The sequence below is a fragment of the Arvicanthis niloticus genome, chromosome 1, assembly GCF_011762505.2.
Source record: "Arvicanthis niloticus isolate mArvNil1 chromosome 1, mArvNil1.pat.X, whole genome shotgun sequence".
NCBI lineage: Eukaryota > Metazoa > Chordata > Mammalia > Rodentia > Muridae > Arvicanthis > Arvicanthis niloticus.
Genome location: NC_047658.1, coordinates 74,661,683 through 74,733,771, shown reverse-complemented (window position 1 = coordinate 74,733,771; position 72,089 = coordinate 74,661,683). Strand labels below are relative to the sequence as shown.

The following is a 72,089-nucleotide window of genomic DNA, read 5'->3' as shown; positions in this document are numbered from 1 at the left end:
CTTGGCTCTTCTGTTTCTAGGAATCCTCAAACAGTCTGAGAATAATCCAAATTCTTTAAGGATAATAATATACAGAGTATTTGATAAAAAAAATTTTCTGATAGGTTTCTCTTCACTTTTCTTCAGATTCCACTTTATTTCCAAGAACTTTAACAAAACAAGAAAGTAATCTTCCAACAAACCCAAAAGAAGATAGCTACACAAACATAATTCCACCTCTAATAACAAAAATAACAGGAAGCAACAATAATTTTCCTTAATAACTCTTAACATCATGGACACAATTCCACAATAAAAAGATGTAGACTAACAGACTGGATACATAAACAGTACCCAGAATTTTGCTGCATATAGCAAACACACCTCAGTAACAAAAATGGACACTACCTCAGAGTAAAAGATGGAAAACAATTTTCCAAGCAAATGGTCCCAAGAAATGATCTGGAGTAGCCATTCTAATATCAAATAAAATCGACTTTCAACCAAAAGTTATCAAAAAAGATAAGGAAAGACACTACATACTCATTAAAGAAAATCTACCAAGATGAACTCCCAATTCTAAACATCTATTCTTCAAATGCAAAGGCACCCACACACATAAAAGAAACTTTATTTAAGCTCAAAGTACACATTGCACCACATACAATAAAAGCGGGGGATTTCAACACCCAATTCTCAGCAATGGACAAATCATGGAAATAGAAACTAAACACAGACACAGTGAAATTAACAGAAGTTATGAACCAAATGGATTTAACAGACATCTATAGAACATTTCATCGTAAGACAAAAGAATATACCTTCTTCTCAGCACCTCATGGTACCTTCTCCAAAATAAACTACATAATTGGTCATAAAACAGGCCTCAACAGATACGAAAAGATTGAAATAATCCCTTGCATCCTATCAGATCACCACGGACTAAGGCTGGTCTTCAATAATAACAAAAACAATGGAAAGCCCACATACATGTGGAAACTGAGCAACACTCTACTCAATGGTAACTTGGTCAAGGAAGAAATAAAGAAAGAAATTAAAGACTTTTTAGAATATAATGAAAGTGAAGGCTCATCATACCAAAACTTATGAGACACAATGAAAGCAGTGCTAAGAGGAAAACTCATAACTTTTTTAAATCTGATACATCAGTTAAGTAGTCTTTCTTTCCCTTTGTGTCCCTGGAAAATCTAATCATTACATTTTCTGTTACAAGTACATTTTGATTTGTTGTAATTATTACTTCCCTTGCACAACAGTGCAGTTTGGCTAACCATATACTCATATGGTTATATATAAAACATATATAAACATAATCATATTTAAAACTCTTGCTTTTAAGACTTTCAGTGCTGAGTTCTGCATTATGTTTTATCTCTTGGTCAAACAATTGCCTAACAGAAAATGAGCTACATTTTGTAAGTTATTAATATAGTCATTTGTGCATAAATTATAATCTTACATAAGCCTTTTTATCATAGAGTGGTAACAAACATTATCACTATTTCTGTTTGTTTCAAAAATTAATTATTTCAATGAAACCAAATGGATCTACTACTCATCCTGCAAAACCTCAAACAGTCAATGATACAGAGAAAAAAATAAAACTCAGTGCTTTTATAACTTGATCCAGTAGCTTAATCTAGAATGTTATTATGCCAAGAAGATGACCAAAGTCAATTTTCAAATAGGATCCAGTAAGATCTCCTTCCTTGGCATTCAACTTACTGCTGAAAGGAAGCTACCATATTGTTTTCTGGAGAAGCTATTGACATTGGGTTATAATTTAAGATTCCTTATTTACAAAAAGACAATTTCTAATCTGTTCCAGGCAGTGACTATAGACTCAGAAAGAAATTTGTCAAGATTTAAGGACGTTTTCATGATTAAGGAAGGACATTCAGCTCCAGTGCCAACTTGCATTCACCCTATGGACATCCAAATACCAATTTTTCCACTGTGCCAATGATTTCACAAGACAATTTATTTTAACCAAACTTTCCATTTGTCAATTTGCTCTCCCATTTTTGGTACCCAATCCCTACAATTCCCTGTTGTAGTAATTATGTTAAAAAGCAGCCGCAGGCAAAGCCAACTATCTGAGCTGCAACAGCTCTGCTGAGCTCAACCACCATGTTGTGTGGCCAGAGGCCATGTGTGTGCCACAGCTAGAAAGGGCCAGCCAGAAACACCAGCCCTGCCACCCACAAGACGCCAGCGTGGGAGATGGCTCTGCCAATCTTCCACGCTGTCTCCACAAGGCTGGGCAGTGCCCGCACCATCCTGCCAACCACATGGGCTGGGTGCAGATGAGACTCTAATGCTTAGCTTACCCAAAGGCTTATATATTTAGTAATGATCAATAACAAGATACCCTTACAATCAGAGGTGTAACCCAATACCCAAACTAGATATACCAACTACCTTTGACTGCTACAGACAATCGAACATCAGCCTCCATGTCTCCCTCTTAGCTCCTCCTCTTCCTTCTCCTCCTCCTCTCTTTACTACTCTTCTTCCTCTTCTTACTCCTCCCACCTTAGCTCTTCCTACAATTCCAGAATTGAAGTTCCTCTTTGGTCTCTTAGACAAATCAGAAAAAGCTGGAAGGAGATAGAAAAAATAGGTTGGGAGACAAAAATTAAAAATTATGATAACCAACCATTTAGCTCACAGCCTACACACATTGTATTTTTCATAAGAAATTTGTCATAAGACAAAATTGGAAATTTTGTCTCTACTTCTAAGTCACAGATTCTGAATTTACACCTGAGTAAGGGCAAACAACTAATACCTCCCTGGGGTTGCCTGTTCATTCTTCAGAACACAGAAGAAACCGTAGATAAAAATCAAAGTTTGGCCAGGGGACAGCAGCTACAAGAGAAATTGGATGGAATGGCATTTTCTGCAGCTTGATATGAACAGTGCTCAGATGTATAGTTTCAGTGATGTCATTAAGTTTGACATCAGAACCCACATCCATTATTTTGCTCATCTGTGGGAACCTTATCCCCCAATGGCCCCTCCCAATCCCTGCTATAGCCATAATGTCTAGGAATTAAAAGGCAGGATTCTTAAGTTTGCCAAGGAAGAATCCAGGGGAAGTATTTTGAAGATATCAGAATTTAAAGTCCAAATACAGGATTTATGGAAGGCCTTGGTGAATGAGAACTTCATTGTCAGATTCACTAACACCCAGGAAGTTGTGGGTATCACTAAACTGGAGACCACATATAATGGATGGACCTGGGAACTGAGAAACTATGTGCTGGACTTGCAGAATCAACTAATCAAACAGATTTGGAATGAGTTAGCTCAGAGATCCTAAGAAGTTCAGTTGAATGCTAAATTGTAGGAAAATACGAAGCCATTAAGTGAGAATTTGAAAAATATTTTCTTTTTCTTTTCATTTTTTATTGGATATTTTATTTACACTTCAGATGCCATGACTTTTCCCCATTCCCCCCACTTAGAAAGCCCCTATCCCATGACCCCTTTTCCTTTTTGCATTTATACACTTTTTAAAAATGTTAATCAAAGGCTTTATAAGTTTGGTAATGCTGATTCAGAGGTGTAACCCACTACCCAACCTAGATATATCAACTATCTTTGACTGGTGGAGATATGTGAACATCTGCCTCCCTGTCACCCCCATCTTTCTCTCTCTCATGGATAATTGTTTTGATATGTTGTTGGATTTGGTTTGCGAGAATTTTATTGAGTATTTTTGCATCAATATTCATAAGAGAGATTGGTCTGCAGTTCTCTTTCTTTGTTGGGTCTTTCTGTGGTTTGGGTATGAGTGTAATGGTAGCTTCATAGAACGAATTGGGTAGTGTTCCTTCTGTTTCTATTTGATGGAATAGCTTGAAGAGGATTGGTATTAGGTCTTACTTGAAGGTCTGATAGAATTCTGTACTGAAACCATCTGCCCCCAGACATTTTTTGCTGGGGAGATTTTTAATGACTGCTTCTATTTCGTTAGGAGTTATGCAACTGTTTAGATGGTTTATCTGCTCCTTGTTTAACTTTGATACCTGGTATCTGTCTAGAAAATTGTCCATTTCATCCAGATTTTCCAATTTTGTTGAGTATAGGCCTCTGTAGTAGGATCTGATGATTTTTTAATTTCCTCTGTTTCTGTTGTTATGTCTCCCTTTTCGGTTCTGATTTTATTAATTTGAGTACTGTCTCTGTGCCCTTTGATTAGTCTGGCTAAGGGTTTGTCTATCTTGTTGATTTTCTCAAAGAACCAGCTCCTGGGTTTGTTGATATTTTGTATAGTTCTTTTTGTTTCAACTTGGTTGATTTCAGCCCTGAGTTTGATTATTTCCTGCCATCTACTCCTCTTGGGTATATTAGCTTCTTTTTGTTCTAACGCTTTCAGGTTTGCTGTCAAGTTATTAATGTATGCTCTTTCCATTTTCTTTTTGTGGGCACTTAGAGCTATGTTTTTCCTCTTAGTACTGCTTTCAGGGAGCCCCACAAGTTTTGATATGAGGTGTCCTCATTTTCATTTAAATCTAAAAAGTCTTTAATTTTTTTCTTTATTTCTTCCTTGACCAAGTTATCATTGAGTAGAGCATTGTTCAGTTTCCAAGTGTATGTGGGCTTTCCGTTGTTTTTGTCCATGTCAAAGACGAGTCTTAGTCCATGGTGGTCTGATAAGGTACTAGGGATTATTTCAATCTTTTTGTATCTGTTGAGGCCTGTTTTGTGACCAATTATATGGTCTATTTTGGAGAAGGTACCATGAGGTGCTGATAAAAAGGTATATTCTTTTGCTTTAGGATGAAATGTTCTATAGATGTCAGTTAAGTCCAATTGGTACATAACTTCTGTTAGTTTCATTGTGTCTCGGTTTAGTTTCTGTTTCCATGATCTGTCCATAGATGAGAGTGGGGTGTTGAAATCTCCCACTATTATTGTGTAGGGTGCAATGTATGCTTTAAGCTTTAGTAGAGTTTCTTTTATGTATATGAGGTGCCCTTGCATTTGGGGCATAGATGTTCAGATTTGCAAGTTCCTCTTGGTACATTTTTCCTTTGATGAATATGAAGTGTCCTTCTTTATCATTTTTGATTACTTTTGGTTGAAAAGCGATATTATTTGATATTAGAATCGCTACTCCCGTCCTTCCAGTCTGGGCCAGAGCACTGAGCAGATCTTGGGTGGCAGCTCTGTCCCCAACCTCCAAGAACCCAGAGGAATCAGGGATCCCAGGCGCTCGAACTCAGGCAGTATCTTAGGTAAGCAGACAGCAGGGCCCGCCCTAAACAGGGAGAAACTGGGAACCAAAAGAACCCAGGAAGTCACTCCCAGCCCGGAACACTGGTTCCTTCCAGTCTGGGCCAGAGCACTGAGAAGATCTTGGGTGGCAGCTCTGTCCCCAACCTCGAAGAACCCAGAGGAAGCAGGGATCCCAGGCGCTCTAACTTGGACACTGTCTTAGAAACTAGTTCCCAGATCTGAGGCCTGGATCAGACCTCTGCCAGGTCTGCCGTTGTGTCGACCCCGGATTCCACCTGAGACATACTGGAAGGTCCACAAAATTCAGAGCCACAGAGGAACAAATGAACTCAGAGCTTCAGACAACATATCCTGAGATATTCTAGAGGAGACACTGCACCTAGAACAGCAGACACCTAGCTGGACTACTACCTTGGAGGCACCATATCCTGAGGCATCTTAGAGGTACCACTATAATCAGTACAGCTGGAAAAGATGACAGAGACATCTGGACCCTAGGAGATCAGACACAAGCTAGATAACTAGAAAGAGAGGCTTCAGTCAGAGACAGCAAGTACAGGCAGCACTAGAGTTAACCAGATGGCAAAAGGCAAGAGCAAGAACATAAGCAACAGAAACCAAAGTTACATGGCATCATCAGAACCCAGCTCCCCCATCAGAGCAAGCCCTGAACACCCCATCACACCAGAAAAGCAGGAATCAGAATTAAAATCACTTCTCATGATGATGATAGAAGGCTTTAAGAAAGACATAAATAACGCTCTCAAAGAACTTAAGGAGAGCACTGGTAGACAGATAGAAACCCTTAAAGAGGAAACACAAAAATCCCTTAAGGAATTGCAAGAAAATGCAAACAAATGGGAAAAGGAATTAAACAGAACCATGCAGGATCTAAAAATGGAAGTAGAAACAATAAAGAAATCACAAAGGGAGACTACCCTGGAGATAGAAAACCTAAAAAAAAAGATCAGGAGTCATAGACACAAGTATCATCAACAGAATACAAGAGATGGAAGAGAGAATCTCATGTGCAGAAGATACCATGGAAAACATTGACACAACTGTCAAAGAAAATGCAAAATACAAAAAGCTACTAACCCAAAATATACAAGAAATCCAAGACACAATGAGAAGGCCAAACCTAAGGATAATAGGTATAGATGAGGGGGAAGACTCCCAACTTAAAGGACCAGTAAATATCCTCAACAAAATTATAGAGGAAAACTTCCCTAACCTAAAGAAAGAGATGTCCATAAATATACAAGAAGCTTACAGAACTCCAAATAGTTTAGACCAGAAAAGAAATACTTCCCGCCATATAATAGTCAAAACATCAAATGTACAAAACAAAGAAAAAATACTAAAAGCAGTAAGGGAAAAAGGCAAAGTAACGTATAAAGGCAGACCTATAAGAATTACACCAGACTTCTCACCAGAGACCATAAAAGCCAGAAGATCCTGGACCGATATCATACAGACCCTAAGAGAACACAAATGCCAGCCCAGACTACTATACCCAGCAAAACTGTCAATCATTATTGATGGAGAAACCAAAATATTCCATGACAAATCCAAATTTACACAGTATCTCAACACAAATCCAGCACTTCAAAGAATAATTGGTGGAAAACTCCAACACAAGGAGGGAAACTATAACCTAGAAAAAGCAAGAAAGTAATCTTCCAAAAACCCCAAAAGAAGATAGTTACACAAACATATCTCCACGGATGTTAGCCCAAAAGCTTGGATTAGTGAAGACTCAACCCACAGACCACATGAAGCTCATGAAGAAGGAAGACCAAGAGGGGATGCCTCAGTTCTACTTAGAACGAGAAACAAAAAGGCTCAAGGGAGCAAATAGGGAAACAAAACATGGACACATAGGGAGGGACCCAAGACTCCAGAGGTATATGTAGGGGAGGATGGCCTTGTCGGACATAGGTGGGAGAGGAGTTTCTTGGTCCCATAAAAAAAAAAATGAACACACAGTGGGGGGGGGGGAATGATGTGAGGGTGGGGAGAGGATAGTGAGGGGGGTAGGTGCAGTCACTGCCTCGTAGAAGCATGAGGAGGGGGATGGGATAGGAGGTTTCTGGGTGGTGGGAGGAAGTAGGCTAAGAGGATAAAATCTGAAATGTAAATACTACAACCAATTTTAACAAGCGGGGGGAAAAAAGTCTTCAGAACCAACATCTTTAAAAAAAATGTCAGCCCCCTGGGGGTGGGAAATTTTTTTTTTTCTTGATACTAAAACTTGTTCTGAGAATTGTATATTGCAGAATACACAGCCTTGGTGTGTCTACTCATCAAGCATACTGAGCAGACCTGCCCAAACCTCTGATGTCCTGGAATTCCATCTGGATTCAGTGAAGACACAGCATTAGAGGCTTATCAACTTACTCTTCCCCCCAACCCCTCTTCTAAAACCTCAACGCCCTTAATCAGCATGAAGAAGTTAAAGAAGAGTCAGCGCCCCTATTCCCTGAGCTTGGGGACTAATGTGGTTAATAATGGTCTGTCTTTCTAGGGACAAGTAGTGGTTTTGTTGGAACAGGGGGGATTAGCTAGGACTTATTGCATAGCCATAACCTATTGGTAGAAATCTGTATAATTATTATCAAGATGAAGTTATAATTTCTTAAATGGTACAAAATTTACTTTGATCTCAAATTTAAGGTTTTCATTGGTACAAGCCTCTTATTAATATAAAAATGAGATGAATATTGATACGCTCATGGGCATTGTGCCTGTATAACACATTTAGGAATACAATGCCTAGACCCAACCCTTTTTTAACCTTTTTAACTGATTTGGGATGATTAACCTATGAGTTAAGGGACTATAGCAAATTCATATTTTTGAGTTTATTGTTAGGGTGTTTCCCATATTTTATTTAGAAATAGCTGAGAGGAGTGAACAGACAACAGTCCAGGTTACCTTACATGGATAGTTGGTTTTCAAAACATCAGAAGTCCATAGAACTGACCCTACAAATATTTATATATTAATGTTCATATTGATTAGAGACCTGTCTGCTCCTGACAGCTTCCTGTCGTGGATTCTAAGAAGAAATTGAGCATCCTTGGAGTTACTCCAGTTGTGTGGTAACAGCCACTAGGCAAGAATTGCCTCTCTCCATCTACAGACAAATTACTGTCCAGAAAAGGACACACATGCAGAATAGTCGACTGATTATATCTGCCTAGACAGAGTAATCAGTCCTTAATAATCCTGCATCACCAAGGTCTGTCAGATGATTCTGGGCCAGAAGGCTGAAGATTTGATGCTCCAACGTTCGGTAGTATAGGGGCTTTTCAGGTGTTCAGAGGTCTCTATAAATTGGCTAAGTTTTAGAAGCTATGCTTTGTGCTTCCCACAATTATAGTTAACTCAGTCATTCTGGATTTCTGATGGGGTTGAAAACTTACAGCTATTTACCATAGGAGAAAAGATTTCAGTGGATGGTCATCAGCTGACATTCATCCTAAAGCCAGGTTCAGAACTAAATGTTTTAGTTAGGATAAATGACAGAGGTGCTGGTTAGTCAACAAAAGGATGGATGGGGTATTAGGACTATCTTGTACCTCACTGGTACAAATTGGCATACTTATGCTCTAATTGTATTTTGAGAGAAAAGTTTCATTTTAACAGGAAGGGTGATATGTAGGAGGAGTTAAGGTAGGAGGAGTACTGAGAGGAAGAAAAGGAATAAGAAGAGGAGAAGGAGGAGAGGAGAAGCTAGGTGATGAAAGAGAGAAAGAGGGGGGAGACAGGGAGGCAGATATTCATGTATCTCCACCAGTCAAAGATAGTTGTTATATCTAGGTTGGTCAGTGGGTTACACCTCTGATTGAACAATTCCAAACTTATAACGCTTATGATTAACATTATTTTTAAAAAAATGTATAAATGCAAAAAGGAAAAGGGAGCATGGGATAGGGGTTTTCTAAGGGGGGGGGAATGAGGAAAGTGGATGGCATCTGAAGTGTAAATAAAATATCTAATTAAAAAAATAAAAAAATAAAAAAATTTAAAAAAAAAAAAAAAAAAAAAGAATCGCTACTCCCACTTGTTTCTTGGGACCATTTGCTTGGAAGATTGTTTTCCAACCTTTTACTCTGAGATAGTGTCTGTCTTTTTCACAAAGGTGCATTTCCTGTATACAGCAAAATGTTGGGTCCTGATTACATATCCAGTCTGATAGTCTATGTCTTTTTATTGGAGAATTGAGTTCATTGATATTAAGAGATATTAAGGAAAAATGAATGTTGTTTCCTGTTATTTTTGTTATTGGCAGTAGAGATATGTTTGTATAGCTACCTTCTTTTAGGGTTGTTGGAAGATTACTTTCTTGCTTTTTCTAGGTTGTAGTTTCTCTTCTTGTGCTGGAGTTTTCCATCAATTTTCCTTTGAAGTGCTGGATTTGTGGGAAGATATTGTGTAAAATTGGTTTTGTCATGGAATATTTTGGTTTCTCCATCAATAATGATTGACAGTTTTGCTGGGTATAGTAGTCTGGGCTGGCATTTGTGTTCTCTTAGGGTCTGTATGATATCAGTCCAGGATCTTCTGGCTTTTATAGTGAGACTTTTCTGGTGAGAAGTCTGGTGTAATTCTTATAGGTCTGCTTTTATATCTTACTTTACCTTTTTCCCTTACTGCTTTTAGTATTTTTTCTTTGTTTTGTACATTTGATGTTTTGATTATTATGTGGCGGGAAGTATTTCTTTTCTGGTCTAAACTATTTGGAGTTCTGTAGGCTTCTTGTATATTTATGGACATCCCTTTCTTTAGGCTAGGGAAGTTTTCCTCTATAATTTTGTTGAGGATATTTACTGGTCCTTTAAGTTGGGAGTCTTCCCCCTCATCTATACCTATTATCCTTAAGTTTGGCCTTCTGATTGTATTTTGGATTTCCTGTATATTTTGGGTTAGTAGCTTTTTGTATTTTGCATTTTCTTTCACAGTTGTGTCAATGTTTTCCATGGTATCTTCTGCACATGAGATTCTCTCTTCTATCTCCTGTATTCTGTTGGTGATACTTTTGTCTATGACTCCTGATCTTTTTTTTAGGTTTTCTATCTCCAGGGTAGTCTCCCTTTGTGATTTCTTTATTGTTTCTACTTCCATTTTAGATCCTGCATGGTTTTGTTTAATTCCTTCTCCTGTTTGGTTTTGCTTTCTTTCAATTCCTTAAGGGATTTTTGTGTTTCCTCTTTAAGGGTTTCTATCTGTCTACCAGTGTTCTCCTTAAGTTCTTTGAGAGTGTTATTTATGTCTTTCTTAAAGTCCTCTATCATCATCATGAGAAGTGATTTTAATTCTGATTCCTGCTTTTCTGGTGTGATGGGGTGTTCAGGGCTTGCTCTGATGGGGGAGCTGGGTTCTGATGATGCCATGTAACTTTGGTTTCTGTTGCTTATGTTCTTGCTCTTGCCTTTTGCCATCTGGTTAACTCTAGTGCTGCCTGTACTTGCTGTCTCTGACTGAAGCCTGCCTTTCCAGTTATCTCGCTTGTGTCTGCTCTCCTAGGGGTCCAGATGTCTCTGTGATCTTCTCCAGCTGCACTGAGTACAGTGGTACCTCTAGGATGCCTCAGGATATGGTGCCTCCAAGGTAGCAGTCCAGCTAGGTGTCTGCTGTTCTGGGTACAGTGTCTCCTCTAGGATATCTCAGGATAAGGTGCCCACTGATCTGAGTGCAGTGGCTGCTCTAGAATATCTCAGGATATGTTATCTGACACTCTGAGTTCAGTTGTTCTTCTGTGGCTCTGGGTTGAGTGGACCTTCCAGAATGTCTCAGGTGGAATCTGGGGTCCACACAGGAGCAGACTGGGCAGAGGTCTGGTTCAGGCCTCAGTTCTGGGAGAGGGGCGGAAGGGGAGTGCTATTCCGCAGGGGCAGGGGTTTGGGTATCTGCTGGAATCTGAGGGCTCCCAGCACCCAGCTATGGGCTTAGGGCAGTGTGTGGATCTTCCTACCTTCAGCTGTGGGGTCCCTGGAGCCTCCAGGATGTCTCCAGCGGAATCCGGGGTCCACACAAGAGCAGACAGAGCAGAGGTTGAAAAATATTTTCAAGAAGACCAAGATAGGGATAGCTATGTTGGCTCCATGGAGAGGAAAATTTGAAGATGATTTGAAGACTCTTTAAAAGGAACTTATGGTAGAAACCACCAAAAAATGTGAGGATATAAAAAATGGAAAGAAAATTCAAGACCTTGTAAAGGTGCAAAAAGTAAAAATTGAAGATAAGTTACAAGAAAAAAAATCAGAGAACTCTCCATGTCTGGCATGAGCACAGAGTTATATGAGAAGAAACTGAGAGATAAGTTCCACAAAATCTGGTCAGAGAATATCTCCCTGTGCTGCCTCCCTCACTCCCTTTTGCTGATGATCCTAACACTGATGTTGACCTAGAGAACACTCTGTTGCAACATTGTAAACAGCAGCCTCATATTGTCAGTAAAATCAGATACTGTGGTATAAAGAAACCATTTTCTATCAACAATTCTAAACATGTTATTACTTCTCAAACATCACAAGTAAATGCACCTTCTGTGAAAGATTTTGAAAACAACATCATAATGAACACAACTGCTCAAATTATCAAAGTGGTTTAAGGAAGCCCTAAATGTAAGAGAACAGAGCAGCCAAAGAAATAGCTCTAGTTACTTTCATGTAATTCTCCAAGTGATTGACATTCAGACAGCAGCTACAACTCAAGGACTGGGGTTTGTGCTAAGCAACAGATACAAATTAGAGCTTTCCCTAGAGCTATTCCAAGAGGCAGCAAACAGTTTTAAAAGGATGTGTGCTGCATTCAAAAGGGCAAATAACCCTGTCCTGTATCTAGAAACCCAAAAAGAGGAAATTTTTAATGATTTTAAATTATCCTGCCAAAACTGCTCATTTATTTCCCCAATGCAGAGTTTCTCTTGCATTAGTATAGTTATATTATATTGTTATAGTTATAGTATAGTTATAGTTATATTGAATTAGTATAAATATTCAAAATCCTTGACAGTTCCTTGTCAATTTTCTTGACATCTATTACATTCTTTTCTGTGATAAGCATTTTTGTAACTGAAACAATTAAATCCAACCAATTAAACACAGAGATTGGATTTATTCTAGGAGGTTAGAATCATCCTATAAGTATTCTTCAAACTACTATTTTACCAAAAGTTCAGGGCAAATGTTTGTTTAAAATGTACAAAATATGCTACTCACTTTTTAAATTAACCATTATAACAAGCAATGCAAAAGTATAGGGTAAATATAAATAATAATAAAAACAAAGAGGCAGGAGAGATGGCTCAGAGGTTAAGAAGACCCAAGTTCAGTTCCTACCACTCATATCAGATAGCATAAACCACCTGTAATTTCTACTCCAGGAGATCCAATGCACTCTTCTGGCCTCCACAGGGACACACACACACACACACACACACACACACTCAAATAGCAAATCTAAAACAATTAAAATTCTTTTTTTGTTTGTTTGTTTGTTTGTTTGTTTGTTTTTTCAAGACAGGGTTTCTCTGTGTAGCCCTGGCTGTCCTGGAACTCACTCTGTAGACCAGGCTGGCCTCGAACTCAGAAATCTGCCTGCCTCTGCCTCCCAAGTGCTGGGATTAAAGGCTCACGCCACCACTGCCTGGCCAACAATTAAAATTCTAAACCTGGTGTGGTGGTCCACCACTTTAATATCAGCACTTAGGAGGCAGAGGCAGGCAGCTCTCTGAGTTCAACACCAAACTGTTCTACATAGTAAATTCCAGGACAGCCAGAGCAACATAAAGAAACTCAATCAATCAATCAATAAATCAATATAAATTTAGTTTAATTTTAAAATAATTTTTTTTCAACAGGAGAGGATGGGACTAGCCCTGTAGAGACTTGATGTACCAGGATAGGTACATACTCAGTGGGGCCTTCACTCTCTCAGAGGAGAACAGAGAGGTGAATAGAGAGAGGGAGGGGCTGTGTAAGGGAGACCAAGAGGAGAAGGGATCAGAGATTGGAATATAAAGTGAATAAATAAATAAATTAATGGGAAAAATAAAATTTAAAAAAAATTAAGTTTTTTTTTTTAAAAGCTAAAACTTTAAGCTGGGCAGTGGTGGTGCACGCCTTAATCCCAGCACTTGGGAGGCAGAAGCAGGTGGATTTCTGAGTTCGAGGCCAGCCTGGTCTACTGGTCTACGGAGTGAGTTCCAGGACAGCCAGGGCTATAAAGAGAAACCCTGTCTCGAAACACCCCCACTGCCCCCCCCCCAAAAAAAAAGAAAAACTAAAACTGTATAACTATGCATGTATAGAACTACATAACTTACTTTTTTCTCTTTTTTACTTAAGCCTCAGTTAAATCCCTACTATGAGGCAGGGATTTGGGTAAGGCTAGAGTTAAAGAGCAATAAAGGACATAGTTTCTGGGTGTTATCCTGAGCAAAGGAGTTTCATTAATAAAACTCTTGTGTGATACTTTACTGCCATCTTGTGGTCATTTCTTTTCCTCCTGTTTCTCTATCCTAAGATCCACATGTTTTAAGCGTTGCTTGAAAGGAAAAGATAAAAATTGCTTTAGTAACTAATAACAACATTTAAGATCTGATTATTGAGATGGTTAACAGAGAGATAAAGAATAGAAGGAGAAAGGCTTAGCTTGGTCTTCATTAGGAGACCCATCAAAGAATGACTTTCAGTAAAAGGTGAGGACTGAATCAACTCTAGGAGAATGAGAATTTACAAGCAGAAAATAATTTTCAGGTAGATGTTGGAATATAAGATAAAAGAGAATGCCAGGCAGTGGTGGTGCACGCCTTTAATCCTAGCACTTGGGAGGCAGAGGCAGGCAGATTTCTAAGTTCAAAGCTAGCCTGGTCTACAGAGTGAGTTCCAGGACAGCCAGTGCTAGACAGAGAAACCCAAGAGATAAAAAAAGAACTATTGCACTTGGGAGGATTTTGTTATAAGTAAAAGATGAAGAAATTAAATGTCTTAATAAGTTACTTAATTGGAAAGGTGATAAAGTATTCAGGAGATGTTGATCAAGTCTATAGAGATGTTAATATAAGATCTTAATTAGGAAAACTGGAGAGTAGGGGTTTCTCATTGAATTAACACACACTCGGGAGAAATGCAATTTTGAGTTACTTCACTTACTTCTGGAGTCTGAAGAAAGAAACAAAGTGGGGAGAAAAGGGGAGAGAGGAAGAGAGAAAAAAAGTAGAGAGGAGAGAGAAGAAAACAGGAGACCAGGGAAGGGAAGGAAAATAGAGAGAAAGAAAGGGAAAAGGAACACGGGAAAGAGGAGCATAGGAGAGGAAAGGGATGAGCATCGGGGCTTTAAGATTGAGAAAATGACATTACTACTAACAATAAACCAGGTGCAGTGACACATGCCCTTAGTCCCAGCACGCAAGTGGCAGAAGCAGGTTTATCTCTGTGAGTGTGAAGCCAGCTTAGTCTACCTAGTTAGCTCCAGGACAGTCAAATCTATATAGTAGTATTCAATTTTTAAAAAACAAACAAACAAAAAAGAATAGGGCTGGAATCTGACATTGGCCAAAGACAAGGAAATGGACTGCAGGCAGTAATTACAGGCAGGAATCTAAATCTTATGATAAAACAAAGAGGTAGGCTTCAGACATGAAAATGACTTCGAGCTAGGACAGGGAAGTAGGCTCAGATATTTTGCACATCCTGATAAGCCCTTAGAAACAGTGATCAAAGGAGTGTTTAATGACTTGCTTGTTCTTTGAATATTTATGTTTATTGTCTTGCTTGTTCCTTGACTATTTGCATCTATTATATTGCTAATTCCTCAACCTAGAACTGACCTTAATACTTGCATGTAATTAAAATGGGATAAAAGCAAAAAGGAGGAGGAGGGATGGGATAGGGGGTTTATGGGAGGGGAGAAAATAGGAAAAAGCGATGACATCTGAAATGTAAATAAATAAAATATCAAATAAAAAAGAATAGGGCTGGAGAGATTTTAAAAAGCAATCATGAATAAATGATGAAAAATTAACCGAGTCAAAAGGCAGAATAAGTTAATTCTTGTCACATAGGATTTAACATTTATGTTTATGCAGTTAGAGGAACAATGCCTATGGAATCTAGATATATAATTTTCCTATCTTTGATGGGATTAATTAACATGGTCACAGTTTTTTCAATAAAATGCAACTTCATTTTGAAAATATTAATAAATGTATTGACCCTTGTATGATTTATAGAAATAAAAAAATTGATGGGAATAAAATACAATTGAAGATACTAGGACAGAGAGACACATGTAGGCAAATAGCTAGGAACATGAAAATGTGGATATTGTTAACCATGGCACATCATCGTGTAAAGTACCTCCATTTTGGTTACACAACTTCTCTCTGACATAATAAATGGCTTCACACAGCTTTCCTTTCTAGTGAAAGTCCCTACTCTTATCAAGCCTAACTTCTCCAGGTGACACACAAGTCCTTTTTCATTGGAGGAAGCCTGATTTCCCACTCCTACACCCCTGGTCCTGGGGTGAGGGGCACTCCCTTCTGACCATTCTTCACCTCCACATGGCCAGGCACCTGGAGGTCTGCAAGCCTTCACCAGTCTCTGCCTCTCCCATGGAAAAACCCACTGTGCCTCCACATGCATTTCTTCCAGGCCAAACTTCCAGATCAGAACAATGCCAAATTCTCAGCCTACCAAAATGGTTACATCTATGTTCATCCACTGGCTTCATTACTGACTTGTAACTAACTATTCCTTAGAGCACACCCTACATGCTAACCCCTTGAGTTACTTTTTTTCTTTTTCAAAGCTAAACTATACTCAATCCCAGGACTTCAAGATAGCTTCATGAGTCAGCAAGAATCCCTTCAGCTACACCATTTTCCATTCTTCTCCTCACCTCCAAGAGAGAAGCGTCCCACTCTGCCCACATCCCTGCCTTGCCCTTCAGCTCTCAGCCACAAGTGGAGAACAGCAAAGTGTGCCATGGGGAGCAAGCCAGTTAGCAGCACTCCTCATGGTCTCTGCATCAGCTTCTACCTCCAAGTCCCTGCCTTGTTTTGAGTTCCTGCCTTGATGCTGATTAGTGATGTGGAAGAATAAGCAACATAAACCCTTCCCTACCCAAGCTGCTTTTATTCACAGTATTTCATTTCAGCAATAGAAACCCTGACTACGAAAACCTTTAAGAAGGAACATCCACCCACTCTTCCACAGGAACCTGATCCTGCTCAGAGCTCCTATGATGCTACTATCTTGCTATGACATTAATCTCTTCTAATAAATCTCTTCAAAAACAAAGGAAGGAAGGGAAGAAGAAAGGAAGGAGGGAGGGAAGTAGGAAAGGCAGAAAGAAAGAAAGAGAGAGAGAGAGAGAGAGAGAGAGAGAGAGAGAGAGAGACCTTGAAGCACACAGACAGGCAGGTCTTTGTGACTTCGAGGCAGCCAGTACTATGTAGAGAAACTTTGCCTCAACATAAATTTTAAAATTTTGAATAATACAGTCCATCACAGTGTCCCCTTGAAGTCCAAACCTGAAACCTTTGAGACATAAGTTGACATCATTTCCATGGCTAATTTTTAAAAATTAAGAAAAATTTTTGCACAGAGGCTTCATTTAGATATTAATGTTCAATTTCTGAATTGATGCTGTATGTCAACTAAATTATTTCTATGAATTATCAACTTATCTGAAAAGACAGAAGTGTTCTTCTGATTTTCTAAAATTTATATATGTAAATAATGTCTATATTCCACTCTATGTTGTTCATTTACTTTCAGCAAAACTATCTTAAAAGAAAGCACTGAAAATGGCCCACATCGGTAAATTCCTAGTAAACAAAGTGTTAAAACACTGAATTTAGGATCAGTCACATAAAAGTCAAAACTGGACGTGAGAAGCTCACACTCATAAGGAAGGCATCCCTTGACTTTTGAGCACAGCACTGAACAGCTAGTCATTCACATGAAGAGAGAAGCACTTTTTTTCCTACTCTGGTGAAAACAACTGCCTCTTAGAATTCTTATCTCATTCAAACTTCAAGCCAGTGAAGTAAATTAAATTGCTCTATGTGCCTTCTGGTGGGTAATGTTTACCTAGAGACCTATAATCACATTGTCCTCTCATATCATACACAACAATATTCAGACAATGCCTGGTGTGTTTTTAGATAGACAGAAAAATAAACTTCATTTCTGATTTAAAATTTTCTCACTAATTTTAAAAATATTTTCAAATCCTTCCTTTATCAAAGCACCAGTCTTCTATCACTTAAGAAGGGTCAAAGAATGCTATAATAAAAAGATTTAATGCAGGCATGGTATCTGTAGATAAGCAAAGCTGCACCACCTTCTTAGTGTAATTTCATGTTTTATTTGTTTTGCTGTTAAATTTTAATGATCTTTGAGCCACCATAATTATTGCACAGCACTACAGACTTTTTAAGGATCTAAAATGCTACCAGAGCAATGAGGCACATTCCTTAGCTGATGCACAAAGTCATCAAAAAAAAAAAAAATAAAAGAAATGAAGATTGCTCTTTCAAAAGTTCCTTAGAAAGGAAAATGGGGGGAATTTCTTTAACAAACATGTAAAACATTTAGCAATCTAGAAAGAATATCTTGCTCTGTTTATCAGAAAAGATAGTTGACATCCAATCACCCTTTAATAAATTAGTTTTGTACCCAGAACATTTAAATGTAAGCTCTAAGCTCTGTTTATGTATGTCTGTACATGACATGCAAGTGGTATATTCTTACCCACTCAGAATTAAATTGTAAAAGCTCTAATTTGCTGACCTAAACAAAAACAAATACATATATGAATGAAATGTTGCTTCAGAAAATTAAGAATTCAATATAGCCTGCCTCCCCCATTCATGTGTTTAGAAATGATGTCCATAGTGACAATATCGTAAGGGCGTGGAGCTTTAAGGGTAGGGCCTACTGTAAGGTCCTAATGTCATTGGAATTCAGAGGTGTTTTTTTTGTTTTTTTTTTTCATGTCACCCTTAGTAACTCTAGTAAGAAGATCCTACGAACTTGGTCCTGTTAGATCAGATATGACCACCATGGTTGACATGACAGGATACAGCCCTCACCAGAACTAAGCTGATACAGACCCACAAGTATGACATGAATAAACCTCTCCCCTTGATAAAGTTACCTGTGCCAGATACAGTAAATACTGAAAAAAAATTCAAAACCCAAGTTCACAGGACTTACTTACTTAATCTTTAGAAAAATAAGAATATGGGTGATTCTATTAAAGCAGAAATGTCTCAAGAGATTTCACCATTAAATGTGACACAAATGCATGACTTGCCATGCTGTGATTACCACTAAAATATAAAATTTATCAGCAAGAAAAATAATTTAAAATGGTGACATATTGTTTATTGTCTCATCTTCATAAGCAATCTAAGTGTGTGAAGATAGGGATGTAGCTCACTGGTAGAATATGTTCAAGCATACACAGGATCATAAATAAACAAATGAATAAATAAAGAGATAGATAGACAAATAAATATATAATACATATTATATTTTATTATTTGAAAAAAACAGAAGAATGGAAGGGGAAGCTTAGGGAACATTTTAACTCCTAAGTCTACAAAAACCTAAAATTTTGCTCTTTAGTTTAATAAAAAGATATCATATTATTTGAGACTTCTAGGAACATGTCTGTGTCCAATGACAAGCTGACTTTGAGAATATCATGCTTCTAGAAGTTATGATTCAAAGACTGTGCGACTGCTGAGTGCTGGCATGGCACTTCACAGTTACTTGGTTCCTATTATTCATGATAAGTTTAGATTACTAAGGATGGGCTGAAGAGTTGACTCAGAGAATAAGAGCACTTGTAGTTCTCTTAGAAGACCTGGGTTCAATTCCCTGCACCTACATGGTGGCTCAAAACCATCTGTAACTCCAATCTCAGGAGATGTGATGTTCTCTTTTGACATCCACAGGTACACATGTAGTATACACATATTAATGCAAACAAAACACATAAAATAATAAAATAAGTAAATATTATAAAAATTAGATTATTATTAATCTAATTAATACAGGTAACTAAAATTATTTAGGGTAGTAAGAAAAGTATATATGCAAACTTCCAAGAAAATTATGATTTTTTGTAAAGAGAAACTATAAACTATAAGGATGCTTTGTTTTGTTTTGCTAAAAGTGAAAAGGGCAATTTGTTGTAAAGTAAATGATTGTCTGAAAATGAATAAGATAAAAAGTAAAGGACACAAAAAAATAAGTGACAGTAAAATTGAAGAAAATTTTTAGAAGACAAATCCTATCAAAGGTATTTTATGCATGACAACCAAATTTTATGTGTTATAGTAAAAATAACTTTTGAGTAAGTTTTCAGAACATAAAATCAATAACATTTTTATTTGTTAATGGTGAATCAGATTCATAACATTTTTATGAACAATTTAGTGGGAGCAGGGCAATAATTTTATTTACAATAGCCTTCACAAAATTAAATGTCTACAAATAAATTTATGCAAATGGGTAAAAATCTTTACAAAAAAAGTATAAAACACCAATTAGTGACATTAAAAAATATAAACACATGGAAAGGTAGCTTGTGTTCATGGATTGGAAGAAATAATGTTATTAAGATGTCTAGCCTAACCATAGTAATTTATAGAATAAATGCAAACCCTGCCAAAATACCAACATCTCTCTTTACAGAATTACAAAGAACAATCTTGAAAATTATATGGAGTCACAAAAACTACTCATCAAGAAAGCATAAAATCCTCTCATTTGTGACAATGTAGACAGACCTAGAGGGAACTTCCTTGAGTGAAATAAGTCAAAGCACAGAAGAAATGGTCCTGCATGATCTCTCTCTTTAGTGGAATCTTGAAAGATTGACCTCATCCAAGTTACTACTAGTAGGAATCTCAAAGAAAGAAAGGTTTGAGCAATGGGCCCAATTTAATAAGCAGAGTCAGTTCTGATGTTTTATCATTTGAGGGAGGAATATGTTCTGGACCAATTCTAATGCAGAATAATTATTAAATTATGCATCTCAAGATAGTCAGAAAAAAAGAAATTTAATTGACTCAACCATTAAAAAGTGAAAACAAAGCCAGGCAGTGGTGGCACATGCCTTTAATCCCAGCACTTGGGAGGCAGAGGCAGGTGGATTTCTGAGTTCGAGGCCAGCCTGGTCTACAGAGTGAGTTCCAGGACAGCCAGAGCTATACAGAGAAACCCTGTCTCGAAAAAACAAAACAAAACAAAAAAAAGTGAAAACAATTTAAAGTATCAGTTCCACTAATAACTATGAATTGATCACTACTAAATGTATATGTGAATCACATTGTACCTTATATAGATGCAATATACCAATCAAAAATAAATAATGAATTTTTGTAACAAACACTCCTTTATAAAAAAAAAAAATTCCAGTCCCACTTTTTACAAATGCCAGTGCTATGATGATGATGATTTTTCATTAATAGTGTCTGTAGTGGTTTCAATAAAAATAGCTACCATAGACTCAAAGGGAGTGGCACTATTAGGAGATGTGGCCTTGTTGAAGTAGGTGTGGTCTTGTCAGAGAAGGTATATCACTGGAAGTGGGCTTTGAAGTTTCAGAAGCTGAAACCAGGCCCAGCGTATCATTGTCCCTTCTTGCTGCCTGATGATCAAGCTGTAGAACTCTCAAGTACCTCTCCAAGATCATGTGTGCCCGTATGTCACGACGATGATAATGGACTAAACATCTGAACTGTAAGTCAGGCCCAATTAAATGCTTTCCTTTCTAAGAGTGGCTGTAATCAAGGTGCCTTCTCACAATAGAAACCCTAACTATGACAGTGACATTTTATTCTTTTAACAGAACAAAAACAAAAGAGAAGAGATTTCAAAGACATAAAATTGATGTCAACTAATTATTTCAGAAACAAAAGATTTCAAAGCTTGGTTTTAATGTCAATTAATTTCAAATAAATTATTTTTTATTTTTAACATTTCCTGAAGGAGTCATATTGGTGAATAGAAGATGTTTGACTGAACACTATTTTGGAGCTTAGGTTCAGTAATTTCTGTGAGAATAAATATTCCCATTCCTCAAACAGGAAAATAATGAAAGAGTTCCTTTATCTCTGAATAATTAGCCACTTAAACAGATATAGTTCTTTACCAAGATAATTCCTATACTCCCTGTTATCTTTGTTAGTTTTTTTATTACATTAAAAACAAAGTTCACTCTATTAAAACTATATTGGGTTTTCTGAAACTATGCAACTTTTTACATTTGTGTTTGAAATCTCTGAATAATGATTTCAGTTAATAAGTACTATGTCATAGAAATATGTATCTTATTGGTTGTTGTGTTATTCCTTTTATGTTGTTTTATTTTGTTTATTAGATGACATCTTATGTAGCTCGGGCTGACCTGGAATGCACTAAGAATCTCTGGCCTAAAACTGATCATCTTCATACTTCAACCTTGTAAGTGCTGTAAGTTCAGGTATGTGCCATCACCTCCTGATCAGTTTGGGTGTTTTGTTTGGTCTTCTTTTCTTTTCTGCTATATTATTTTAGTTAAGTGGTTTATGGAGTTTGTTTGTTTGTTTGTTTGTTTGTTTGAGACAGGTCTCTCTACATAGCCTTGGCTGTCCGGACACGCACTATGAAGACCTGGCTGGCCTCAAACTCACATAGATCTGCCAGTCTCAGCCTCTCGGGTGCTGGAATTAAAGGCATGTGCAACTATGCCACATTGGATCAAGTTTTGTTTTGGTTTTGTTTTCTTTAGATTCCAACTCTTCCCTTGTTTTGTTTTTTCATAATTTTTTTTATTCACATTATATCCCAATCACAGCCCCTTCTCTTCCTTCTCCTCCCAGTCCTACCCTTAAAGAGGAAGTTTCACCTTGGGTACCACCCTACCCTGGGGCATATGGTCCCAGTAGAACTAGGCAAGTCTTCTCTCACTAAGACTCCACCAAGGAGTCCAGATCAGGGAAGGGGACCGAATGGCAAGCAACAGAGTCAGAGATAGCCCCTGCTCCAATTGTTAGGGGACCCACAGGAAAATCAAGCTGTACATCTGCTACAAATGGAGGGTGGGGGCGGGAGGCAGCCATTGCATGCTCTTTAGTTGGTGGTTCAGTCTCTGTGAGCCCCCATGGGCCCAGGTTAGTTGACTCTGTAGGTCTTGTAGTGTCCTCCACCCCTCCAGCTCTCTCAATTCTTTGTTCCTTACTCTTCCACAAGACTCCCCAAGCTCTGCCTGAAGCTCAACTATGGGTCTCTACATCTGTTTCCATCCCATGCTGGATGAAGCCTCTCAGGAGACAGTTCCTGTCTGCAAGCACAGGAGAGTATCATTAATAGTGTCATGGGTTGGCTCTCTCCCATGGGATGGGACTCAAGTTGGGCCAGTCATTTGTTAACCATTCCCTCAGTCTCTACTCCATCTTTATCCCTGCATATCTTGTAGGCAGAACAAATTTTAGGTTGAAGGTTTTGTGGGTATGTTGATGTCCACCTCCTTCCACTAGAAGTCCTGCCAAACTATGAGAGATGGCCACAACAGTCTCTATATTCTCTGCTGGTCAGAATCTCAGGTAGAGTCAATCCATAGATTCCTATAGTTTCCCCCATCCCAGATTTCCAGCTGGTCCCAGAGATGTCTTCCACCATCCTCACCCCCAGACCTCTCGAACCCCCTCCTTACACCTCCTCACACCCAACACCCACTAACCATCCCCATACCCCTACATAGCAACTCTCTACCCAGTTCCCTCTCTCCATCCACCCCTGATGACTATTTTGTTTCCCCTTCTAAGTGAGATACACACATTATCCCCTGGACCCTCCTTATTACCCAGTTTCTTTGGGTCTGTGGATTGTAGAATGGCTATCATGCACTTTATGGTTAATGTCCAATTTAAGTGAGTACATACCATACACATGCTACATCCCTACTGCTGTTTCCCATACCTCCACTCCTCCCACTCACCATTCCCTGTCTCCCCCAGATCCACTACTCCTCTACTTCCCTTCAAAAGAAAAGTAGACCTCCCCAGGGTATCAACTGTGCATGGCATAAGAAATTACAATAAGGCTAGACACAAACCCTCATATCAAGGCTGAATGCGGTGACCCAGTAGGAGGAAAATGACTCTGAGCACAGGCAAAATTGTCAGAGAACCACCCCCCACTCCCACTGTTAGGAGCCCCATAAGAACAAGCCATATAACCATAATATTTATACAGAGGACTTCAAACCCAGGCAGGCTCCATGATTGTCTCTTCAGTCTCTCTGAGCCCCTATTAGCCCTGCTTAGTTGATTCTATGGGTTATGTTCTCACAGTGTCCTCAACACCTCTGGTTCCTAGAATCCTCCCTCCTCTTTTTATGTGTGGTTGAGTTGGTTTCACATAGTGTTTGGCTGTGGGTCTCTTCTTCTGCTCCCATCAGTTGCTGCATGATGGTTCTGTGATGATGATTGACTAGGCACAGATATATGACTGTAGCAGAATATTATTAGGAATCATTATATTGCCATTTTTTGACAGTTGTATCTGGTTCTGTCCTGGGTCTCTGGGATGCCCAGCATTGGGTTTCTGGCTCTCCAGGCAGTGTCAGGTCTGGTCTCCCTCTCATGGTGTAGGTCTCAAGATGGGCCACTCATTGGTTGGCCACTCCCACAAAGTTCTGTGTCACCATTGGCCCAGCACATCTTCTAGGCAGGACATATTGTAGGTCAAAAGTTTTATGGCTGGGTTGATGTTCCCATCTTACTGCTGGAAGCTTTGCCTGGTTGTAGAAGATAGCTGTGTCTAACTTTATACCCACCATTACTAGGGTCACTCTCGTAGATTCCAATGAGATTCCATTGCACCCTGTTTCTACATTGACCCCCAAAATGTCCTACAATGCCAGTTGTCTTTCCAAGTACTCTTTTCCTCGATCCTCTGCCCTCAACCTGCAACCTCCTGTTCCCATCCCCACTTGCCCCCAGTCCACTACCAAAACCTGTTCTATTTCCCTTTTCCCTAGGAGACCCATGTGTCTTTACTTGAGCCTCACTTGTTACTTAGCTTCTCTAGGTCTGTGGATTGTAGCATGGTTATCCTTTACTTAAAAACTAATCTTCACTTATGAGTATATACCCTGTTTGTCTTTCTGAGCCCAGGTTACCTCACGTGGGATGATTTATTTTCTAGTTCCATCCATTTGCCTGTAAATTTCAAATTGTCATTGTTTTTATCAGCTGAGTGTAAATGTACCATATCTTCTTTATCCATTCTTTAGTTGAGGGACATCTAGATTGTTTTCAGTTTCTAGCAATTATGAATAAAAACTGCTGTGAACATAGATAGTTAGGCAAGTATTTTTGTATTCTAAGGGGAGACGTTTCTATTCAAAGCTATCAGACTACTCAAACAATGGACTCTAGAGAATTGGAATGTCCCCTGGAATCTTCTGCTGAGGCCCTGGTGCCAGCCAAAAGAATAACTTATGAGACCAGCATTCAGGACACACTGAAGCAGAGGCAATGATGGGTTAGTGATAGGTGGGATTATTCCTTGACCATGCTGCTTAGTTATGAAATTCCCTGCCCTCTATCTAAACCTAAAGTTATTAAAGGTACCCAAAGATGAACTTAAGGAAATTATTGGATCTCTTTGTCCTTTTCCCCAATGTGGCCCATTGAATAAGTCTTCCTTTTTTACTTTTCACTATTAATTTGGCTCTTTCAAGTTACAGGCATAGGCAAGGATACGCTGGAAGACATGGCAACAATTTAGGAAATAATTGTAAGAACTATTTCCATTAAATTAAAACAATTCTGCATAGCAGAGGAAACATTAAAACAGAATAAAGAAAGTCTAGGTCTGGAAAACCACTCAGCTTGTAAAAGCACTTGCTTGGAAGCTTGACAACTTGAGCTTTTCTCCCCAAAAGCCATGTGAAAGCAGGACACAGTGATTCTGTTTGTGTGTCTTTATACACCTAGTATCCCTATGGCAAAATGGGAGGAGGAAATAGGAGAATACCCCAAAAGGTCACTGGTCAACTAAATCTCTATGCATCACAGTATAAGAGAGAGTAAAAGAGAGGGGAGAAAGAGGAAGAGAGAGGGAGAGGGGCGGGAGAGAGAATCTCAAACAAGGTAGGAGGCAAGGAATAGCCCTCAAGACTGACCTCTGACCTCCAGACATGTATATTAAAAATATGCATTTTTACATATGAACATGTATATATGCACAAATATTTAAAAGTAAATTAAAACATTTAAGAAACTGTCTACATAATAAAAGAAATCTTTTGCCAACTATACCTCTAGCAGAGGATTAATGTCTACAATGTATAAACTCAAATAATTAAGTACACACAAAGACAAATCATCCAATCAATAAATGTGTAAATAAATTTAACAAATAGATGTCAGTAGAAATACAATTAGCCAATAAATATGAAAAACTGTTCAAAATCCTTAACCATCCAGGAAATGAAAATTGAAGTCAGGGAGATTTCATCTCACCTCAATTAAAATGAGGATCATTTAAAAAAAAATACAGGATGGTAACATATGTTGGCGAAGTTGTGGAGAAAAGAAACCCTTCTACACTGCTGATAGGATGTAAACCAGTTAGCAAGTATGGAAACTGATATAGAGGTTTCTTTAAAAAGAAGAAAGAAAGAAAGAAAGAAAGAAAGAAAGAAAGAAGGGAGGGAGGGAGGGAGGGAGGGAGGGAGGGAGGGAGGGAGGGAGGGAGGGAGGGAGGGAGGGAGGGAAAGCCTCCAAAGGATTCAGCTGTACCACTTCTGAGTATACATTCAAAGGACTCTAAAGACACCACAGAGACAAGTACACATCCATATTTCCTGCTGAACTTAATTCACAGTAGCCAAGATATGGAACCAAACTAGATCCTCATCAATAGATGAGCAGATAGAGAAAATGGGGCATGTATACTCAATGGAATTTTTATGAGTGCTTGGTTTACATGAATTATTGCATCATATGCATGTCTGGTGCCCACAGAGGCCAACAGAGAATGTCATATACTCTCTAACTGGAGTTACAGAGAGTTATATGCCACTAAATGGGTGTTTGGAGTTGAACTATATCTTCTGGAAGAGCATCAAGGGTTTTTAACCACTTAAACATCTCCCCAGCCTCAATTTTATTTTTCTTCATGCCTGGATTAAAGTTCCAATGGGAAAAGGCTAAAGAGAACTCAGTGGTTAAGAACACTGGCTGCTCATCTAGAGGACCTGAGTTCAGTTTTCAACACCCACATTAGGTGACTCATACTATCCTACGCACTTTCCTCCAGGCCTCAATGGGCACCTGCAAATAGTTTACACACACACATAGACATTCTCATAAACATGCATAAAAATAAAAATATTTTTAAAAGAATGAAATTTTATCATTCCTAAGGAAATGTAGCATAGCAGCATATTAATTGAAATAAATCTGATTCAGAAAGAAAAGTGTTTTCTCTCAAGTGGGTCTGTGTGTACATACATGAAAAGAGGGTCTGCTTTGTAAATGGAGGCCAGAAACCAACAAGAGAAGACAGATGGGAAAAGGAGGAAACTGAAGAATGAAAATGGGCAAATATAATAATATACAGATATAAAGATGCTATAAAGAAACCAATTATGTTGTATGTCACCTAACAATAATTAATTTTTAAAATTCTGAATTATTTCTTCTGACTTCTAAAGATTGGGATTTTCTAAATAGGTTATTTGAGCATCCCACAGGCATTATCTGTTTTAATTTAGAAAGACATGATAGAAATTAAACTAGTCAAAATTATTTGGATTACATGGAAGACACAAAACAACAAGTAATGCTAAAACTTCTTTAATTTTTGCTTTATAAGAATAAAGAAGTCATTATTTCAGACGGTATAAGAAAGTTTTAGAAACTTAATATTCCTATTAGAGATGTATAAAATAAAGGGATATAAGTTGGGGCAACAAATATTCAAAAGGTGGCTGGGCTTGTGAAAAAGTGCTTGTCTGGTACATACATGGTCCTGTATTTGAGCCTCTGCTCTACTGAAAAATTTTCAGAATATAAGGAGGAATAGGATGCAAGTGTAGCATCTCCCACCTCTTTCTCTCTCTGTGTTTCTCTGTCTCTCTGTCTCTCTGTCTCTCTGTCTCTCTGTCTCTCTCTCTCTCTCTATCTCTCTATCTATCTATCTATCTATCTATCTATCTCTATCTCTCTATCTATTACACATAGATACACAAACACAGGAACACCTCCTCTGGGCCTTGTAGTTATGTTAAGCTACTATAATTTCAAATTAGCATGTTATTTTTAAATACTAAAAATCTTTACTTATTTATTTAATAATACTATGTCTCCATGTTTATTAGAAGAGGGAATGAGATCTCATTAGAGATGGTACTGAGCCACCATGTGGGTGCTGGGAATTGAACTCAGGACCTCTGGAAGAGCATTGGTGCTCTTATGCACTGAGCCATCTCTCCAGCCCCAAAATAGCATGTTATAATCAAAAGATTTTTAATGTAATTCATAGTAATCAAAAAGTAAAACCTGTAATACATATCAAAAATAACAAGGAATTAGAGCATACTAGTATATAAAATCATTTGATCAAAGAAGACTATAAGAAAGAAGAAAAAATATCAACTACTTAAAAAGCTAGAAAACAACCAACAAAAGTTTCAAAATAGCAAACAATCCCAAGCAACATCTCCAGAATAATCTTGGGAAAGCTGAAGAACAGAATTAGAAAAGCGGCAAACACTCTAACCAGTTAGGTATAAAGGCTGTACCCAGGACTGCAGCAAAAACAGAACAAGAACCCTGGGGAAACCCATTACCTTGGTGCTGGGTGCTTGGCCCTGGCAATGAACAGAGCAGCATCTCAAAAGGACTTCTACTACCACAGAGGCTCAGCCTCCTCTGACCCTCTGTGAGCCATATCAAGTGCTACAGGACTATGTTCTGAAACATGACATACATAATGCTTCAAGATCATGGAAAAGAAACTTTAACTCAGATGTAAACAACAATCAGCAAATTTTTATAGATGTTTTTTAAAGGCATGACCAACAGATATATGAAAAATGTTCAACATCATTAATACTCAGAAAAATCAAAATCACAGTAAGTTATTGCCATTTAAAATATATAAATATTACTACTACTAAAAAAGACCACAAAAATGTTTGTCAAAATAAAAGAATGATGGAGAAGTAAGTAAGGGTGCATATACTTGTTATTATAAATGGTACCTATGTTCTCCAAAATATAATAGAACTGCCAGGCGATCTAGCAATCTCACAACTGGGTATATATTCAAAGAAAATCACATCTACATATTAAGAACACATTTGTGTCTCCATACTTGTTACTGCAGTACCCCCAATGAAATTAATCTAGGAGTCCATCAAAGAATGAGTTGATAAAGAAAATGTGGTATAGTCATGTACAATGGAAAAGTATACATCCATAAATGAGGATGAACTCCTGCTCTTTGTGACAGTGTGGATAAAACTGACGATCATCACAATGAATAGAATAAACCAGGCCATGCTAAAAACAAAAATGAACTCATGGCACAGGTGTAAAAGAATACCCAGACCAGAGCTGTTATAAAACTTTTAAAAAAGCATATACTCTGTTAACAGAAACAGCAGTTGAATACTCAGAATCATCCCTCTGAGAGGGAATGATATCTTAATTAGCAGGGTTTGGTTGGGGGAGGGAATGTGTTTCTGGTTTAGTTTGGTCGATTTTGTTTCGGTTTTATTTTCCTTAATTTATTTATTCACTTTACATACTGATCTCAGCTCCCCTGCTCCTTCTCCTTACAGACAGACAGACAGACAGACAGACAGACAGACAGACACACACACACACACACACACACACACACACACACACATATACACACACACACACACCTTCCCCCTTCTCCCCTCCTTTTTCTCTTTTGAAAAGGGAAGGCCCTCTCTCCATGGGTACCAATCGGCCCAGGCACATTAAGTAGCATCAGGACTAAGCACATCAACTCCCACTGAGGCCATACAAAGCAGCTCAGCTAGGAGAAAGGGATCCAAAGGGAGGCAGTAGAGTCAGAGTTGGTCCCTCTTCTGCCTCCAATTGTTAGGGGGCCCACATGGAGACCATGCTGTACATCTGCTATATATATGTAGGGGGCCTGGGTCCACCCCATGCATGCCCTTTGGTTGGTGGTTTAGTTTCTGTGAGTCCTCATGGGCCCAGGTTAGTTGACTCTGTATGTCTTCTTGTGGTGTCCTTGATCCCTCTGGCTTCCTCAATTCTTTCTCCCACCCTTCCACAAGACTCCCTGAGCTCCAACTGATGTTTGGCTATGGGTTTCTGCATCTGTTTTTATCATCTGCTGGATGAAGCCCATCAGAGGACAGTTGTATACTAGGCTCCTTTCTTCAAGCATAGCAGTGTATCATTAATAGTGTCAGGGATTGGTTTTCTCCCATGGGATGGGTCTCAAGTTGGGCTAGTCATTGGTTGGCCATCCCCTCAATCTCTGCTCCATCTTTATCCCTGAACATCTTGTAGGCAGGACAAATTTCAAGTTGAAATTTTGTGGGTTCACTCTACTGGAAGTCCTGCCTGGCTGCTGGAGGTTGGCCATATCAGCCTCTATATCCCCTACTGCTAAAAGTCTCAGCTAGGGTCACCTCCATAGGCTCCAAGTAGCCTCCCTGACCCAGGTCCCAGCTTATCTTGGTTCAGTTTTGAAAGGTGGTAGGCAATAGTGTAGAAATTTAAGTTAAACTATAAACTGGGAAAGTTTTAATAGCATAGCCAATCAGACCTCCTAGGAGTTCACAGAAACCACCACTAAAAGGGAGATGAAAACATTTGTTATACAAAAACTTTCAGAGAAACATCATTTTTCTCATGTTGGGGGTATATGTGTGGTGTTAAGCAAAATTAATGTTGCACTTGTCTCTCTTCTGATTTTTGCTGCTAACAGAAAGGTTAACTTAAAAGGTGGCTGATGATGGTGTTTCTCTACCCATTGCAACCAAACACACTAAGGAAAAGTCTTATGGGAGAAGGAACACACCCAGTGCATTTACAGGATCAAAGAACAGTCTGGTTGCAGGAATACTGGCCAGTGGATAGTAGACTTAGCTATACAAACTGTTCCAAGTTTTTAGTGGATCTCCGGGTTGGGTTAGTCTGACTTGTATTCCCAAGATAACTAGAAAAAAAAAACTGTAAATGTGTGTTTATATCAAGTCATTTTATTTGGCGCTGTTGTTCTGAATTGCTGTTATGGCCCAGAGAAAGCCCAGAACCAGATGGGCTCAAATTCTGTTATGATATCTTTATTACCTAAACTTTGAGCTGTTTGAATTAGATCAGTTAGGTTTATGGAGCAGTTGTTAAGGTGTGTACTTGAACTTCTTGATAATTTTTAAACCTAAGAATCACAATAAAACATAAGCACATCACAATGAAATCTTTCATAAAAATTAAACCCGGGTTGGGTTTTTTTTTTCCCTGCTTGGAGAATAAATTCAGTCCCCACTTACACAAAGAGCCAAACCCTGTAACTGTAAGCAGACTGTCAGCCTTGGGGAAAGAGCCTACTCTCCATGCAGGTCTCTTGGGAGCAACATGCTACAGGAATTTGGCATCAAGAAGACAAGTAGGTGAAAAGAATATGGGAAATGGGGTAGACAGAGATACAACAGACCTAGAGACTAAAATAGAAAGAGCAACTAATTAAAATGATCAGAGAAAATAGAAGCACACAGAGATTAAAATGTGCTAAAAACACAAAGATGAAGTTGACATTCATTAATGTTTAAAAGAAAAGCAAAAGCTAGGCGTGGTGCCGCATACTTTTAATCTCAGCACTCTGGAAGCAGAGGCAGGTGGATTTCTGTGAGTTTGAGGCCAGCCTTGTCTACATAATAAGACCCAGTCTCACTTCAGGGTCCTAGAGGAAGAAGCTTACCCAACGTTTGGTCAAGGTAAGAAACAGTTTGTTTTAAATAATCTTGAAGGATTAAATGATTCAGCTAATCTATATGACAAAGAACAGGGACTGGAAGATCCTGTGATTGGCCTGTCAGTAGTTATAAAGGAAGGCATGAGTCACATCTAATAACTCTGAAGTAGGCACTTTATCAAAACACAGAATGGATGGATTTTTAAACTATAGTTAAAATTTTTTCCAAGAACAAAAGTTTCAAATGGGTTGTTATAACATTGTCATTGCAAATCAGGTGAGTGGCAGGGACTATTGTGGCTAGCATCAAAGAGAGCCGATCGTTGGACCAATATGGTGCATGAAAGATACCACAAAGATATCACTGAGATAGGATAGGATATCACTATCAAGCCCTAAGCAGACAGCATGAAAGTGACCAGGCAATAATGTACAAGGTCAACAACCATGAAGAGGAAGGAAGATGGGAGAGGATGAGCATTTAAGAAAAGGATGTATTATTGTAACCCCTAACCTAAGGTCTGGCTCTGCATATAAACATTTACCAGTAGTAAGTGAAAATGAAATAATTTATGTAGAAGTTGAAAATGAATTCATTTACAGATTTAGCAAAAACTGGCGATATTACATGTAATGGCACAAGACAGCATGTGAAGACAGACTGTATCATCTTGACCAGTTCCCCTCTCCCTTAGGGACTTTCTGCTCAGGTGAAACTGGATCCTTAACTGCACTGCACAAAAGACTTCAATATGAGCCAGAGTAAAACAAACTGATGAGCTGGTTAAGTATTCAGACATAAAGACATAGAAAAGGACAGTGGACCCCATGCCATGACAAGGATGCCAATTTCCCAAGATAATGCCACTCTTAAGTGTCTTTACAATGGTTGTATATGCCATTATGTTGCAAAGTTACATTCCTCAAAAAGTATGACTTATATCAAGGTTTAAGAGTAAGCTAAGGTTACCTTTTAAGAAAAGCTTAAAAGTTCAACATATAAGCTGGTTTACTTATTTTTATCATAGAGAATTTTTCTTTCAGTTTTTAAAATGATACTGTGTTCTTATGAGGTACACCATTCAGATTTGGAGAATTGATAATTTAACAAAACTCAACTTTACAAACGTTCTTGCCCTAAGTAAACATAATTCACTTGTTAATGTTTTTAGCCTGTTTGAGACGTCTTCAGGAAAACAGATTATCTGTACAGTTGATTTTGGCTCACTCAGCTGTATTGAAGTTTCTTGATTCTCAGTCATCAGGAAAGTCAACCTAAGTCCCAAGGTAAGAGTCTACTTTCTTCTCTCATAGACCATTAGTCTTCTTTATCTTTTGTATCTAGCCTCGATTTCCCCTTCTGAGACTTTGATCCTTTAATTTTCGGAGTTGGTGATGGTCAAAGATCCATTTTCTAAAGCTTGTCCAGGCTGACTGTTGCTCCTGCCTATAAGGGAAATGTGTATGCCTGAGCTAAGGAAGACATGAGAGAGCTTGCACTGAGAGATCTGAAAATCTTCATGTGATAGGAATATGAAAGAAATTACTTCAGATGTCAAAACAACAAAAAATACACTACATATTTAACTTTATTTTTTTAAAGGTATAGTAATGTCAGTAGGTATTTTTTTCTTTTTAGACTATTTAAGTTATGATATACCTTAATAATTATTTTATTATTTTGTTTGGGACAAAAGTCTCTTCTGTTTCCCTTGAGTTCAACAGTCATCTTTAGTCTATATCCTCGCTGAGAGGTCCATTCCTTTTTGGAGTGTGAGACAAATTTGTATTTGCATTGAGGATAAGAGCATCTCTGTTGCCCCCTGGAATGGAGCATGTGTAACACATCCATCTGTCCATTTGTTGAGGGACTTTCCTTGCTGGGGTGAAAATTCCTAAAAATATGTTTGTGCCTAAAATAAATATCAAAAACAGTACAAGCAGAGGTCATTCACTGTTAAGTAACCATACGTAACAACTGTTACGGGAGCCTATGAGAGGTAGCCACCCAGACACACTTTATAGCCACTGAAAATCTGTATTCCAGCCATCTAGGAGGTGGGTGTTACACAAGCATGCAGTTTACCAGAAACTAAGATAAATTAGCTGGGGTGTGCTGGCCTCAGGTCCTAGAATAGAGTTCAAAATTTCTCCACAGGATTCTCCAACAAGGAGATCAAATTCTAGTTAAATGTGAAATACCCTCATCAAAAATACAAACTGGAGGAACCTCTGCACTGTCTTGCCCTTCACAAAGTTATTTTCTATAATCACTTGGCTTTAGTTACTTTTAGAAGAGTTGGCACAAGTCACTTAACTTATGTTGTTAGCTTTGAGACAAATTCTCAATATGAAGCCCACCCCAGGCTGCAAACTCATCATCCTCCAGCTTTAGCTACCCTGGTCCAGGAGTGGTCCTGCTCATCATCGGCCCATAGTTGTTTATGCTCTAGTCTCCCCAGCAAAGTGGTCTGGGAATAATCCCAATCACTTGAAGGGCTCTGCTTCAACAATCCAGACAGCCAGAACAAGGAAGCATTTCTTTGGAATAGCCTCATACATTCTGGGCATTCTGATTGCAATACTTATGATGTTTTACCATATATTATAGTCAAACTGACATAGGAGAAAGTGTTTGAGGGTTTTTTTTTTTTAAGAGTATCTGTATTTATTTGTTTATAGTTTTACTCATAAGTATCTTTTTTATTTTTTTTATTTTTTATTGGATATTTTATTTACATTTCAGATGTGATCCCCTTTCCCCTTAAGAACAACAGAGTATTACTTCAGATAAGTAACAGTTCTGGGGAATACAGTCCCTGATAATTTTAATCAAAATTTCCTAGAAAGAAGCTATAACCTCAGAATAAAACCTGGAAGGCTGATTAACTGATTAGTATTTTAGTGATTGTGGAGAGTTTGGGATGTTTCAGATTCACAGCCTAATTACAATTTACCTTGAGCTATCTTTACCCCCCTAATTGGTCTTTCCCACTTCCATACCAGACCTAACATCCTGTGACTAACAGATAAAAGCCTATTGGAATATGTTAACATAAACCTAGATTCTACAGATCAAAACTTAGTTACCAGGTACCATCTGAGGCCTATACCTGAGATTTCACCATTCTGTTTTAACTACCTAGTTAATGTTTCCACCAACGCATCTGAAAAACACCTCTATTCATGACTTTCTTTGTTCTGTTATAAAAACTTTATGAATTTGGGTAACCTGAATCTATGTTCCCAGGCCATAATCACTGATGTTAATGGGGGAGTAATGCTGAGGGGCCTTGATCAGGTTCAATTTTCTGCCAGTAAAAGAATTAAAAGATAGGAAAATTCTTGAGCACAAGTAGCAGAAGAAAAATGCCAAATACCTCATACAACAACAGTCAGCAGTTGGAGAAAGTTGTTGGGAAATGCATGCACATGGCAGACAGGGGGGGAAAAAGACCCTCTGCAAAGCCGGACTGGGGACTCAGAAAGGTGAAAGATACTGTCTATTTTTGAGGGCTAAAGTTTTTTTAAAGCCTCTGAAGAGACTTCCTCCCCTACTTTAGGGTTGGTCTGTTTGAAGGAAGAGAGTGTGGTTGATTGGCCCAGAACTGTTGTGTGGCAGGTCCTGATTAGGCCTTGAACTCATTGAGCCAGTCCACCACAGGAGGCCTACTGGTGGGAGACAAAAGTTTACAAGGACTTTGTTTTAAACTGCCAGGCTTTTCTCTCAAGTCAGAAGGATAAAGAAGAAGCCAGCCATCTTAGAAACACACCACCTTTGTCACCTCTCCCTATGTAGCTGCCTACCAGGTAGCCAGTCTCACTCCTGGTCTCAATATTTGGCTCTACAGTAAACCTTTTATCCCATTTGAGTTGAGTGTTATGTTTTTGTATTGCTACATCAATGGCCACCAAAGCCACCCTGGACCAAGTGGCTTCTTTGTCATCTGATTTGTAATCTTAAAGAATAAATTTCACAAACAGTAGGATGAGATATGAGAAGAGTTCTAAACTCTTTTTAGGTTCCCAGATAAGAGCTTAGCAGAAAGGAAACAAGAAGAGCTCCTGTCTAGTAAGAGGGCACTGCCACTGGGCTGCTAGATTAGGAAATTCCTCCAGAACCTAATGGCAGAAACTGAGTAACAGCACAGAGATGAGCTGGTCAGTGCAGTTAGCCCATGCATGTGGTGACCCTGGTCTAAAACTTTGGTCCCACCTTAATGTACAGCTGCTATGCTACCAATGTTGCTATATAAAAGGAAAAGAAAGATAATGAAAATTCAGTGAGAAGGAAAGACAGACAAGAGCAAGTGACTTGCCCACAATGCCAACCTTTATTTGGAGTTTCCTCCAAATAAAACTGCAGAGAGGTTGCTGTAAGAATCAGAGCATGCCATCCACTTAGAAGCTGGGATAGTTAAAGGACAAAAGTGTGGCAAGAAAGATGTTTTAAAGTTCCCTTTTTGGCACACCATTTGGCCACTGCTAGGGGTCACCAGTTAATTAAAGAATGTTAGGTGCTCTATAAACATCTATCCTGGGTGACCTTGATTTGGTGCCCATGGGGAAGGCAAGAATCTAGAGAAACTTTAGTTTGCCTTAGTTCTGGAACCCAAGTTAAGTGAGTTAACACAGTTCAACCAACATGGAAGTGGTTTTACAAAACAGCATGATCTGGCTAACAGACAGGAAACAAGAGTGTGAGCCAGTAGTATCCCAAAATATCTCTAGCATTTCTGTCCTCTAGCAAGAACAGAGCTCCCATGGAACCAAAACCATTTCAGACCAAGAACAAGAAGCACCACTGGTCCTCTTCTGTCCTGGCCCTAAACTTCCTTACTCACTTCTTTCCCCTTCTCACCAAAACTGAATTACATTTGTTTTAAAGTTTTGGCACCATCTGCTTTAAATCACCCTATTCCAGAGAATGAAAGGATTCAAAAGGAGGGTTCTCAAAGATGTATATCTGATTCCCTCTAGCACGTGCTATCCTTGTACGCACTTATATACCTAAAAGATAAAGAGTTTTGACAAAGTTTGCGGTACACAGTATTCTGAGTTCTCCCTCTTAAAAATCTGGGATGCTCCTTTATCCAAATTCCCCTTTCTGTAGTAGACAATGTGGCAATTCCTGTGCTATGCTGTTATTTTTCCAGTGTGATGTAGCCCCAGTGCTCGGGTGACAAATTTTCTTCCATGGGCATCTGGGAGATCTCTGAGCGTATTGCATCTCCTTATATTCATCTTCTTACAGAGTTTCACAGATAAAGCTAGATAGCACAATGTACTGCACCTCCTTATCAAGCTTTAAAGATAAGGCTAGCTATATAATTTAAATACAGAGACAGTAAGATACACAGAGTAGACCTAGAGGTTCAACTACCCAGTTCCTCTACCTTACCTGAAGCATTTATGAGAAGAAACCAGCAGACAAAACATGGTGTTTTGCAAGTCTAGGCTTAGAAAAATGAGACAAACTATCTGCCTCAAATAAATGCATTTCTTTTTAGTGTCTTGTGGGGTGGGTAGATGTTGGGTTGATAGGTGAAAGATGCCTGTGCTTAGAGAAGCTCACTCTCTGATTAATTCTTTGAAGGATATATAGGACAGAAACTAACTTTATTTTTCTCTTTGAAATTTACCTTTAGACCTGATCTCCTGTAGCCATGTTAAAATATTGAATTTTTCAGGTTAAAAACATCACAGCTTGCACAAAGGAAGAAAGCAAATGTCACCACTGTCTCTTCCTGAGATTTAGGGTCCATGTAACAAAGGTTGATTGTTGCTGCTTAGGCCACTAGGAGGAAGGGCTGGCAGAACTTTGTTTACACTGCATGTTAAAAGCTGATGAGGAAAGGCTATTCCCTAATATGGTATAGCTCTTTTCTTACAAGATTTAGTGTTTAGTCTGTTCTGCTAGATTTATCTATTTCCTACTTAGTAGGGGATCACAGTCAGAATTAAGGAGAAACAAACAGATAAATACTTTGAAAGATTGAAGTCAATGATGAAAATGTTTAACAATCAACTTTCTAAAAAGAGGAAATTCCAGGCTTGTGATATTTAGCTATTTCTATTACAAAAAGATATTCTTCTTCTGTGGCCAATTTCAAGTTCCTAACTCCACTGGAAAGTTGGAAGATATGTGTATTAGCACCTAATTCTACATCATATCTATTATACATATACGACACAAGAAAGTGAGCTCCAGAACATAGCTAATAATAAGTCCTTGGGAAGTAAAGGGCATTGAGTTTTATTATTTTTGTTTTACATACATGTTAGTTACACATCTATAGAACTTAATTTCATTGAAGTAAAATGTATACAACATAAAATTAATCATTTCAAATTAATCATTTCAAGTTGTGCAATTCAATGGCATTCAGTATATTCAAAAAGTTGTGTAACAACAATCTCTAGAAAATCCCAAAATATTTTTCTTATCACAAAAGAAAACCCCACAGTCACAAATGCAATCAGCTCCCACTACTACCTCTCCAATTCCTTGGCAATGATCTGCCTTTAATCCCTAGGATTTACCTAGTGTAGACTTTCAAAGTGTTTGACATTCTGGCTTTCTTCACTTAGAACAATGTTGATAAGGTTTATCCATATTGTACCACACATCAATATTGTATTCCTTTTTATGACTTTACTTTTATCATGATTATTCCACAATTTCTTCATCTATCATCAGTTGATGGGCATCTGGGTTCTTACCATCTTTTGGATACTGTGACTGGTACATTTCTGTACAACTACATATTTGGACACCCATTCTCAGTTCTTTAGAGTATATATCTACCAGTAGAATACCTGCCCAAGATAATAAATTCAATACTAAATTTGCTCAAGAACTAACAGGTGTTTCATGCCTTTATCATTCTGAGAAGGTGTCCTCAATTCCTAGTTTGTTATTTTTATCATGAAACAAGGTTGGACTTTGTTAAGTGATTTTGCTCCTTGAATTCAAGAAATTATGTGAAGTGTTTTCCCTTCATACTATTTATGTGGCCATATTACATTTAATGGCTTTCATACATCAAGTGATGCTTATATGCCTGAAAGAAACTATAGTTGGTTAGTGTATAATCTTTATATTTCTGGATTACAGTTTCTAGTATTATTATCAACATTCATAAAGGATATTTATGTTTTCTTTTTATGGCATCCTTGTCTGACTTGGATATTAAGGTAATGCTGACCTCACAGGACAAGTTAACAAATGTTTCCTCCTCTTCTATTTCTGTAAGAATGTGCTAAAGATTGGTACTAGTTTGTTAAGTGACTGTGGAGTTTACCAGTGAAGATATTTGGCTTGTTAGGAAGTTTTTGATTGTTCAAGCTATCTATTTATTATAGATCTATTGAGGTTTCTGTCTCCCTGCTTCAGTTTTTGAGCAGTGCTCTTTTTTTTCTCTTTAATCAATGTTATCTAATGTATTGGGTATATGTCTTAACAATATTTTCCTGCATTTACTTTTTGTTTTGTTTAATTTTGCTGTATTTACTTGCATGGTATATGTGTGTATGGTGTTGTATCACAGCATCAATGTTATGCTTTATAATGTGGAGTAATGTAGCTACAGCAGAAACAAGTTGGCAGACCGGCTACTGCCATGCAACAGGCCTAATATAAAGAAAGTTCATTGGGAAAGGGAAGGGATTGAAAGCCTGAAAAGGAGTAGAGATAGACAAAGAGGGGTGGGGACAGAAAAAGACAGAAAGAGAGAAAAGGGATAAGAGAAAAAGAGGCTGGTTGGGAATACATGGGACAGAGAGAAAGAAGATGGAGAGAAAGAAGAGAAGGAGGAAGAGAGAAAGTGAGGAAAGAAAGAGAGAGAAAGATAAAGGGAAGGAGAGAGAGAGAGAGAGAGAGAGAGAGAGAGAGAGAGAGAGAGAGAAAGCTGAAGTAACTGAGCAGTCCTACCTGGCTGCTGGAGGTGATGTAACTTGTTGCTAGGTTGCTGTTGCTAGGTTCCTAGGAGGTGCCTAGCTGAATTGTCCATAAACTAACATATGGTACATGCAAATAACTGAAATTTGATGCTTTGGCTAGGCCTGCTGGCCAGCTAGTTCCTACTTGTCTCTGCTCTTCAATTCTGAGGTTACAGACAAATGCAAACACGTCTAGCTTTTGTTTTGTTTTGGTTTTGGTTTTATTTTTATTTTCAATTCATTTTTGAGAGTTTCTTTTTCTAATTTTGAGATTATTTTGAGAAGTAGCTTGATCTTCATGCAGAACTCCTAACAGTGGGAGCAGGGACTGCCTCTGACTTTGCTGCCTGCCTTTAAGACCCTTCCCTGCTATTGGACTGCCTTGTCTAGCCTCAACAAGAGAGGCTATGCCTAGTCTTAATACAACTTGATATAACAGGGCTGATATCCATGGGAGGCCTCCCCTTTTCTGAAGAGAAACAGAGGAGAAGTGGTTGGGGAAGGGGAAAAATACAAGAGAAAAGGAGTGAAGGAAAACTGGTTGGTATAAAATTAGTTAATTAAAATTTTAAAGCAAAAGATGAAAAAGTATTTTGAGATTATAATGTAATTACATCATTTACCCATTCTCTTTCCTTCCTTCAAACCCTCCCATTCACCCAGCTTTTATAAACTCTCTTTCAAATTCATGACATCTTTTTCTGTGTGTGTGTGTGTGTGTGTATGTGTGTGTGTGTATGTATGTATGTGTGTGTGCCTGTTTGATATATATTAAATATTATAACAGTATATATTATATGTGTGTAACACACACACACACACACACACACACACACACTAGCAATTATTCGTAGGCTCCCCCCACAACAGCTACCTAGCAACAGCTTGCTTCTCTGCCTGCTAGGTAGAGCCAGGAGCCAAGCATATAAGGACTGCTCAGCTTGCCTGACTCCCCACCTCTCTCTCTATCTTCTCTCTCTCTCTTCCCCATGTGTTCTCAGCTTCTTCTCTTCCCCTCTCTCTTTCCGTCCTCTGTCCTTCTCTGTCCCCCTTTCTCTTTCCAGGTCCCCACTCTGACCCCTGACTCCCTCCCCCAATAAACTTCCTTTTGTACTAGGCCTTTCACATGGTGATTATTCCTTAGGGGAACACCTTGGTAGGGTCTGCTAAGGTACTCCCTCCCACCGCATTATATTGCATTTTATAAAACACAACACATAATATATATGTTATCATATGTAATATGTAGTAGAAGCACACACATATATAAGCTTATTATGTATATTACATTATATATTTATCATGTATCATATAGATAATATATTATATATTATATGTGCATATGCTATATGTATATGTATAATATATATCTGACTTTTATAATTTTTCATCCCCTTTTCTGCAATGATCCCTGAGCCTAGGGTATAGGAGTTGTATTGTAGATGGAGTAGTTAGGTCTGAGCTCTGCAATTCTGCTATTTGATCTGTTGTAGTTTTCTGTATTTGTCTCAATTTGTTATAGAGTTTTCTTGATGAAGAGTAAGACTATACTTTTATGTGTATATAGGATATGTTCTAAATATAAGGGCAAATACTTAAGATGTAGTTATATGTTGTGCTGGTTTAGTAAAGTGGCAATTGTATGGTCTCCAAGATCCATGACTTCATTAGCATGGATTAGTTGGCTAGGTTTCCAGTCCCAGGCATGGTTTTCTCTTGTTGAGCAGTTCTTATGTTCAATTAGAGAGCTATTGGTTATGCCAAAGTATTTGTGACACACCTATAGCCTTCATGCCATTCTGGTTATTGCAATGGTCCATAGGCATCATAACTAGGTTGCATCTATTCTTTGAAAGCTTGCATAGCCCCTTCTACTAACATAAAAGCTAGTTCTCAAGGAGGAAGCTTTCAGGTTAGATCCAGCTCAGGTCCTCTGGTCCCTGTGTCTGAAGTGAATGATACCTTCAGCAATAGGCACTTATCTTCTATCTCTAAGAATGTGAGGGGGCTACCAGGGGCAATAGAAATAACCCATAATGTTTTGGAAGTCTCTTGGACTTGGTCCACTTGCACTTGAGCTTTGTGCAAGGTGACAAATATGGGTTTATTTTCATTTTTCTACATACAGACAACCAGTTAGACCAGCACCATTTATTGAAGATGCTTTCTTTTTTCCATTGTATATTTTTGGCATCTTCGTCAAACATCAAGTGTCTGTAAGTGTTTGATTTTATTTCTGGGTCTTCAATTCTATTCATTGATTAACCGTCTGTCTCTGTACCAATACCATGCAGTTTATATCACTATTGCTCTAATCTATTGCTTTATTGCTTTATTGCAATAAAGCTTCAGGTCAGGGATGGTGATTTCCCCCAGCCGTTCTTTTATTGTTAAGAATTGTTTTGGCTAGGTGATGAGAAAGAGAGAGAAAGAAGGGGTGGGGGGACACATGGAGGCAGATGTTCACGTGTCTCCACCAGTCAAAGATAGTTGATATATCTAGGTTGGTTATTGGGTTACACTTCTGAATGAGCATTACCAAACTTATAAAGCCTTTGATTGACATTTTTAAAAAATTGTATAAAAGCAAAAAGGAAAAACGGGCATGGGATGGGGATTTTCTAGGAAGGGGAAATGGGGAAAGGGGATGGCATCTGAAATGAAAATAAAATATCCAATAAAAATAAATTTAATTAAAAAAATATTATTGCTGGTTTGTTAAAAAAAAAAAGAAGAAGAAGAATTGTTTTGGCTATTCTGGGTTTTTTGCCTTTCCAGATGAATTTGAGAATTGCTCTTTTCATGTCTTTGAAAAATTGTGTTTAATTTTGATGGGGATTGCATTGAATCTGTAGATTGCCTTCAGTAGGATGGCTACTTTTTTATATTAATTATGCCAGTCCATGAGCATGGGAGATCTCTCCATTTTCCGAGATCTTCTTTGGTTTCTTTCTTGAGAGACTTGAAGACCTACAAGCCATACAGGTCTTTCACTTGTTTGGTTAGAGTTACCCCCAAGATATTTTATATTATTTGTGGCTCTTGTGAAGGGAGTTGTTTCCCTAATTTTTTTCTCAGTCTGTTTATCATTTGTATAAAGGAAGGCTACTGATTTGAGTTAATTTTATATCTGGCCACTTTGCTGAAGTTGCTTATCATCTGGAGAAGTTCTCTGGTAGAATTTTTGGGGTTGCTTATGTATACTATCATATCATCTGCAAACAGTGATACCTTCCTACGCTTTCTTCTCCCTCCCAAGTGGGACTGATGCATCCTCACATGGGCCCTTCAGCTTGTTGACCTTTTTGAGTTCTATGGCCTGTATCTTGGGTACTTTGTACTTTTTTTGGCTAATATCCATTTATTAGTGAGTACATACCACGCATGTCCTTTGGGTCTGAAATACCTCACTCAGGATGGTATTTTTCTAGTTCTATCCATTCGCCTGCAAAACTCATGATGTCCTCGTTTTTAATAGCTGAGTAGTATTCCATTGTGTAAATGAACCACATTTTCTGTATTCATTCTTCTGTTTTGGGACATCTGGGTTGTTTCCAGCTTCTGGCTATCACAAATAAGGTTGCTATGAACATAGTGGAACACCTGCCCCTATGTTCCATGGTGAGGCATCTTTTGGGTATATGCCTAAGAGTGGTATAGCTGGGTCTTCAGGTAGAACTATTTCCAATTTTCTAAGGAACCTCCAAAGTGACTTCCAGATGGTTTTACCAGTTTGCAGTCCCACCAGCAATGGAGGAGTGTTCCTTCTTCTCCACATGCCACCAAGTGCTGTAACCTGAGATTTTGATCCTAGCCATTTTGACTGGTGTAAGGTGAATCTCAGGGTCATTTTGATTTGCATTCCCTGATGACTAAGAACCTTGAACAATTCTTTAAGTGCTTCTCACCCATTCAACATTCCTCTGTTGTGAAATCTCTGTTTAGTTCTACACCCCATTTTTTAATTGGGTTGTTTGGTTTCTTGGTGGTTATCTTCTTGAGTTCTTTATAGATTTTGGAGACTAATAGCCCTCTATTGGATGTGGAGTTGTTTTGGATGTGAAGACTTTTTCCCAATCTGTAGGTTGCTGATTTGTCGTATTGGCTATGTCCTTTGCCTTACAGAAGCTTTCCAGTTTCATGAGGTCCCATTTATCAAATCATGAGCTCTTTATTTTAGAATTTTATCAAGTTATTTTATGTATCTTCATTAAAAAGTTGGTCTCAATGGCTGAGTACACCATAAAAGTTCATATTCAAATTTTACTGACATAGAGAATTCAGGAAGCACAAGATGAAAATAAGAATGTGTCTTAAAACCTGTGTTGTAGTCCAGATTACCTTACATGGATAGTTGGTTTTCAAAACATCAGAAGTCCACAGAATTGATGTTATACACATTTCTGTATTACTGTTCATTTTGATTAGAGACCTGTCTGCTTCTGACAGCTTCCTGTCTTGGATTCTAAAAAGAAATTGAGCATCTTTGGAATTACTCTAGTTATGTGAGACAGCCACTAGGCAATAATTGCCTCTTTCCATCTACAGACAAATCACTGTCCAGAAAAGGACACACTTGCAGAATAGTCGACTGATTATATCTGCCAAGACAGAGTAATCAGCCCTTAATAATTCTGCATCACTATGTCTGTCAGATGATCCTGGGCCAGAAGGCTGACAATCAGATGCTCCAACGTTCTGTAGTATAGGGACTGTCCAGGTGTTCAGCAGTCTCTATAAATTGGCTAAATTTTAGAAGCTATGCTTTGTGCTTCCCATAATTTCAGTTAACTCAGTCATTCTGGATTTCTGACAGGGTTGAAAACTTATAGTCTCATAGCCAATCCTGGCTATTTACTTTGAGAAAAAAGATTTGAGTGGATGGTCTTCAGCTGACATTCATTCTAAAGCCAAGGAAAAAGCCAGGTTCAGAACTAAGTGTTTTAGTTAGGATAGATGACAGAGGTTCTGTTTAGTCAACAAAATGATGGACTGGGTGTTAGGTCTATCTTGCACCTTACTGACACAAATCGGTATAGTTATGCTCTAATTGTATTTTGAGAGAAAAGTTTTATTTTAACAGGAAGGGTGATATGTAGGAGGAGCTAAGGTGGGAGGAGCACGGAGAGGAAGAGGAGGAGTAAGGAGAGGAGGAGAAGGAGAGGAGGAGCTAGGTGATGAGAGCAAGAAAGAAAGAGGCTGGGGATGTGGAAGCGGATGTTCACTTGTCTCTACCAGTCAAAGATACTCGATATATCTAGGTTGGGTTACACTTCTGATTGATATTGAGCACTACCAAACTTATAAAGCCTTTGATTAACATTTTTAAAAATTGTATAGAAGCAAAAAGGAGAAGGGGGCATGGGATATGGGAGTTCTAGGGAGGGGAAATGGGGGAAGTGGATGGCATCTGAAATGTAAATAAAATATCCAATAAAAAATAAAGTAAATGTTCAGAATTTTATATTTGGTATTTTATGTAATCCTCACAGGATTGGTAATACAGTTAATTATTATCCCTGTTTTCTTTAAATGCATATTTTCTATTTAGGAAAAGTGTGCATTTATGGAAAATTTAGAAAATGTAAATATCAATAATAAATTAATAACATGTAATAACATAAAAAACCTGTGTTGTATTAACAAAATACCTGAGATATACACATAATTAATGATTTAAATATTAATTTGTAAGATGTGGGGAATAGCAGTAAAATTTTTCATATAATTTAAAGAGATAATAAAGAGTAGAGGAATTGACATAAACCAAATTAGTAATGCATCTAAAAGTCAAGAGAGAAAAATAATATAGTGAGAATATAAATAAACTGGTGTGCAATTCTGGAAATAGAGAAGTCTAAGAGAAAGGAACTGTTGTCTGGTCAATACCTTCTTGTTACAACATCCCTTGAATTTTGAGAAGCAAAAGGGTAAAAGGAGGCTGAACTTGCCCAGTCACACAGTCACTAACCCCATACATAATAGATAACTCTCATACTCTATTCTCTACTTCTTATTACTATTAGAATGGCAAGTAAATCTCATGTTTCTATGATTTTGGAAAATAGAATTTTGGGTCTACAGCTATACTGCCTTGAACGTGCTGATCTCTTCTGGAAAACAGAATTTAACTTCTTCTATCATACTAATTTTTTTATCAAATGGCTATTAGAGTCTTTCTTTGGTTTTCTCTCTTACATATATTTCCTTCTTTTTACATAGGTAGACTAAGAATTTTTTAAATCTTTAAATTCTTCTTTCCCTTAAATTGTATCTTTAAATCACTTCTATTTTTACTTTTTAATGTAAATAGTTAAAATTGATTCATGTAGCACATTGCTGGTTAGATATCTCTTCAGCCATATATTCTAACTAATCACTCTTAAGTTGCAATTTCATAGAACCCTAAAGCCAAAGCATGGGTACAATTCAATTAAATTCTTTGCCACCTCAGAACAAGTAGATCCTTGCCTCTAGCTCTCCAATATTGTTTTCTTGTTTTTGTCTGAGACTTTGTGGAATGTACTTTAACTAACTACATTCTGATCCTAATATTTAGGTAATTCCTAAGAAATTTCAGGTTTGTCTGGTAAATCTTTTCTTCTGAGCTGTCTCCAGAATTGCCTCTATACTCTTATACATATAAATATAAGCTTTCATAGCCTATGCATCCAATTCCTTCCAGCTTATTGTCCAACTCCAGAGCTATATTTAAAATTTGACATCTCTGTCACAAAAACTCACTCTCCACTTATCTGGTATCAATTTGGTCTTCATTCTTTCAAGGTTACTATAACAGATTAATTCAGTCTAGAGGTTAGGAAGTTCAAGATCAGAGAGGCAGCCAACATCATCAGGGTACAAAAAAAGTAAATGAAGCTAAACTTGCTCTTTTATAATAGCATTAATCTTATCTTCAAAAGTATGACATCTTGCCAGTCATGATAATACATGCCTTTAATTCCACTGCTCAGGAGGTAGAATCTCAGAATTCAAAGCCAGGTTGACCTACATAACCAGTTCCAGACCAGCCAGAGCTACATAGTGAGACCCTATCTTAAAAAAAATAAATAAATAAGTCTCACATCTTAATATCGTACAATAACATATAAATTTAAATATGACATTGAAGGATGAAAAACACTCAAACCATGACAAATGGGTTAACTATGATTGCAACTCAACAAAAACATAAAGAAGGCAAATCTAAAGGAGACATAGCAGGGGAGTAAAAAATGAAACAACATTGAAGGCAGATGTAAAAGAGCAGATTAAGTATTAGTAGTATACTAAATTCATATTCAGAGTAAAAAAAAAAAAATAAATAGAACACTTGCTGACCTGGACATTTACTAGTGTAATTCAGTAGGGCAAAAATGATAGGAGGAAAGGAAACTTGAATAAGTATGAAACTGAAGGGTGAAATCTTATGTAACTGAATGCTTTAGTGGCAATGAGGGAGAGATTTCCATAAACTTGACAAAATCTTGGACACAGAGGAGTAGTTGTATCTACATACAGAGGTGCAGATGCCATTAGTAAATCATCTTCATATGATTCAAAGATGATATTAACAAAAGGAGAAAAAGAATAAGAAACAACACAAATTAGTAGTATGCCTAAATGCCAGAAGATAAATTTAATATTATGAAATGACCTACAAGGACATGACAAGACCAGGCATGGTGATGCACACTGGTAATCCCAGACATCAAGAGGCCATAGTGGAAAAAAATCATGAGTCAGAGTCCAGCCTAGGCTAAATAACAAGCTCTGAGCCACCAGGGGCTACATAGTAAAGCTCTGTCTGAAGAGTAAGGGGAAAATTATACAGAAATAGGAATGGAAGCAGTCAACACTGGTTTCACTAGGAAAATCAATAAGGAAAACATAATCAACTGATGATATCATTTGTTTTTAAAAACATCAAACAAGAAAACTCATGTATGTTATCAAACACTATCTTTCACAAAAATTCCCTCAAAGCAATTGATTCTATGCAACAGAATATTTAAAAATCAAGCAAAGTGTCAGACAGTCATGTTACACAACTTAATCCCAGCACTCAGGAGGCAGAAGCAAGCAGATCTCCAAGTTCAGGACCAGTCAGATATACACAGTGAAATCCAGAAAATCCAGGGCTACACAAAGAAATCCTGTCTTTAAAACAAATAAAATCAGGCAAAGTGACAACTCATCACAGTATCACATACACACACACACACACACACACACACACACACACACAGTTGTTTTATAATACATATGAACAATTACAGGAGATGAAGAAGACTCATTAGTAACATTAGAAACATTAGTAATTCACTTTTCTGGCCACACAACTGATAGTTCCTAGGTAAGGATACAGACAAAACTAACTACAATCTGTTCCTCACAGAGCCATGGCAACAGCAATCTGCATCCCTGATGAGCCTCAGCTAAGAAACAGAAGGAGGCACGATCTCAAGGAGATGCTGACAGAAGTGGGACTGTCTGCTGACTACTGGATGCCTAAGCTTCAGGAAGACCTAGGTGTGACCTCTGCCCAGGCCTTACAATATTTAGACAAAAGAGACCTCCAGAAGCTGAAGTCCCAGGTACAACACACATGGGAGAAAAAGGCTCTGGAGAACCTCCTTGACCTCTCACAGCCAAATAGTGTTGCAGAGCTGCAGGAGACTCCAGAGGAGATGATAAAGAACAGGCAGAGGCAGGCAGGACAGGCACTGCAGGCTCTGAAAGCCTTGCAGTCAGAAGGGAAGCACAGAGAAGAAGAGGCAGTGAGGAGAAAAGAAGCAGAGCTGAGGCAAGCAATGGAGATCCCTGAGGAGTGCTGGCCAGTGCCTGAAGTGCCCCTAAAAGACATCACTGAAATGATGGAGAGACATCTCAGTCACATGGAACAGACCCTGACTCAGAGCAAAAACCTCTCAGATAGAGACCTGGTCAGATGGGCATCTGGAGGGCTGGCCCTGCAGGGAATTTATAAGACCGGCCACCAAAAAAGCCTGATTCAGAAAAGAGAAGAGCTACTCAGTGTCCCTAAGCAGTTCTCACTTGTTGGCCCAGAACAAGGCACATGGATAGAAACAAAGGAATTTTCATCTTTTCAAGAACAAGCCATGTATACACAGACTATAGAGGTACTAGGTTTCAGTACAAACTCCTTGGTTAAAGGCGAAGGTTGGGGACTTAGTCTAGAAGCTGGTATGGATCAAAACAAACAGACAGAATCTGAGGATACCCACCAATCGTCTTCAGAGCAATCTTATTACTGTTCAGCCAAGTTCAGCTACATTCCATTGGCCACCTGCCATTTTCACATCAATCATCTTCAGCTCTCCAAGGCTGCTCTTCAGGAACTAAAAACTATTGAGGAACTCCTGGAGCAGACTACACACCCAGATGGATTCCCCTTACTAAAGCACAGGGCTGAAAACTTTTTCCACAGGTTTGGCTCCCATGCTAACCAAGGCCCACTTCACCTGGGGGGAATCTACTGCTGGAAAGCCATTTCAGAAGGTTTCAAAAGTGAGCAATTGGCTGATGTAAAGCAGCAAGCAGAAAAGTCTTTGAATATTTACATAAGGGGCAGCTATAGTGGCTTTGGAGTTAAAGTTGGTGCAAATGTAAATATGGCAGACTCACATTCAAAGACAATATCTAACAATACAACTCATCAAAACTTTCAAACCAATGTGCAACTATCTGTAGCCCACACAGGTGGACCAGCAGAAGCAGATGGAATCACCCAGTGGACAGCTGGTCTTGTAGCTAGCAATCAAACCTGGTCTGTCATTGATAGAGGACTCCAGTTGGTACCTATTTGGGACATCATCTTGTCTAATCACAGAACTGATTTTAAGGATGCCCTTCAAGTGGCTAACTACCTCAAAGACAACTACACTGCTCTGACTGGAGTCGCTGCCCAGATTCAAGAAGGAGAAGAATTTCTTACTGCTAGAAAAGAAGCTAAGCTTTTCCTAGAGGATGTGAAATGCTGGGAAGTCTCTGATCCTGAAGAACAGCTTAGTAAGTTAATAGACTTTATGCAAACATTGAGTCAAAAAATAAAAAGTTACAACATTTGGATTAATACATGCCTCACAGATTGGGATCTGCAGAATTTTCTAATAAACACTGTCAACTTCTACAAAAATTCACCCACTTATAAAACTCAGTTTATTAAATCTCAGCTGTGCAGCCTTCTAGAACCTCATGTCTACAAAGTGACAAACTTTCCTCAGGCACAATCCATCATGAAATGGATCAATCAGTCAGAGTCAGAGGAAGAGCAAGTCAAAATCACCTCATTTTATGAATTCATTAAGACCTTAAAGAAAACCCACAAAAACCTGATGGAAGTGAATTTCAAAAGTGAGTCCCCAGAAACAGTGGAAGAAGTGAAAAGAATGGCTACATATGAGGTCACCACAGCTCTCAGCTCCTTCTTGAAGTACCTCAGAGAAACAGACCAGCCAGACATGCAGCTGCTGCTACTCTCCATTGCAGCTGGTGCAGGCTATCAATTGGTAAACAGTGTTTTTCAGCATCTTCTGGGGTGTGATGAGTTAAAATTCCTCTTGGATCAAATGCAAAGTAACCAACACAAATACCAAGAGCTTAAAAACATTTGCAATTACAGAGCACAGGCATTCCTGGTGCACACAGCTCTAAGAGCCACAGTGGAAATCACAGATATTTCTACAGAAGAGAAAAGACAGCGTTTGACATTAATAAAACAACTTATGGGGAAATTGTTGTCTGAAGAAGTTGCACATATTCTCAGAAAACATGAAGCACATCATGACTGGGAAACTCTGGAGAATGATTTAAGGTTACTCATTGATGGAGACTATAAGACCACCACCCCTTCTTTACAAATGGATGAGGTAAAAAAACAATTACAAAGTTTCTACCATGAAAAGAAACAGACTTATAAACAACAGAGTAATGAAAACAACACAAAGCAAATGATAGAAAATGGACCTTTCCTAGACTTGCTCCAACGTCTAGGCCTAGACTGTTACTATCCAAAAAGGATAAGCAGAGCTGACTTCCATCTCATCTACAAGACCTCTGTGTACAATTCACAGCCAAGATCTGAAAAGGAGCTTCCATTCTATTTTCTACAAAAGCTACTGATGTTGGATTATGGGTTGAGACATCTTGTCTTCAAAGATGATGAAAACATAAAAAAGCAAATCTCCATAGGTTCCTCCAATCAAGAAAATGAAGATTTTGATCCATATGAAGATGTCATTAAAGGCAACAACAGTCCTAGCTATCCTTCAGCCAGTGAGTCCTGGCACCACATTCACCCAATGGATATCCAGATGGCCATTTTACACTGTGCAGATGATCTTACCAGGCAATATGTTTTGTCCAAACTTTCTATTTGTCAGTTTGCACTCCCCCTTGTGGTGCCAAATCCCAACACTTCTCAGAATGAATTTTGTCTCTGGTCTCTCAGACAAATCAGAAAAAGTTGGCAAGATGCAAGTAAATCTCCGCAGGACAACAGCTACACTCACAAGAATCAGCAGATGTGTCGTGTCTCTACACCCATTGTGTCCTTCATTAGAGTTGGAAATGACCTCTCTGCTTCCAAATCTCAGATCATGAACTCTCTCCTCAGTAAACGTAAACATGATGTGTTTTTTCACAGACACTGCAGAGGAAGCAGCAAACACTGTCTCTTGATGGAGGGAGTAGTAGAAATCTGCTGGTTCTGTCCTGCCGGCCAAAGTGAGGACATATTTGACAAATGTCTGACCTTCACAAATCTTCATGGAGATGCCAAGGAGCATACCCAACAACTCAGCTTCCTGCAAGACGTCTCTTCTGTCATTGTGATCCTCATGTCAGCTTCTGATAACAATAAAGAAAATCAAAAGCTTGTCAGACACCTCTGTCAGTCATCAACACCTTTGATCTGCTTGATTGATGACAAAGAAAAGGCCATAGCAAATAATTCTGGTAACAGAATGAGAATTGGCATCAAGAATAGAAATGAGGCAGAATTAACAGAGGAGCTCACCAATGTCATCAAACATTTTCTAGAGCTCTCTAACACTGCTCTCAGTTTGGAGGACTGTTCCCAGACAGCTAGAAAACAAGGATTCCTTATTGATGAAGACCAGAGAGACTGCAAGGAAGCCAAAGAAAAGGCACAGACTATAATGGCCCTCCTGGAGGAATACAAGTTATCTCAGACAAAAGAAAATTTACTACCCCTTCAAGGACAACTTTGGCACCTTTGGTGTAAGAAAGACAAAGAGTTCTATCATCTGAGAGAAAAGGGGAATCGGAGCATTGAACAACATAAGAGTGAGATCGAAACAGATAAAAGAATAATTCGACGTCGGCAATTGGAAAAAGCCTTTCCTCTGAATGATTTAATGCGCTCTGTTCTTGAACTCCTCCAAGACTATTCAGAAACCCACAACAAACTCTACTTTTTGCAGTGGCTGACTCTGTTTTTTGATAACCTGACTATAGAACACCTAGAAAAGTTACACGAAAAGCAGAGATCTTTGTGGTTAATGGTACAAAGAGAAAAGCAAACAGGACAGAAGAGCAACTCCTTGACACTCTGGCAGAAGCAGATAGAAGCCATTTCCACAGAGATTCATGACTGTACTTTAGGAATTGAGCACCTTCTCCGAGAAGTTGGCCAGATCTATGAAGCTCTGGAAGAAACTTCCTCCTCTAGAGATAGCCTATTTCTCTGCCTCCCTCAAATTGCTGCAGACCTGATGATAGCTGGTGTTCCCATTGAGCTGATGGATGGGGATGCTTCATATGTGCCTCTCAAGTGGGTAGCAGCTATTTTTGACAAGATCTCAGAGAAAGTTGGAGACAAAAGGCTGTTTGTTCTCTCTGTCCTTGGCCTGCAGAGCTCAGGGAAATCTACCCTGCTGAATGCCCTGTTTGGGCTCCAATTCACAGTCAGTGCAGGCAGATGTACCAAGGGGGCCTACATGCAACTCCTAAAGGTGGAAGAGACATTCACAGAAGAACTTGGCTTTGACTTTGTGCTTGTTGTAGACACTGAAGGACTTCGGGCTTCAGAACTCAACAGCAAATCCCAGAATTGGGACAATGAGTTGGCAACCTTTGTGATTGGCCTTGGAAACTTGACTCTGATCAATATTTTTGGGGAGAATCCCTCGGAGATGCAAGACATCCTACAAATAGCTGTTCAAGCCTTTCTAAGGATGAAACAAGTGAAAATCTCCCCCAGTTGCCTCTTTGTCCATCAGAATGTGGGAGAAGTTACAGCTAAAGACCAAACTATGGAAGGACTGAGGTGCTTAGAGCAGAGACTGGATGAAATGACAGTAACAGCTGCAGAACAAGAAGAGTGCTCAAATGTATCCCACTTCAGTGATGTCATTAAGTTTGATGTCAATAGTCATGTCTACTACTTTGCTCACCTCTGGGATGGCAATCCCCCAATGGCCCCTCCCAATCCTCGCTATAGTCACAATGTTCAGGAACTAAAGAGTCAAATTATTTTGACTGCCAAACAGGAACCTAGAGGTAGTATCATGAGGATATCAGATGTCAAATTCCGAGTTCAAGATTTGTGGAAAGCCCTGGTTAATGAGAACTTTATTTTCAGCTTCAGGAACACCAGAGAGATCATGGCCATAAGCAAGCTGGAAACCATGTATAACCACTGGACCTGGGAGCTGAGGAGTCACATGCTGGACTTTCAGAACCAGCTAATCAATCAGATTCAGAATGGAAAAGTTCAGGCACTCAAAACAAGCATATTTGAGGCTCCAGTCACAGAAAAGTATATAGCAATTAAGCAAGAGCTTGAAAAATATTTCAGTGAAGACCCAGACAATGAAATACTGGTTCAATGGAAATCAAATTTTGAAAATAAGCTAAAAATCCTCAAAGAGGCACTTATTTCAGACACCAGAAGAAAAGCCAATGAACTTATTCATTTAAAAAAGAATCAAGAAAGGCTGGATAAGAAAAAGTCAAGTTATGAAAATGAATTGTTGGAAAGAAGCAGAAAGTTGGCTTTAACTGTAAAAGGTAAAGAATTAACTGAAGAAGAGTTACATGAAAAATTCAATCAACTTTGGAAAAAATGGGTCTGTGATGTGTCCTTAGATCTTCCTCCAGTCATAGAACCTGACATTGACACAGATTCTGAAAACATCCTCTGGGAATATTTCCAAAAGGAGATAAACATGGTGGACATACTAATGAGATATTCTGAAGACAAATTTCAAATAAATTATGATGAGCATGTAAAAATGAATAAGAAGTATAACTTCATGACTCAGACATTAAAGGCCTGTGATAGAGAATCCATTAATATGACTACTGAAAATATTATTACAAGATTTAATAAAACTATCAACAATATTCATAAGCAACAGTGTGATTATAATACAAGTTATTTCCATGAAATCCTGAGAATAATAGAAGAAGAAGTAAAATCTGCACATACTGAGGAAAGATATACATTTACAAGCAAATACATCATGGAGTTGTCATTATGTTTATTCCAAAGAGCATCTAAGAGTTTTAAGGAAATGCACAAGGCATTCAAGAGAGCAAATGACCCTGTGAACTATCTGGAGAGAAAGAAAGATGATTTCTTTATGAGTTTTAAGATCTCGTGCCAAGGTGCCACCTCCATCAAAACATTTGTTGATTTTCTTTGGCACAAGCTCACCCCTGCTATCTCTGCCACCATAAGGGGCAAAATGGTCATTAAAATTGCTGGAGACATGCGAGCCACCTGCCCTGAATTCAATGGAAACAGGGCTAACCTGGAGAAACATATTCTCATTTCTCTGGCAAAAGAAGAAAACTTTGATAACTACTGGCGGTACCTTCATCATACAAAATCTTTTTTTAGCAGCTATATTGAAACCCATATTAAACAATACTGTTCAGATGAAGGAAGTAAAAAAATAAAGACTTTTTTAAAAATAAGTTTAGGTGACATAAAGAATGCCATCCTGTCTGCCATTCAGGAGTCCACAGCAGTAGCTAAAGATAAAGGCAGCACTGCATCTGGCTGGCTGGATTTGTTCTGCGACCATCTAGGGAGCAACCTGATCTTCCCAAGAAGAGACCTGGTAAGCATCGAGCACCAGGAGATAACGGATACCGAGTTTCTCAAAGAAGCCATGAGCACAGCTTTGGATCCTGCAATGAGGAAAGTAGAAGAGGACTGTTCAAGAAAGCCCATGGATGAAATGATCTCTGACATTGAGAATATTCTCTCTGAACATCTCTGTGGCTGCTGGAAACAGTGTCCTTTGTGTAATGCAGTTTGTACAAATACCATTCCTCACCATGAAGGAGACCACAGTGTGCCATTCCACCGTCCTCAGGCTGTTAGTGGTTGGCATAAGCATAAAACAGACCACTTTGTCATTGACTGTTGTACCAGTTCAGTAGCAAGTGACCGCTTCATTCTTTTGGGAAATAACCGGGAAATCCCATATAAGAACTACCGACAGGCAGGAGGGGATTATGCCACATGGAGCATCACCCCAGATTCATCCACCCAGTCATACTGGAAATGGTTTGTCTCACACTTCAGATCAAAACTAGAGGAAAAATACCAGAAAAAATTTACAGATACAGGTGAAATCCCAGAGGCATGGGCCAAAATCACAAAGGAGGATGTGCTCAATGACTTGAAGGAACAATAATATTCAATGAGTGGCTTGATATCAGAAAGAGTCACAGCACACCTAAGTAATTCTAAAACTCCTACTAACAAGAGTCTACAATATTCCCACCTTTAGGATGAAACGTGTAAAAGTTAGAAGCTTTACTATAAAATGTCTTTAATTCTCTTTGTCTTGATTTCTTCTGGTTTAAAACTAATTATCATGGCTAGGAAAATGTCTCAGAAGTTATGAGCAGGTGTTGTTCTTGTTGAGGACCTGGGAGAGTTCCTGGCATCCACTTGGAAACTCCACAGCCATTTGTAACTCTAGTTTTAGGGAATCTGATACCTTTTTCTGGCCTCTGTGGGAAGCTTGCACACAGCAGGCAATCATAACATACAAAAAATCAATTACCAATATATGTGAATATATGATAAAATAAAATCCACTTAAAATACCTAAGTCATATGTCAAACCATAGCTATATTTTTACAGTATATAAACTTAGGGGCATTCCTGTTGATTGCAGCAGAGATACCAGGAAAGGAACCATAAGGCCTGTATATATGGAGCTAGCACATATGTAACATTCTACAGCATCCAATCTCATAATACGTGAGGTACTCACTTATGAATGCACTCTAAAATTAGAATAAAGAATTTATAGTATACATAGAAGTAAAGAATATAGTAGCAGCTATCATGGGCTGAGGGTAGAATAAGGGCAAGGAGACATTCATTATTCAAAGGGAGAAAGTCTCAGACACAAGGAATAGATGTGTTTCACCATGGTTAATAATGTACACTTTGAAACTGCTAAAAATACAAAAGCACATTTTAGATGTTCTTGAGACAAAAAGTGATTAGTATGTGAAGTGGCGGATATGTTTATTTGCTCATATGTTTACATGCTTATTTGTTCATTTCACAATTTACAAATGGCACTACATTGAACCCATCAATAAATATCAATAAAGACATTAAGTTTGAAAAATATAAACATGTAGGTTTCTTTTTTAATTAATTTATTTATTCACTTTACACATCTCAGTACTAGCTCCCCCTCTCCTCCCAGTAGCCCCTCACACAGATCCTTCCCCCCTCTTCCTCTTCTCAGAGCCCAACCCTCACCCCTAGCATATCAAGTCACATGTAGGTTTCTTAAATGAAGACTGACAATTATGCCAAGAAGGTTTTCAGTTTTTTATTTATGTGTTGGGGGGGGCTTAAGAGTTTTTTGGTTTTTATGTTTTGTTTTTAAACAGGGTCTTATGTAATCTAAACTGGTCTCAAATTCATTGTGTAGCTGAAGATGACCTTTAACTCTTGATCCACCAGGCCCAATTATGTGATGCCAGAAATCAACCCCAGAGTCTTATTGTGTTAGGAAAGCACTTTACCAATTATACTGAGGTCTTTGAAAGGATTCTCTTTTTCTTAGAGGATGGAAGTATATCAATATGAGAAAGTCTAACCGTTGAGATGTGTCTAAAAACTACATCTTTAATGCTTTTTATTTGGACTTTGGAGAAAAAAATCTGCAAAGCACATTTTATTTCACCTTCCCCTCAAAGTTGCAATTCTCTTCATTCCAACACCTCAGTGTTATCTAGAAAAACAATTTAACATTTCACATTAGCACTGTGCTACATGAGTTGACAAGAGAGCAAAGGAGATGTGTGATATCATCCCAGATATTCTCATAATCACTATCACTGCCATCATTGTAATAATGGTGCCTATGAGAACATAGTCACTGTGCCCTCACAGGTACCTCAACAGTGAAACAGATTTCTAATGCTTTTTGAGGAAATAAATCAACCACTGCAAGTAAAATAGAGACATCTACAAATAAAATAGAAACACAGAGAGCAACTATGCATACATAAGCTTAAGTTATTACATTATAGTGCCTCTTCTTACTCTTTTCCTTTCAAATAAAGTTTTACTAGGACACACTGAAAGGCTTAAACAGCCTCATCCACTCCTCACTAGGAGTAATACTCAATATGATTCCTTGGGAAATCACATTAGATGATATAGTTGATCCCTAACAACTGTGATTATAACTTAATAGTTTAAATACACTTCAGATTATTGAAGTCTTTGGGAAATTTATTAATAGTTACAATGATTCCAATATTAATCAACCAAGTACTTAACAAAATAACTGCAACAATTACTATTTATTATTATAAAATGCTGTTTTGGATTCCTCAGAAGCATAGTTTTACACACAAGTAAATTCTTAAAGAAAGGGAAATCAAGAAGAGAAAGGAACCAGGTATGATGGCACATGCTTACTATTCTAGCACTAAGAAGGCAGAGGCAAAAGAATCCAGTATTTGAAGCCATCCTGAACTACATAGGAAGACTGTCTAAAAAAGGGAGTGGGGGGAAGGGAACGATTATACATAAAGTTGTAAAGTTGTAGGTATAATGTAGGTGCTGAGAACTAGGGAAGCTGTCCTGCAGCTCTACTTAAGAGCATCACACTCCCCAGCACTTGGGAGGCAGAGGCAGGTGGATTTCTGAGTTCGAGGCCAGCCTGGTCTACAGAGTGAGTTCCAGGACAGCCAGGGCTACACAGAGAAACCCTGACTCGAAAAACCAAAAAAAAAAAAAAAAAGCATCACACTCCTAACTTAGACTTCTTAGCCATGCATACACTCTGAGTCATGTGACTCTGAATAAATTTACCACCTCTGCCTCATTTTCTTCATCTACAAAATAACAACACCCAGGTATGAAAATAACTTAATAAAATATATGTGCCTGGCACACGGTATGTGTTTTAATGTTAGTAGTAAGCAGTAGCAGCTACAAGAATAGCAAAAATCACATTAGCAGAATTATATAGGTTTTTAATATTATAATTATTGTTGTTATTATGCTTGAATATGTTTATGCTTATATAGTACTCAATTAAAAATTCATGAAAAAGCAGGTCAAAATTCTACATTTGGAACCAAGTAGTAGAACTATTCTTTTCTCTGATTTTTTCCCTCTAAACATGGTATTATTTTTAGAAAATAGAAATAAAACTTCCAAGTTCAAAATGGGTATGGAAAATGGAGGAAGGACAGAATACATGCATTATTAGATTTCTTTGACCACAGCTATCAGAAAACTTCCAATATTACCATTAATCCTAATATAGCCCAAATGATAAAAATTCGCATTTATCCTAAATCAGAAAATATGTGAATCTGGGCATGTCTTCCTATAAACAGTCTCCCTAATAGTTTCTTATTTTTGGAACAATTATGTTTGATCCATAGAGTAGGCTGTATCAACTCCTCAACAGTAAAACAGAAATGCTTCTCCAAACTTCTACTTCAAGGAAGAACTTGCTGGCTGAGTGAGAAGAGTGAAGCAAGCATCCACTCTTCAGCTGTCAAGTTGTTCAGATCTGCCTCAAACATACAAAGCCTCTTTACTGGAGGTCATGCCCTTCCTGGGGCTCTCTGTACACACTGAACAAGGCACAAAGACCCAACCATGCAACCTAACACAGGATGCTCTGATGGTCTTCACCTACCATAGAGCTTCTACCTGATTCAAGAAAGTTTATGAAGCCTGCATCACCCTTCAGCTTTTTCCCTTACCAAGACTTCCTTCTGCCCTTCCTTGTTTATCTGTAACAAATACTTCTCACAACTGTTTCAGCACCTTCCTCTTCATAAACTAATGGGTAACATCCTTAAGGCCCTAGTAATGGTCCTTAAGTAAAGATTGCTAAATAGAAATAAACATGAACAACAGTTGTGAATCATAAAGATATAACACAAAAGGAAAATAAGAGCAACCTAAAATTCTCTCCCCAAATCTGAGGGGAGAGAATCCTATCCACTCCAAGCCTTCCCCGAGTCACCAGCAAGCAGGGAACTGAGTACTAGGCACATGCTAGCTTTTCACTGATGTGACAAACACCTGAGAAAACAGATTTAAATGAGGGGAAATGTCTTTAGAGCTCAATTTTAGAGGTTTTAGTCCATGGTCACTTGGCTCCATTGCTTTGGGCCTGTGGTAAGGCCAAACAAATATGGCAAGGAGTATATGACAGAACAAGACTGCTCCTTAAATGGTGGCCAGGATGCAGAATAGGATAGAAGGGTTCAGGAACAAAATATATCCCTCAAAGGCTGGTTCCAACGGCTATTTCCTCTAAATAGCCCCCGCCTCTTCAGATATCATTCAGCTAAAAATTTATCAATAAAGCAACCCATTTATGAGGTTGGCACCTTCATGACCTAACAATCTCTCCAACGTGCTACCAGATAGTGACCAAGACAACCAAAATAAGCCCTTTTCCCTCTTTAAAGTATTAGGGAGGATCACGAGACATAGCTGCTGGGTAGGAAACTCATCAGCAAGTGATTAGAAAAGCAGACAAAAAAGAAAGATCAAACTGACTAACAGAGCAAGTTCAGATCTTTTTTGCCACGTGCCTTTGAATTGCCAACAAGGTAAACAGCAGAGGTCTTGCAAAGGCATTCCTTAGAAGAGAAATGGAAGTAATGGTTAAAGTGGGACTAAATAGGAGCCTCGCCTTGCTCCCCCTGTGCTTCATGCTGGAATTACTCCTGTTGATACTAAAGCTTTATCACGTTATGTGATGGAAGAGACCTATTGATGCAAGTAGAGATTCTCTTCATCCATCCGAAGGCTTTCTCTCTATGACAAGGAACGGGGCCCACCCTTAAGAGTTGTTTATTTACCCAGTGAAACTCCCTTGGAGAAACTCAATTTTTTTGTTTGCAAGTAGTTATCAATTGGAGATAGCTTCTGGGCTAGGGATTGGAGCACGTGTTCACCTCTCCTTTTCAAAAGCTCCTTTGACTTGACATCTAGTTATTGGGTCTCTACAATCCCAATGGGAAGAGAAAATGAAAAGTGTGATGTAAACTTTAAGGCACAGGTAACTGCAGGAGAAACTAAGAATCTTAGTAAGAGTTTCAAACACCTTCTCAACTATGAGTTCCCTGCTGCTTATGTGAGGTTGGCATTGCTACTCTGTGGGTTCTTCTTCCACCCTTCTCCACCCCTTCTCTACCCTTTCAATTCCCTAACAGTATATAGAACAGAAAAAAAGGATAGAGGAAAGAGCTCCTGGAATAAAGGCAAAGGTTGGAAGTAGGGGGACCATTAAACTACTTCCTGCTGATTAGTGTAGCATCAAGTTCCCTGAGGTAAGTTGGATCTTTGCCATCAAATACCTGATTTCTTCTTGTTGTTTCTTCTTTATGCACAACTACATAACAAGCCATAACTCTTTTCTGGGCCCTAGCACTCATATACACTCTAAAAAGTCTCTAAAATTCAAATGTCACACAAACACAGAAACTATCTGCAGCTAGAAAAATCATATCCCTGTAAGAGCACAAGGCAAATCACAGTCAGTTGCTGCAGTCAGTCCAAAGCAGTCCCATATCCCACACCTGGGATTAAAACAAAAACACATTCTTATAATATTTCTGTGTTTTTTAAAGAAACCAAAATTTCAAAATTTTCACTACACTTATGTATCTCATAATCTAACTATAATGATTGTTCTTACAGGCTTTCCACTTCTGAGACTTTAGTTCATTCAGATTCCAGCTGAAGCAAAACTAAAGTTGCAGGCCCCTATGAAACCACCAGATGGTGGTATTGAGTTTTAGCAAGATAAAGAATCCCAAGATAATTCAATTTCATCACTAAAAACGATTAAGGCCAGATAATTCCTAGTTGTGGTGGACTATCCTACACATTACAGGGAGCTAAGCAGATCTAAACTCTACGTACAGAATGCTGATACAATTCCCAACAGCCATGATAAAAAAAAAATTATCTCCAGACTTTGCCACATAGCTTTGAAACATTTGCAATCACAATGTAGCCAGATGTGGTGGCAGAAGTCTGTAGTCCCAGCAGTCAAGACACTAAGGTGAAATAATCAAGAGTTTAAAGACAGCCTGGGCTACAAAATGAAACCCTATTTCAAAAAAAGATGAGGTAAAGTTGGGAGAGAAAAAATCACTATACAATGAAAAAAAATTTAAGTTGGAAAAAAATCAAATACTGGTGAAATATTTGAAAGTTTGTGTTTTCTTTTTTCTATTAGAATAATTCATTCACTTGAAAATTCAAAATTGTGGGGAAACATTAAAATGTAAAATCACTCCCTCTATGCACATTTTAATGCTTATTCTCCTTCCAGGTTAAAAACATGATTTTGTATACCTGGCATTTTTACACACTCTCTCATATCAGTCTCCTTCCCCAATTAAAAAAAAATCTACTACAAACACTTTTCTAGATCAACAAATATTGATATAGTTTAATAATTAAACACCTCTATCATATTCCTGTATACATGGTTATCAGATCCATTCTGATAAACAACTGATGTTCCTAAACTTCCCTGCTTTAAATCAAATTGCAGTTAGCATGTGTGAACATATAACTTTGCACAACTTAACACTACCTATAGATGCATAATTTTGCCATGACTCAGTGAATTGAACTACATAAATCTTTTTCAAGAAATGTATACAAATGACATCAAGAACACAGAAAACAGATTAAAGTATGGTTAGGTCATTTAAATGCAAGACAAAATGTTGGCAAAAGATAAAGAAATAATGCTTATAAGTCAGGTTTGCCCTGGATATGAGTCTAGGGAAAAGGTAGTATTTTTCTGCAATGACAGTCATAACAGTCTGTCCCTGTTTCTCTTACTCTATGTGTGCAGAACATGGCTGGATTTTTCTTCTTCGTGTACCCTGTATCTATTACAGAACCTGATACTTAACGGACCTTCTCACACTTAATAGGGGTCTTTATTAGAAACCCTCCGAACCAGAAAACATTCTCTACAAGGAAGAAGGGACAATCATTTAAGTGTGAAAGATCTATTGATACAAGTTCAAATCTCTCCAAATTTCCAAAAACTCAGAGACAAATCAGGAAACATAAACTAGAGGAGGGAGGAAGAGGTCAACTGACATGCACTCTCTGATCCTTTCCCTCGTCTTCTAAAGACCTTTAAAAGAAGAAACCTCAACAGCCTTGAAGAAGAGCAATCTGGAACTACATCTGAAATCGTGTACAAGAATATTTTATTCTTTTTATTCAATAATCTAATATCTTGTCCAAGTCCCCATTCACTGATTAGCAGGAGAAAAAAACAGTAACTATTCCATCTAGTTTAAACTTAAATTAATCTGACAGTTCTGTGTATATATTCAAGGATGAATCAAATTTCTATCAGATAAAATAATGCTTGATCCCTCAGACTATTCCTTTCCTTCTCTTCTACCCAGGTTTGGTAGAAACACTGTTTTTGCAATCTCCTGGCACAAAGCTTCCTCAGTCTTTTTGTGTTGCAATAGCGCCATCTGGTGGTCTCTTGTGCATAGCTCTTTTGCCATCTAAGTATCCTTCAGGACACTGCTACTGAATTGGCTGTTAGTGAGGCAGTTTTGTCATGAGAAAGGATTATACTCAAGTTTACTGCTACATCCTCCATCCTACAAATGGGTCCGTTTGTCCATACTGCCAGTGATAGCTAGTTTTATGTCAACTTGACACAAGCTAGAGTTATCTGAAAGGAAGAAACCTCAATTGAAAAAATGCCTCCAAAAAGGCCAGCTGGAAGGCATTTTCTCAATTAGTGATTGACGGGGGAGGTCCCAGCCTATTGTGAGTGGCGCCATCCCTAGACAGGTGGTACTGAGTATCTTAGTTGGGGTTTTATTGCTGTGAAGAGACCATACCATGGCAACTCTTAAAAAGAAAACCATTTCATTAGGGCTGGCTTTACAGTTTCCGAAATTTAGTTTGTTATCATTGTGGCAGAAAACACGGCAGCATGCAGGCAGACATGGTGCTGGAAAAAGAATTGTACATCTTGATCCACAGGCAGCAAAAGGAGACTGAGACACATTGGCCAGACTTGAATTTCTTAGACTGTCCCAAGTGACCCACTTCCTCCAAGAAGGCCATACCTACTCCAATAAGGCCACAGCTCCTAACAGTGCCACTCCCTATAACCAAGCATTCAGACACCTAAGTCTATGTGAGCCATTTCTATTCCAACAACCACACTGGGTTCTAGAAGAAATTAGGCTAAGCAAGCCATGAGAAGCAAACCAGTAAGTAGTACCCCTCCGTGGCCTCTGTATCAGCACCTCTCTCCAGTTTTCTGCCCTGCTTGAGTTGCTGCCTTGACTATTCTCAATGATGGACTGTTACTTAAAGAATAGGCTATACTAAAACCCTTTCTTTTCCAAGTTGCTTTGGGCATGGTGTTTCATCACAGCGATAGTAACCCTAATCAGGAAGCCACCGTATGTAGTTGAGCCAGCTCTACTATGACAGGCCAATGACAGTACATTGTATATGCAGTCATATTTTCATTTATCATATTCACAAGTCCTGTAGATTAGGATATGGACATCTTTAGAGACCTTTATTAATACCATATCAGAGAATGGCCCTCATGGACTAAGACTATCAAGGGTATATGAAGTGGAAATTTCTGGTTTCTTTGGAGACTCAGTTGTGTCATGTGATGTGTTACTGGAAACTGTCTTATGAGAGGATGTTTTGCTGTGGCAGACACATGGGAGGATGTTTTGCTGAGAACAGTCATGTGGTTTTTTCTGGAAGCTGCCTGGAAAAAGGACATGTGGTGTTTTGCTAGAGCAGACAGTTGAGAGAACACATGATATTTGGAAAGAGTATAAATATAAACCAACAGACAGTGGATGACACTGTGTGGCATAGGTTCACCTTGCCACTCTGATGGTCTTTGTTAGGCTTTGCTGATGTTGGTCTTCACTGACTACCGTATGGCATTGGTTCACTTTACCTTCTTCACTGATCATCATTTGTCAGGACTTTGTATTGATCATGGAGTCCCCAATGAAGGATGCAGAGAGAAGACTGAAGGAGCTGAAGGGGCTTGTGACCCCATTGGAAAAGTGACAATACCAACCGACCAAAGCTCCCAGGGTCTAAACCGCCAGCCTCAGAAGGACCCATGGCTCCATATGTAGGGGAGGATGGCCTTGTCAGGCATTGGTGGAGAGGAGGTCCTTAGACCCAAGAAGGCTGGATGCCCCAGTGTGGGGGAATTCAAGGGCAGGGAAGGGTGAGTGGGTGGATGGGTGGGGGCATACCCTCATAGAAGTATCAGGAGGGGGGATGGGATAAGGAGTTTCTGGGGCGAGGGGAAAATGGGGAAAGGGGATAACATCTGAAATGTAAATAAATAAAATATCCAATTTTTTTAAAAAAATAGAGGAAGTAAAAGAAAGGTTTAAAAAATGGACTTTGTAGAGAGAAATGCACCAAAGGACTTCTGGTGGTATTCCAGAGGCTTCTTGCCACTTCTGAAGACTCAGGCCAATTGGCAGAGCCTCACTGTTTCTTCTGCATCAATCTGCCATTGCTGATTTGTGAATGGTGTTTGTGAGTGGATCGAACTACTGTTGCTGATTTGTGTGAACTGAACTGTTGCATCCTGACAACAAAGATTGGAATCACCCACAAAAGAACTATTTCTAAACAGATCCACATCCTCCTTTGTCCTGTTAACTTTTCCTTTCTGCTGTAGGTGCCGGGCTAGAAAGGAGGTTAAAGTGTTTAAGAACCCTTATTGAAGTAGGTTTTGAAAAATATAAGACTACAGGTATAAAATTTTTCTCTTTTACATTTTTAACTAAAATACAACAGATTTGTGCTAGTTTGGCTGCATTGCTATTTAATTTTTATTGATTATTTTATTTATTTACATTTCAAATGTTGTTTCCCCTTCCCGGTCTTCCCTTCACAAACTCCCCATCCTATCTCCCTCTGCTTTGCCTCCCCACCTACCCACTTCCGTATCACCCCTCTAGCATCCCCCTTCCCTGGGGCAACAAACCTCCACAGGACCAAGCACCTCCCCTCCCCTTGATGCCAGATAAGGTGGTCCTCTGCTACATATGTAGTAGAAGCTATGGACCCATCCATCTATACTCTTTGATAGGTGGTTTAGTCCCTAGGAGCTCTGACAGGTCCAGTTAGTTGATATTGTTGTTCTTCCTATGGGGTTGCAATCTGAGAGGAACACCCCTCCATTGCTGGTAGGATTGTGAGCTGGTACAACCACCCTAGAAATCAATCTGGAGGATCCTCAGAAAATTAGAAATACTTCTACCTGAAGACCCAGCTACATCACTACTGGGCATATACCCAAAAGAGACTCCAACATATAATAAGGACACATGCTCCACTATGTTCATAGTAGCCTTATTTATAACAGCCAGAAGCTAGAAACAACCCAGATGTCCCTTAACGGAAGAATGGATACAGAAAATGTGATACATGTATACAATGAAATACTACTCAGCTATTAAAAACAACTTCACACTGCCAGGCAGTGGTGGCACATGCCTTTAATCCCAGCACTTGGGAGGCAGAGGCAGGTGGATTTCTGAGTTTGAGGCCAGCCTGGTCTACAGAGTGAGTATCAGGACAGCCAGGACTACACGGAGAAACCCTGTATCAAAAAACAAAAAGAAAAAGAAAATGACTTCACAGATTCTGTAGGCAAATGGATGGAACTAGAAAATATCAGCCTGAGTGAGGTAACCCAGACCCAAAAGGACATACATGAAAACAGAGACAAAAAATGGAGCAGATACTGAAGGATACACTGTCCTTTCTATGCATGTAAAATGACCTCCACTTGTTTATCAGATGTTTAGCTACCCATTCGATACACAGATAAGAAGGCAGTTGCCCTGTGAATCCCCAACAGCACATTGCAAGCTTTTATGCTCATTTATTGAGTAAGTGAAAGATGCTGTGGGTAGGGGTAGATGCACACACTTGAGTATTGCTAAACTATGCTACGATTTAATGTAGTTCTTCTCTTTCCAAAAAAGCAGTTTCTTTTTACTTGTTTTCACAGGGATCTTCCTCAGTTCTGTCTGCACAATAATGCAGTTGCTTCTAACAGGAAGGCCACAGAACCAAAGGGAGTCAATGAATAAAACTCAGTAAGTTCATGTACTTGGGTAGAAGGAAAATGTCTTTGTTTTTATTGAAATGAAATTTCAATGAATTGTAAATGAAATATAATTTTTTCTTCAATTTGTACATGAGTAACAAACTGCAGTAATATTACTAACAATTGTACTTCACCAGCATAAATCGGTAATTTTCTTATCAGTTAGCAGTTGTTATAAATACCTTAAAATATCACTTATATTCATCACTACTTTAAAAACCACAGTAATGCTGGGTGGTGGTGGCACATGCCTTTAGTCCCAGCACTTGGGAGGCAGAGGCAGGCGGATTTCTGAGTTCGAGGCCAGCCTGGTCTACAGAGTGAGCTCCAGGACAGCCAGAGCTACACAGAGAAACCCTGTCTCGAAAAACCAAAAAAAAAAAAGAAACCAACACAGTAATTACAAAACCTACCACTAGATCTTTTTATTTCATATATTGACAAAAACAGCACATATTATCACAGTCACTAATTTGGAGAGCTTTGAAAATATCTTGATAACAGTATAATTTGCTTCCTTTGTGATGCCTTGTATTTTAATTTAATTCATATACCTAAAAAGATTATTCTTCAGAGAACAGCATTTATATTCATCAAAAGGCACAAAAAGTGTTTAAAGAGGCTTAGACTGAATAATCAGTCATAGCTCCTTAGGCAAAGTAATTCTGACTGCAATCCCAGAATTCTGTAGGCTGAGATAGGAGAATTGCCAATTCAAATGCTTGAGTTTGAAACCAATCTGCATTCCACAGTGAACCCTAGTGGGAGCCTAGGCTACAGAGTAGCAAGACCCTGTCTCAAAACAAGCAAAAACAAAATGTATTGTCTTTTCTGATGTGTCTACTGTCCAATTTTGGAGACAGTGATGTAGCTCAGAAAGTAAAAGTACTTGCCATAAAAGCCTGACAACCCCAAATCTCCTGGTGGAAGAACAGAACAGACTCTGAAATTTTGTCCTCCAACATCCACACTCACACCATAGCACGTGAGAATCTGCATTCAAACATAACATAGCGACTGTGTGCACACACGCACACACACACATACACACACACACACACACACACACTTCTTTTTAAAAGGTTTTCTAACTCTCAGATTTCTAAAATAGGTCAGTGGGAAATAAGAAAAAATTCAACTTCCAGGGGTGAAGAAATAATCCACCAGGGTGAGAAAAGGGATCAAAGCAAAAGCAAATCAGATAGTTTACAAACAGTACAGTCGATGACATTCCTGAATTCAGGCTGGGGGTGGGGGTGGGGGTGGGAGGAGAGGGTGGTAGTGGATTTACCTTGTTAATAATTTAGACTCAGTAGTGAAAAGTAATGGGAGAAATGAATTTACCGCATAAACTCACAGTGAATGAAAACTTGATACTGAAGCATGGTGAAAGCTAGCTAACAAGCCTACCTAAATAATTTTCTTTGAAATGAATGATGAAAAGGTAATTTTTCTAAGTAAAGGTAAAATTATCAAGGGACACCAAATTTTTAAAATATAACAATGATGATGATGATGTGTTTTTAAAAAAAAAAAAACTATAAGGTTTAAAAGACAAAAAAAGCAGGGTGCTGGCTTGATAGTGGAGGCAAGAGGAAAGAGGAAAGAAGGCCAAATGCATGAATCAGTTCCTCTCTGACCTTGAAGGACTTTATAATTTCGGCAACAGGCAGTTCACCTCACTAAGAATACAAGGAAATGGAGCAGGGAGGGGACAGAACACCATAAAGAATGTAAGCCAAGTTGGAAACAGCCTGTCACTATTTCCAGAGTGAAATACCATCTGAAGGGTTATATTGATTCCATCAAACTCTGGGTCCCTCTTTAGCGCTGAGCCACCTCAACTTCTTCATATTGCATATGATCATAAACTTATTTTTCTAAAATGAAACCGTTTAAGAATTACTCCTTTTCCATTTGAAACGTTTTTATTTGTTCTGCCCTCAATATTCTAGTAACTCCAACTGTGATGAGTTAATTTTAAATAAGCCCTACTATTATCATCATTTTGTTAGATATTAGAATTAGATTGCATTTTCACCCAATTCCTCCGGGAAAACTGTTTTCAAAGAGCAGTAAGGTTGCTGAGCAATGGAAGGGAACACACACACAGAATTTTTTTAAGAAAAAGTATTCATCCACCCAGAGACCTAGGGAAGAACCAAACCATACCGCCAAAAATGAATAAAATAATCAATTAGATAGTTCCTAGTGATATTTTGCTACATTCATATTGGTGCCTAATTCAGTCGTCATCAGAGAGGCTGCCTCTGGCAACTGATGGGAGATGTAGAGGCCCACTGACAAAACATTAAGTGGAGAAAAAGCCTAGGTTGGAGGCCTTCATAAGGCCTCCCTTGGAGCTCGGGGAAACCCAGCGGAAGACCGGGAAGAATAACTGTGGGAGCCAGAGGGGTCGAACACCGGTGAGCACAACCTGCAGAATCAACTAAGCAGGGCTCATGGGGGCTCACACAGACTGGAAGGCAATCTTAGAGTCTTCAAGGTTCTGCCCTAGGTTGTCTGCAAATGTGTTATAGTTTGTTGTCTTGGTGTTTGGGGGGGACTCCTAATTTAGGGAGATGGGTCTCTGACTCTCTTGCCTGCTCTTGGGACCCTTTTCCTTCTAGTGAGTTTCCTTGTCCACACTTGTGAGTGAGGGTTTGTGCCTTGGTCTCGTTGTATCTGCTTGTGCTTTGGTTCATGTCCCTGGGAGGCCTGCTCTTTTCTAGGGGGAGAAAGAGGAGAAAGGGGAGTGGGGACTGGGAGGAATGGTGGAAGAGGAAGTTGCAATCAAGGTGTATTGTATGAGAGAAGAATAAATGTTTTAAAAATTTCAAGTATTTGTCCATTACTTTAGTTTAGTGCTAACTTAGGTTTTTATTTATGTCAATAAAATAATGTAATACCTGCAGCTTTCCTGGACATAATTCATCTCACTATCACTAATGAAAACTGGGTTTAAACTAGCATCATCAGGGAAGCCAGCCAGGGCTGCAACTCCTCAGGCAAGAGGGCCACAAACCACGGCCCCACCCGTCAGACGCAATTCTCCTCAGATACTCACTTTCCCAGCATGCTCCGCCCGGAAGGCGCCTTAGCCAAGATCAGCCCAGCCTGCCGACGCAATGCAAGAAAAACCCGGCAGGGGGCGCCGAGATCCCCAGCTCGCCACCGAGCACCCGCAGACCGTGAGGCCCGCCCAGCTCGCCGCTCCAGAAACGTCAACGCGTGGGGCCGCCCTCCCTCAGACTGCCAGCTAGGCAGGCTCTGCTGCGCACACGCAAACACGCCTGCCACGCGCCGAGCTACTGCGCATGCGTCCTCTGAGAAGTGACTCCGCCCCCCCTCTTACCACCACCCACCCACCGGCGCGCGCTGCTGAGTTTCCCTTTCCGGGCATCGGGGAGGTGGGGCTAAGGTGGGATCATGAGGCTGTCGCTGGCTGCCGCCATCTCCCACGGCCGCGTCTACCGCCGCCTGGGCCTTGGTCCTGAGTCCCGCATCCACCTGCTGCGGAACTTGCTTACAGGCCTAGTTCGCCACGAACGCATCGAGGCGACATGGGCACGCGTGGACGAGATGAGGGGCTACGCGGAGAAGGTGAGAGCCAAGCCATTCACCGCCAGATCCAGCCTCAGACCACCGCGCTGGCCGGGTGTGGGGAGGATGGCCACGCTGGGAGACCTTTCCACGGTAGCGAATTCCGTGTGGCACTCAGCTGAGCACGTCACTCCCACGCTGCAAATGGAAGGCTGGTTGGGGCTGCGGAGGAAGGAGCGCCGTGAATTAGCTTAGCTGGTAGGATGACTGGAGGAAGGTAAGACATTAGAAGAGTGAGGTGGGCGCCTCGGTTCTTACTCGTGTTGCATCCGTGTGTTTTGTCCTCGCAGCTCATCGATTATGGAAAGCTGGGAGACACCAACGAACGAGCCATGCGTATGGCTGACTTCTGGCTCACTGTGAGTGCTCCCTGCCTGCTAGTGAAGAAAGAATCCTTAGACAACCGGTTATCTGGCAGATTTAAGCCGGGGCATTCGCTTACGTACCAGAGTTAGACTGGTGTTTAGACTCGTGTTTCTCTTATTTGAACTGAAAAAGATGTGCATCCACATAACTTCCAATAAATGTTTCTGTATGACTTGGCCCCGATTGGGTGGTGGGGAAAGCCTGTGGAGATGGTTTGAACCCCACCTCTGGGAATAATCGAAAGTTAAATGCCTCTACAGTGGTGACTATTTTTTTCTGATTAACTCTCCCCATCTAGGAGAAGGACTTGATCCCGAAGCTATTTAAAGTGCTAGCGCCTCGGTTCCAAGGTCAGAACGGGAACTACACAAGAATGCTACAGATCCCGAATCGGAAGGAGCAAGATCGGGCCAAGATGGCAGTGATAGAATATAAGGGGAACTGCCTCCCTCCCCTGCCTCTGCCTCACAGAGACAGCAACCTTACTCTCCTAAACCAGCTGCTTCTGGGACTGCAGCAGGACCTGCACCATAACCAGGAAGCAAACCTCCACAGCTCCCATGCTGCTCAAACACCAAAGACTTAACTGGAGCTGGAGAGTGCATAGGTGTGGTGCCTTGTTCGGGGGTCTTGGTCTTGTAGTGTGCGAGACCTGGAAGTAGCATTGTAAAGCACCTTCATAGTGAGGCTCACACCTCCCTGCTGACTCAAATGATCCTCTTTGTACAGTAGATAAAATTCTTGATGTGATTATAAGATAGTGATTTTCTTTTCCTTCCCTAGGATTTATGAGAAGTAAGAGGCATCCAGATGCTCAGCTTCCTAAGACAGTCCCCATTTGCTTTGGTTTTTGTTTGATTGGTTGGTTGGTTTTGTCTTTTTTGGGGTGGGGAGGGCTCCTGCTGTGTAATCCAGGCTGCTCCCACCATGCACCAGTCCTCCTGTCCCTGATTCCCAAGTGCTGGGCTTGAAGGTGTTTGCCACTACACAGTGCCACTTCGTTTATATTTTGTTTTTCTGAGACAGTTTCTTAGACTGTCCTGGAACTCTCTTTGTAGAGCAGGCTGGCCTTGAACTAAGAAATCCACCTGCCTCTGCCTCCTGAGTGCTGGGATTAAAGGCTTGAGGCACTACTTCTGGCTCAGTTTTCTTATCTTAACACTAATTTAGATAGGCCCTATGTTGCTTGACTCCAGACTATTTTCCTATGGTGACTGTTTGATGTCCAGCCTAGAGACCTACCGTTGGGATTCCTTTTTTGTTTTTTTTTTTTTATGTTATATATGAGAATCTGTTTATGAATCCTATGAGAATAGGTTTCACCCTGGTATCTTCATATATGACTACCAATGTCTTTTGACCATGCTCGCCACCACACATGTACCCCATTGTCCTGCCTACTTCAACTCGTCCCTCTTCCACTTCATGTCTCTTTGTGTGTGTGATTGTGTCTTACCAATGACTATACTGCTAAAGAAAATTTCCCTCCCTTAGCAACCATTAACTGCCTATCAATCCACAAGGGAGGGTGCAGCCACCTGAGCCTCTTCCCCCTTCTTGACAGGATTTTGACAGGCTGCTATGAGAGCAAGCATTCAGTCCCAAGAGATTGTTTCCTGATACTTAGCTGTGTGAAACTCTGTATAGGAATCTTCAAAGAGCATTCTCCCTAAACCTGAGAAATGTTTCTGGGCAAAGTCACATGTTGCATTTATGTGTTTCCCTCAATGAATGGGTTTTGAATGTGGACTCAAATAGATGCATCACCACCCTGATCATAGATAGCACTGTAGGTTTCTGCCAGGATGTTGGCCTTCCAGATAAGTTCCTTCCTCCTAGTGGAGGGTGTGAAGAAGAAGAAGGCTGATAGAGAGTGATGTGTTAGAAAGTTAAGCCTGCTGGGAATTTCCTGGAAGCTTTTGTTTCCAAAAGTGGACCTCTGTGGAAACCCAGAAAGAGGAAATCCGGTTTCAGAATGGCCAGGGTATGTGAGAAGCAAGGAGCTTGTTTATATCCACTAAATATTATGGATATGACCCATCCTGGCTGCCGTTCTGTGTGTTCAGAGACTTGACCAGGGAATCATGGAAAAAGTTCTCACTCCTGAACAATTGATGCAGGGCCTAAAGGAGGAAGAAGGTCACTGGAAGCAGAAAGACATTAGCTTCAATGACACACTTCTGAGGCTGTTTGCCCTACAGCTGCCTACACTCAATC

General features: G+C 39.1%; 2 protein-coding genes and 1 long non-coding RNA gene across 4 annotated transcripts; all 3 read left to right on the top strand.

Moving 5' to 3' along the window:
• The first annotated feature begins 20,898 nt into the window (after positions 1–20,898).
• On the top strand, positions 20,899–22,628 carry LOC143435193 (uncharacterized). The gene is made up of 3 exons (XR_013105276.1): positions 20,899–21,023; positions 21,664–21,765; positions 21,891–22,628. It is a non-coding gene; the product is annotated as an uncharacterized LOC143435193 (long non-coding RNA).
• An 8,209-nt stretch (positions 22,629–30,837) lies between these two features.
• LOC117714752 (interferon-induced very large GTPase 1-like) lies at positions 30,838–55,859 on the top strand. 2 transcript variants are annotated; one of them, XM_034511408.2, is made up of 3 exons: positions 30,838–30,956; positions 32,435–32,549; positions 47,602–55,859. In XM_034511408.2, the coding sequence occupies exon 3, from the start codon at positions 47,606–47,608 to the stop codon at positions 54,896–54,898; it is 7,293 nt and encodes a 2,430-aa protein (XP_034367299.1). In that variant the 5' UTR covers positions 30,838–30,956; positions 32,435–32,549; positions 47,602–47,605; the 3' UTR covers positions 54,899–55,859. The 2 variants fall into 2 exon arrangements, with proteins under 2 accessions (XP_034367299.1, XP_076796098.1); XM_076939983.1 differs by lacking the exon at positions 30,838–30,956 and adding an exon at positions 31,078–31,284.
• A 13,414-nt stretch (positions 55,860–69,273) lies between these two features.
• On the top strand, positions 69,274–71,005 carry Mrpl17 (mitochondrial ribosomal protein L17). The gene is made up of 3 exons (XM_034494946.2): positions 69,274–69,506; positions 69,797–69,865; positions 70,171–71,005. The coding sequence occupies exons 1-3, from the start codon at positions 69,333–69,335 to the stop codon at positions 70,456–70,458; spliced, it is 531 nt and encodes a 176-aa protein (XP_034350837.1). The 5' UTR covers positions 69,274–69,332; the 3' UTR covers positions 70,459–71,005.
• Positions 71,006–72,089: the final 1,084 nt, after the last annotated feature.

Bases quoted from the DNA above. Each gene is read 5' to 3' on its own strand.
- LOC117714752 (XM_034511408.2), top strand. From the start codon at position 47,606: ATGGCAACAGCAATCTGCATCCCTGATGAGCCTCAGCTAAGAAACAGA.
- Mrpl17 (XM_034494946.2), top strand. From the start codon at position 69,333: ATGAGGCTGTCGCTGGCTGCCGCCATCTCCCACGGCCGCGTCTACCGC. The intron at 69,507-69,796 runs GTGAGAGCCAAG...TTGTCCTCGCAG, and splicing joins TGAGGGGCTACGCGGAGAAG to CTCATCGATTATGGAAAGCT. The intron at 69,866-70,170 runs GTGAGTGCTCCC...CTCCCCATCTAG, and splicing joins TGGCTGACTTCTGGCTCACT to GAGAAGGACTTGATCCCGAA.